Source organism: Triticum aestivum, chromosome 7B (genome assembly GCF_018294505.1).
Source record: "Triticum aestivum cultivar Chinese Spring chromosome 7B, IWGSC CS RefSeq v2.1, whole genome shotgun sequence".
Lineage (NCBI taxonomy): Eukaryota > Viridiplantae > Streptophyta > Magnoliopsida > Poales > Poaceae > Triticum > Triticum aestivum.
Genome location: NC_057813.1, coordinates 33,816,894 through 33,888,982, shown reverse-complemented (window position 1 = coordinate 33,888,982; position 72,089 = coordinate 33,816,894). Strand labels below are relative to the sequence as shown.

Here is a 72,089-nt window from a genome sequence, read left to right as displayed (position 1 = left end):
GCAGGGTGGATGTCGTTTGAGTTTCTGCTTGTGTTTCATCCGTAGTCGGATGATGCCCTAGTGTAATGTGATGTTGTATTTGTGTGGCATTGTATGCCTCTTGTATGTATCCCCAGCTATTATGTAATGTTGATGTAATGATATCCACATTGCAAAAGCGTTTCAATATGCGGGTCTATCCTTGGTGGGACCTTCGAGTTCCTTTTGGATAGGGTCACATATTGGGCGTGATAAACACCTTGAAATAGGCCATAGGTAATTTTACGTCCCACCCACCACCCACTTAGTAGCCACTCTCGAAGACTTAACCGACATGTTGGACTATGCCTCCAAGGAGACCGACGACAATGAAGCCATGGCCCACACTGACACTTCCCCTCCCATCACCGGTCGATGGATGGCCACCTCCACCTATGACTTCTCCATGGTAGACACCCCCAAGGACGACGGTGACGGTGCTAATGGGGATGGCACTCCTAGAAGAGGAAGCAACAAGCCTGGCGAGGAGGCCCCCAAATGCTGAAGACAACGCTGACGATCCAAGGGGCGATGAGACAGGGAAAGCAACACAGGTACTAGGGAGGGCGACACCCCTGACAACGCGGAAGACCTCAGCGACCCCGCCCCCGAGCACCAGTCTGATGGCTTAGAGGGGCATGAGGGTCAGTATAACCCCAAGGACCCCAATGATCCAAAGATAGCAATTACATGCCTCTCTTCAAAGAGGAGGTCAGCTTGGAGCTGAAGATTTTATCGTTCCATAAGATCCATTGGAACAACAGCGGTTCAAGCAACAACTCATAGCCACCACGAGAAGCTTGAAGAAGAAGCAGCAACAGATAAAAGCCAAACAAGATACCCTCAACGACAGATTGACGAAAGTCCTAGCAGCCGAACAAGGATACAACTACGAACGGCAAACAAAGAGCTACCCCAAGCGCAAATTGTTGCCGCAATTCGACAACGAGGCCTTCAAGCTCGTGCCGCTTAGACAAACTCAAGGCGACAAGCCAGACCGCCCCCATAAACCTACCCGACAATCCTCTCCTCGTCGCCCTGTGAGAGAGCGATCGTCGTGTTGTATCTGGCACTTATTTGGGTGTGTTTTATTAAGTATCCGGTTTTAGTTGTAAGAGGTCGGAATACAACTCCAATTTGTCTAGTTACCGTGGACAAGGCTATTTGAATAGATCATCTTCCCTGCAGGGGTGCACCACATTACCCAACACACTCGATCACTCTGGTGGGACACACTTTCCTGGGTCATGCCCGGCCTCAGAAGATCAACATGACGCGGCCCTACCTAGGCTCAATAGAGAGGCCAGCATGCCGGTCTACATCCTAATCCGGTAGGGGTCTTGGGCCCATCGCCGTTGCACTCCTACATGCTGCGAGGGCAGCTGGGATCAGTCCTGGCAACCTCCTTTACAAGGCAGGTGCTGACGCAGACCACCCAGGCATGTGTCGCTCAGTCGCTGATATTTGGAAAGTTTTGGCTGATACTACGATGCCAGTTTCCCATATCTTGTATCGCGTGGCGGTTAGTGCGTATAGGTCAATACCAACTCAGATCAAATACTCAATCTCGTTAATCATGTTATTTTGATGTAACCGCGGATGCTGACTAGGGACCAGGCCCACCTCTCTCCTGGGTGGTCTTAACGTGCCCTGTCGCTAAACCACAAAGTATCCTCGGGGGCCGTCGGGAACCCAGGCCCACCACTACCTGGATGGAACCACCTGTGCCTTTAGCCCCCACTTCCGAACAATAACATAAGTGTTATAGTAGTATATACTCCCTCCGTTCCTCAATATAAGGTGTATTATTTTTCCAAAAAGTCAAAGTTCTCTACGTTTGACCAAGTTTATAGACAAAAATATCAATATCTAGAATACCAAATCATTATCACTAGATTCATCATGGACTATATTTTTACATTTTATACATTTAGTATTGTAAATCTTTATATATTTTGCTGTAAAGTTGGTCAAACATAGACAATAGTTGACTTCTTGAAAAACTAATACACCTTATATTTAGGAATGGAGGGAGTAGTATATAAACGTCATCACCTCCAGAAGTGATCACAGCCCGATATTATAGCATGGAAGATGGACAAGTATGTAGGGCCATTGATGGAAATCTAGCATCCTATACTAAGCATTTAGGATTGCAGGTAAAGGTATCAATAGTAGCAGCAAAGACAGACCATGCATCAGTATAGAATCAAACCGATGAAATAGTAACATCTACACTACTCTAATGCAAGAAGTAGAGAGAAGGAGTAGGCGGTATCAGGATGATCAAGGGGGTTTTGCTTGCCTGGAAGCTCTGCCGAGAAGGAGGGGTCGTCAGAACTGTAGTCGACGTCAGGAGCAGTAGCGTTAGTCTCAAAGTCTAAGGGAGAGAAGGTGGGAAAAACAATGAATAGAAAGCAAACAAATGCATGATGATGCATGACATGGCAATAAGTGGTGCTAGGTGTGACCTGACGCAGTACTACGTAATACTGGCAAAGGGGGGAAACATCCGGGAAAGTATTCCCGGTGTTAGGTATTATCAGACAAATGAATTAGAGGGGGATGGTTCCATGTTCGCTATGCCAGGAGCACGTGACAGATGAATGGATAATGTATCCAGATTCTTCACGTTTTTCTAAGCAACTTTCATGTACAAATTATTTTCATCTGAGTTACGGATTATTTTATATTAATTTTCAAAGTTTTAATCAATTTCTGAAATTATTTTAATTCGAATGTACGTGTAAAATTGCTACGGGTACCCAGTCCCATGTACACAAAATGTTCATAGAGGCTGACATGTGGGCCAGGGGACCCAGTTGACCAGTCAAAGTTTGACTGGTCAACAGGGGGTGGCCCCGTGTCATTCTCTGTTTTAACTAACTAACAGATTAAATTAGTTTAATTAGCAGGTTAATTAATGTTAAGTTAATTAAGAAAACTGAATTAATTAATTTTTAATTCTTTTTAAAATCTTTTTTGTTTGTCTCCAGGGATGGGCCCCGCCTGCCAGTGGCACAGGAGGCCACTGGAGGGCTAACAGGCACGGGCGAACGGGCTACGAGCACTGCCCGGGCGGAGGCCGAGCCCGCCCGGGCTGCGGGGCACAGTAGACGGGGCACGGCAGGCACCGACATGGTGCGGGATAGGGCCAAGCAGCGACGGGCGAGCCAGCTGGGAGCGCGGGGACAGGGGGCGACTGCGGCGCGTGATGCGGAGTGGCAGGGGGCAGGTGAGTAGGGGCCGTGAGCGGGCACAACCACTGCGAGAAGGTGGGCTGGAGTGGGGGCAGGGGTTCCAGGGGAGCAGCCAGTGGCGGCAGCGTTGCACTGCCACGGCACGGGTAGCGGCGGGGCTGGACGCGGCCGGTGCAGGGGAGTGGCGAGCGGCAGCGAGGCGAGACAGGGGGCGGCCTGTGCATGCTAGTTTCACTTAGTTATTGTTGTGGTACATGATTTCATCTAACCTAACTTTATAAGGAGACACAGAGTAGTATGACATTGTTTCAACATAGGCACCCTTGCTGTGCCGATTAGTATGACATTGTTATCATGGATGACTATTTTTCAGGTAGTTGTGTTGGAGGATGATGGTGTTCTCCAATCGGACAGCCTCAAGGCAGTGGTGCCAAACCTGCCTCGAGTAGATGCATTGCATGAGTATTGGGATATCTATAAAGTACATAAAGTATGGTCACCCCAGTCCTTGCATTGGTAGCAGAGGAAACATGCTAACCCCGCCATTAGAGTCAAGGAATGAATGGTATTGAGATATCTATCTAAGTACATAATGTATGGGAATATGAAAACGTTGAATGATGAAATCCCAACAAAACAGTGCATTCACACCTAGAATTTTGCTTGCAAAGTAAGATATCTACCTATCATGCTCACCCCCTTGACGCACCACTCTGTTAGCAATACTTCATAGAATGTTGGTCTCACTAGTAGAAAACAGGGCTACTGTTCGGGCCTGTCCGGCCCATTAGTCCCGGTTCTTCAAGAACCGGGACCCATGGGGGGTATTAGACCCAGTTCGTGAGCCCAGGGGGCCGGCCGGGGCCTCGTGGGCATTGGTCCCGGTTCGTGTGGAACCATTTGTCCCGGTTCAAGACACGAACCGGGACCAATGGTCCTCGCTCCTGGCCCACAACCATTGGTCCCTGTTCGTGGCTTGAACCGGGACAGAAGGGGGGGCTTTAGTCCCGGTTCATGCCACGAACCGAGACAAATAACTTGCCTATATATACCCACGGCCGCGGCAGAGCACTCTAGAGTGCTCTATTTTGTCAAGCCAGCAAGGGGAGGGCATTTGGGTGCTCTAGTTCACCTCCTATGCACATGAGGTGTTCGATGAAATGCCCAAGCCACTCTAGTTAAGCTTTCTCCTCTCGAAACTCGACCTCCGAGCTCCATTTTCAACGATATTTGTCTATATTTAGCGGTCCGTCACGCCCCGTCGCCGCCCCGTCTTCACCGCCGTCGATCGCCCGCGCCGATCTCGTCGCCGGCACAACCGTGGTGAGCCTCTTGTTCTTATCTTCTTTCTGAAAGAAAAAAATTCTGACTTCAGATAGATACTTGTCTAATTTTCTTACTTTTATTATTCCTTGTTATTATATAGTGCGATGGTTATGGTATCCGCCCCCATCGGCCCTCGTCCTGTCTATGATTCAGATGTGGTATATATTGTCTTGTAAACCAGGATTCCGAGTCTGATCGGGTCTTCCTGGGAGAAGGTATATCCTTCGTTGATCGCGAGAGCTTATCATGGGCTAAGTTGGGACACCCCTGCAGGGTATAATCTTTCGAAAGCCGTGCCTGCGGTTATAGGCAGATGGGAATTTGTTAATGTCCGGTTGTAGATAACTTGACACCAGATCCGAATTAAAACGCATCAACCGCGTGTGTAGCCGTGATGGTCTCTTATCGGCGGAGTCCGGGAAGTGAACACGGTTTCTGGGTTATGTTTGAGGTAAGTAGGAGTTCAGGATCACTTCTTGATCATTGCTAGCTTCACGACCGTTCCACTTGCTCTCTTCTCGCTCTTATTTGCGTATGTTAGCCACCATACTTGCTTAGTCGCTGCTGCAACCTCACCACTTTACCCCTTCCTTTCCATTTAAGCTTTGCTAGTCTTGATACCCATGGTAATGGGATTGTTGAGTCCTCGTGGCTCACAGATTACTACAAAAACAGTTGCAGGTACAGGTTACGCGATGATCATGACGCGAGAGCGATGCTTGCTTGCATTGAGTTCTTCTTCTCCTTCTTCTTCGATCAGGGGATAGGTTCCAGGTCGGCAGCCTGGGCTAGCAGGGTGGATGTCGTTTGAGTTTCTGCTTGTGTTTCATCCGTAGTCGGATGATGCCCTAGTGTAATGTGATGTTGTATTTGTGTGGCATTGTATGCCTCTTGTATGTATCCCCAGCTATTATGTAATGTTGATGTAATGATATCCACATTGCAAAAGCGTTTCAATATGCGGGTCTATCCTTGGTGGGACCTTCGAGTTCCTTTTGGATAGGGTCACATATTGGGCGTGATAAACACCTTGAAATAGGCCATAGGTAATTTTACGTCCCACCCACCACCCACTTAGTAGCCACTCTCGAAGACTTAACCGACATGTTGGACTATGCCTCCAAGGAGACCGACGACAATGAAGCCATGGCCCACACTGACACTTCCCCTCCCATCACCGGTCGATGGATGGCCACCTCCACCTATGACTTCTCCATGGTAGACACCCCCAAGGACGACGGTGACGGTGCTAATGGGGATGGCACTCCTAGAAGAGGAAGCAACAAGCCTGGCGAGGAGGCCCCCAAATGCTGAAGACAACGCTGACGATCCAAGGGGCGATGAGACAGGGAAAGCAACACAGGTACTAGGGAGGGCGACACCCCTGACAACGCGGAAGACCTCAGCGACCCCGCCCCCGAGCACCAGTCTGATGGCTTAGAGGGGCATGAGGGTCAGTATAACCCCAAGGACCCCAATGATCCAAAGATAGCAATTACATGCCTCTCTTCAAAGAGGAGGTCAGCTTGGAGCTGAAGATTTTATCGTTCCATAAGATCCATTGGAACAACAGCGGTTCAAGCAACAACTCATAGCCACCACGAGAAGCTTGAAGAAGAAGCAGCAACAGATAAAAGCCAAACAAGATACCCTCAACGACAGATTGACGAAAGTCCTAGCAGCCGAACAAGGATACAACTACGAACGGCAAACAAAGAGCTACCCCAAGCGCAAATTGTTGCCGCAATTCGACAACGAGGCCTTCAAGCTCGTGCCGCTTAGACAAACTCAAGGCGACAAGCCAGACCGCCCCCATAAACCTACCCGACAATCCTCTCCTCGTCGCCCTGTGAGAGAGCGATCGTCGTGTTGTATCTGGCACTTATTTGGGTGTGTTTTATTAAGTATCCGGTTTTAGTTGTAAGAGGTCGGAATACAACTCCAATTTGTCTAGTTACCGTGGACAAGGCTATTTGAATAGATCATCTTCCCTGCAGGGGTGCACCACATTACCCAACACACTCGATCACTCTGGTGGGACACACTTTCCTGGGTCATGCCCGGCCTCAGAAGATCAACATGACGCGGCCCTACCTAGGCTCAATAGAGAGGCCAGCATGCCGGTCTACATCCTAATCCGGTAGGGGTCTTGGGCCCATCGCCGTTGCACTCCTACATGCTGCGAGGGCAGCTGGGATCAGTCCTGGCAACCTCCTTTACAAGGCAGGTGCTGACGCAGACCACCCAGGCATGTGTCGCTCAGTCGCTGATATTTGGAAAGTTTTGGCTGATACTACGATGCCAGTTTCCCATATCTTGTATCGCGTGGCGGTTAGTGCGTATAGGTCAATACCAACTCAGATCAAATACTCAATCTCGTTAATCATGTTATTTTGATGTAACCGCGGATGCTGACTAGGGACCAGGCCCACCTCTCTCCTGGGTGGTCTTAACGTGCCCTGTCGCTAAACCACAAAGTATCCTCGGGGGCCGTCGGGAACCCAGGCCCACCACTACCTGGATGGAACCACCTGTGCCTTTAGCCCCCACTTCCGAACAATAACATAAGTGTTATAGTAGTATATACTCCCTCCGTTCCTCAATATAAGGTGTATTATTTTTCCAAAAAGTCAAAGTTCTCTACGTTTGACCAAGTTTATAGACAAAAATATCAATATCTAGAATACCAAATCATTATCACTAGATTCATCATGGACTATATTTTTACATTTTATACATTTAGTATTGTAAATCTTTATATATTTTGCTGTAAAGTTGGTCAAACATAGACAATAGTTGACTTCTTGAAAAACTAATACACCTTATATTTAGGAATGGAGGGAGTAGTATATAAACGTCATCACCTCCAGAAGTGATCACAGCCCGATATTATAGCATGGAAGATGGACAAGTATGTAGGGCCATTGATGGAAATCTAGCATCCTATACTAAGCATTTAGGATTGCAGGTAAAGGTATCAATAGTAGCAGCAAAGACAGACCATGCATCAGTATAGAATCAAACCGATGAAATAGTAACATCTACACTACTCTAATGCAAGAAGTAGAGAGAAGGAGTAGGCGGTATCAGGATGATCAAGGGGGTTTTGCTTGCCTGGAAGCTCTGCCGAGAAGGAGGGGTCGTCAGAACTGTAGTCGACGTCAGGAGCAGTAGCGTTAGTCTCAAAGTCTAAGGGAGAGAAGGTGGGAAAAACAATGAATAGAAAGCAAACAAATGCATGATGATGCATGACATGGCAATAAGTGGTGCTAGGTGTGACCTGACGCAGTACTACGTAATACTGGCAAAGGGGGGAAACATCCGGGAAAGTATTCCCGGTGTTAGGTATTATCAGACAAATGAATTAGAGGGGGATGGTTCCATGTTCGCTATGCCAGGAGCACGTGACAGATGAATGGATAATGTATCCAGATTCTTCACGTTTTTCTAAGCAACTTTCATGTACAAATTATTTTCATCTGAGTTACGGATTATTTTATATTAATTTTCAAAGTTTTAATCAATTTCTGAAATTATTTTAATTCGAATGTAAGTGTAAAATTGCTACGGGTACCCAGTCCCATGTACACAAAATGTTCATAGAGGCTGACATGTGGGCCAGGGGACCCAGTTGACCAGTCAAAGTTTGACTGGTCAACAGGGGGTGGCCCCGTGTCATTCTCTGTTTTAACTAACTAACAGATTAAATTAGTTTAATTAGCAGGTTAATTAATGTTAAGTTAATTAAGAAAACTGAATTAATTAATTTTTAATTCTTTTTAAAATCTTTTTTGTTTGTCTCCAGGGATGGGCCCCGCCTGCCAGTGGCACAGGAGGCCACTGGAGGGCTAACAGGCACGGGCGAACGGGCTACGAGCACTGCCCGGGCGGAGGCCGAGCCCGCCCGGGCTGCAGGGCACAGTAGACGGGGCACGGCAGGCACCGACATGGTGCGGGATAGGGCCAAGCAGCGACGGGCGAGCCAGCTGGGAGCGCGGGGACAGGGGGCGACTGCGGCGCGTGATGCGGAGTGGCAGGGGGCAGGTGAGTAGGGGCCGTGAGCGGGCACAACCACTGCGAGAAGGTGGGCTGGGGTGGGGGCAGGGGTTCCAGGGGAGCAGCCAGTGGCGGCAGCGTTGCACTGCCACGGCACGGGTAGCGGCGGGGCTGGACGCGGCCGGTGCAGGGGAGTGGCGAGCGGCAGCGAGGCGAGACAGGGGGCGGCCTGTGCATGCTAGTTTCACTTAGTTATTGTTGTGGTACATGATTTCATCTAACCTAACTTTATAAGGAGACACAGAGTAGTATGACATTGTTTCAACATAGGCACCCTTGCTGTGCCGATTAGTATGACATTGTTATCATGGATGACTATTTTTCAGGTAGTTGTGTTGGAGGATGATGGTGTTCTCCAATCGGACAGCCTCAAGGCAGTGGTGCCAAACCTGCCTCGAGTAGATGCATTGCATGAGTATTGGGATATCTATAAAGTACATAAAGTATGGTCACCCCAGTCCTTGCATTGGTAGCAGAGGAAACATGCTAACCCCGCCATTAGAGTCAAGGAATGAATGGTATTGAGATATCTATCTAAGTACATAATGTATGGGAATATGAAAACGTTGAATGATGAAATCCCAACAAAACAGTGCATTCACACCTAGAATTTTGCTTGCAAAGTAAGATATCTACCTATCATGCTCACCCCCTTGACGCACCACTCTGTTAGCAATACTTCATAGAATGTTGGTCTCACTAGTAGAAAACAGGGCTACTGTTCGGGCCTGTCCGGCCCATTAGTCCCGGTTCTTCAAGAACCGGGACCCATGGGGGTATTAGACCCAGTTCATGAGCCCAGGGGGCCGGCCGGGGCCTCGTGGGCATTGGTCCCGGTTCGTGTGGAACCATTTGTCCCGGTTCAAGACACGAACCGGGACCAATGGTCCTCGCTCCTGGCCCACAACCATTGGTCCCTGTTCGTGGCTTGAACCGGGACAGAAGGGGGGGCTTTAGTCCCGGTTCATGCCACGAACCGGGACAAATAACTTGCCTATATATACCCACGGCCGCGGCAGAGCACTCTAGAGTGCTCTATTTTGTCAAGCCAGCAAGGGGAGGGCATTTGGGTGCTCTAGTTCACCTCCTATGCACATGAGGTGTTCGATGAAATGCCCAAGCCACACTAGTTAAGCTTTCTCCTCTCGAAACTCGACCTCCGAGCTCCATTTTCAACGAGATTTGTCTATATTTAGCGGTCCGTCACGCCCCGTCGCCGCCCCGTCTTCACCGCCGTCGATCGCCCGCGCCGATCTCGTCGCCGGCACCACCGTGGTGAGCCTCTTGTTCTTATCTTCTTTCTGAAAGAAAAAAATTCTGACTTCAGATAGATACTTGTCTAATTTTCTTACTTTTATTATTCCTTGTTATTATATAGTGCGATGGTTTTGGTATCCGCCCCCGTCGGCCCTCGTCCTGTCTATGATTCAGATGTGGTATATATTATCTTTTCATAACTATTTGGTTCATTTATTGTTTATGACAATTATGCCGACCAATGTGACATAGATTTATTTATCTAGGAGGTTGTTGAACCGGAAATTCCAACCGACCCTATTGTCGAGAGGTTAAATTTAGTTGAAGAAGAAAACAATTACTTGAAGGAAAAAATAAGAAAAATTGAGGAGGAGAAGATGATATTGGAGTTGCATGTTGCGGATGTCGTCGATGATCACAAGATCAAGATGGATGCAATGCGGTTGAAGATTAAAAAGATTAGAAAATATGCCATTCATACCGAGGGTTTGTATCATTATGCAGTTGGATCGGTTGTTACCTTGGTTGCAGTTATGATCGCATTCATTTTTGCATTGAAATGTTTTACATAATTTCAATGTATGGTTTAATTAGATGCTCTGGAGAGCTATATGTTGTTCAATGAGAGCTATGTACGTACTTAGGTTTTAATGCTCTGGAGAACTATGTATGTACTTTGGTTTCAGAGTTCATTTCAAATGCTTTTCAACTTCATGGTCTTATAGCTCAAAATAATCAGTAAATGCATGAAAAATAACAAATGTAGTCAGAAAGGGTTGTAAATTGATGATGTGGCTTTGAATGGTGCATTTTGAACACAGAAAAACAATGGAGTTCAAATAAGTTCAAAAAAATGAAATCCCTTTGTAACAGACGAGTTTCCGTATGAAACCCTGATACTTCGAAAGAGATTGTCCGTTTTGTACACGAAGTGCATCCAGTTTTTGCCGTAACCCTCTCTACTTTCTCGCACATGCTATGTGGGTGAAATGATGATACCATGCCAACTTGGAACCTTTTCAGAGTTCATTTCAAATGCTTTTCAATTTCATGGTCTTATAGCTCAAAATAATCAGTAAATGCATGAAAAATAACAAATGTAGTCAGAAAGGGTTGTAAATTGATGATGTGGCTTTGAATGGTGCATTTTGAACACAGAAAAACAATGGAGTTCAAAAAAGTTCAAAAAATAAAATCCCTTTGTAACAGACGAGTTTTCGTATGAAACCCTGATACTTCGAAATAGATTGTCCGTTTTGTACACGAAGTGCATCCAGTTTTTGCCGTAACCCTCTCTACTTTCTCGCACATGCTATGTGGGTGAAATGATGATACCATGCAAACTTGGACCCTTTTCAGAGTTCATTTCAAATGCTTTTCAACTTCATGCTCTTATACCTCAAAATAATCAGTAACTGCATGAAAAATAACAAATGTAGTCAGAAAGGGTTGTAAATTGATGATGTGGCTTTGAATGGTGCATTTTGAACACAGAAAAACAATGGAGTTCAAATAAGTTCAAAAAAATGAAATCCCTTTGTAACAGACGAGTTTCCGTATGAAATCCTGATACTTCAAAAGAGATTGTCCGTTTTGTACACGAAGCGTATCCAGTTTTTGCCGCAAGCCTCTCTACTTTAATAAAATAGATAAGTAGAAACAAAAAAACTTTAATAACATAAATAAAATTGATAAATCTAAAATTATCAAAGTATTTTCTGTTCAAAGCAGTATAAGCAACCTCTAGTATTGTTGAAACTAAAATTATATAAAATTGATGCAACTAAAATTATCAAAGTATTTTCTGTTCAAAATCATTAAAAGCAAATAGAATTTTCATAAAGAACTTTTTTTGTTACAAACTTTAATAGCAAAAAGAATTATCATAAAATAAAAATAATAAGTAATTATAAACAAAATAAAATAAAATAAATAAGTATTTTGTTGTAAGTAGAAACAAAACAAAATAAATAAAGCAAAAAAGAAAACAAAAAAACTGGGAAAAAATAAAAAAAATTGCCACCAACTGGGCCACCACGGCCTGAATACGACTAGAAACCCATCCATGGGCCAGGATTCAGGCCCGCGGAAGGCCCAGAGGGCCCATCAGGCATAGCAGTAGCAAGTAGGCCCGTAAGCCTGGAATGGAGAGGAGCTCGAGAGGGGTGCGGCGGTGGGGCTTATAAACCACTGCGCGCCCCTCTCAACTAGCGAGGTGGGACTAAACTTTGGCCGCGACGCGGGCAGCACAGGGGCCTTTGGTCCTGGTTGGTGGCACCAACCGGGACTAAAGGGGGTGCATTGGTACCGGTTCGTGGCGTACCAATGCACCCCCCTTTAGTCCCGGTTGGTGCCATGAACCGGGACCAAAGGCCCCTGCTTCCCGCCCTTTGGGCTGCTGAAAAGAGGCATTTGGTCCCGGTTGGTGGCACCAACCGGGACTAATGCACCCTTTAGTCCTGGTTCGTGGCACCAACTGGGACTAAAGGCCTCGCTATATAAATTCACACTTAGGAATTTTCCACTCTCATCTCGCAGTTGCCGCCCTCGACGATGCCGATGATATCGACGCCGCCAGGCTGCCCCGACGCCACCCGCCGTCGCCGTCGCTGTCGCTCGCGCCCTCATCGTCGCCCGCGCCCTTGCTGTTGCCCGCGCCCTCGCCGTCGCCCGATCCCCTGCCCCGACGCGCGCCGCCCGGCCCGCTCCCGTCTCCTCCGTCGCCGTCACCCCCTACCCCGCCCCCGTCGTCGTCGTCGCCCCCGCCGTCGCCGTCGCCCGCTCCCCTGCCCCGATGCGCGCCGCCCCAGACCGCCCCCGTCGTCTCTGTCGCCGTCGCCCCCTACCCCGCCCCCGTCGTCGTTGTCGCCCCCACCGTCGCCGTCACCGTCCTCATCACTTGGTCCGGCCGGCGCATCATTTTTTTCATTTATATATATGCTTGTTTGTTTTCATATGTATATGCTTGTTTTTTCATATATATGATATATGATGATATATATGCTTGTTATCATAATTGTTTTTGTTCATATATATATATATGATGATTTTTTTTGAATATGATGTTTTTTTCATAGATGATCACATATATATGCTGTATGCATGGATGTGGATGAAATATATGATATTTTTTGTTCATAGAACATGATGTTTTTTTATTCATAGTTTTTTTTGTTCATGAGAAAGGCAGGGACGTCGAGGGATCATAGATGTAATTTTTTTAGAATTTTCTATCGTGCATAGACCGATTTTAGACCACGGGATAGGAAAAAAGAAAATAAAAGAAGGAGAAGAAAGAAGAAGAGGAGAGTAAGAAGAGGAGAAATAAATAAGAAGAGGAAAAAAGAAGAAAAAGAAGAGGAGAAGAAGAAAGGAATAGAGGAGAAAGAAGAAAAAAATAGAATTTTTTCTATTTTTTTCTTCTTTCTCCTCTATTCCTTTCTTCTTCTCCTTTTTTTCTTTTCTTTTCTTCGACTGCTTCTCTTCTATTCCTTTCTTCTTCTCCTCTTTTTATTTCTTCTTTTGTCTTTTTATTTTTTATCAGGTACGTCGTTGTCGATATACCCCCTCCCGAGAACTTCAACATGAGGGGGGTCGATATATCCCCTCCCCGATAACATTATTTTACCATGTATGTATGTCGCGTCATTGTCGATATAACCCCCTCCCGGATAACTTCGACATGAGGGGCGGTCGATATATATACCCCCTCTCGACCGTGATAACTTATACCATGGGAGCACCCCCCTCGGCCCTCTCGCCCGACCAAAACTCTCGAGGACAGCCAAACCCTAGAGAAAAAACGATGTTGGTCTCCTACCCCCTCCCTCTGCGCCCCTACCCGACAAACTCTCTCGAGGCCACCCAAATTTACCAAGTTAAAAGAGCGTTGTCGTCGAGGCCACCCCAAACCCTTGAAGCATTGTGTCGAGGCCATCCCAAACCCTTGAAGCGTTGTCTAGGCCACCCCAAACCCTAGAGAAGCAGCATCGATGCCACTAATATGATTCCTTATTGTGATTAGCTATCTAGTTCTACGTTTGCCACTAATATATATGCATCTGTCATGTTTGAATAATAATTGACATGTTGTAAATATTTGCAGAAACTATGGAGCACCCCCGAGACGAAGCAACAGAAGCGATGTTGGGGGACATAATCGCACAAGGAAATGATGTCGTTGCGTCGTTTCTCAACGACACCGATGGTTAGGAAGGAGACCCAATGGAGGTACAAGAAGAGGGCTATGTTCATGATGGCTCCGGTGACCGAATGGAGGTACAAGAAAGAGACCATGATGACGGCTCCGGTGACTGAACCGAGTCCGGCCAGGTATATATATATTAGTTAAGCCCGTGCGGACTAGCTAATTGATGCATTCATTGTTTTCATATGTACACATATTAATTAACTCTCGTCTTTCTTCTTCTCTCTAGCCCTCCGGATCAAGCTCAACCTCGGTAAAGAAACGAGGCCCGAAGAAAAAGTTATGCTCGGATGAAAGGTTTGAGATCACAGCAATCGCGCGCGATGGCAAGCCGATTGAACCCATCCGGACAAGGGATGCATTTCGTGCTTAGTGCGGGGTTCTTGTTAGGGACAAGATCCCGATCTGTATCCAGAAATGGTAAAATCCTAAGAAGGAAGACCCTGAGGTGTCTTATGTCTCCGATATGCAGAAAGAAGATCTTTGGACAACGCTTAAGGCAAATTTCACCCTACTGCAAGAGAAGGATCCGGAGAAGCCAGTTAAAGAGCAATTGATCAAGTCTCATGCTCTTAAGAAGATGGCAGAACTATTCAGGAGGTGGAAGAATGAGATGAAAACGTTCGTCGACAAAGAAGAGACACCAGAATTCATCGGAAAGTATGAGGAGATCAGAGATCAATGGCCCGCATTTGTGGCCCACAAGACATCAGAAAAGAGTAAGAAGATGTCAGCAACAAACAAGATTAATGCTGCAAAGAAGAAGCAACACCATCGCACGGGGTCAGGTGGTTACCTCAAAGCCCGACCTTTGTGGGACAAGGATGAGAATGACCTGATTGCTAAAGGGGTCGAACCAGAGACATTGAATTGGCCAGACCGTTGCCGAACTTGGTTCTTCGGGGTTGGCGAAACCTTGGACCCTGTATCAGGGAAGTGCATTTGGACGGAAGAGCAACTGCGAATACCCGTCAAGAGGCTTCAGGAGTATATCGAGAAAGCGTGGGAAGGGACGTTCATTCCAGACAGAGAGAACGACGAGCTCACAATGGCCCTCGGGAATCCTGAGCACCCTGGACGGACACGAGGCATGCCAGGCTCCCTTCCATGGAAGGCTGGGTTTCCGGACGCAGGGGGTTACAAAACCCAGGAGAGGAGGAAGAAAGTGGAGCATAGCCAACTGCAGGCGCTGAACGAAAGGGTACAAGGGCTAGAGGAACAAGAAGCAGATCGCAGCAAACGACCTGCCGAAGCTTCCCCTGAAGCTACCGCGCCATCTCAGCAGAGAAGCAGTGTGGCTTCCACCGAGAAGACTCGGCAGCTGGAGGCTGTCTTCACGGCTCCTGCTAGCTACCCCGTGGATGCTATCACAGAGTCTCAACATTGCCACCTTATGACGCGATGGATGACATCGAAAGTCAAGGCGGCTGTTGGCTCTGTTATACCTAATGAACCTGGCTCAACCTACCACGGCCTGCCGATTCCAGAAGGATATGCTAGGATGATGGTGGATCAAATAACGGACGGATTTGAGGACCTTCAGCTTGACCACCCTACGGGTGAAGGGGAGATTCGGTTGGGTTCTTCTCTGAAGACTCCATTCCTATGGCGGAAGGAGCTCATCAACCTTTGAAACTGGACGCCTCCGCCTCCTCCTCCTCCTTCGACGAGTCAGGGCACTCCGCCTCCTCCTCTGCCTCCTCCGGCGAGTGATCAGGGCACTCAGCCTCCTTCTCCGGCGCGTGCCGGCACTCCGCCTGCGCCAACGCGCCCGAGAAGCCAGTTGCCTCCTCCTTCTCCGCCTCATCAACAAGGACAGAAGAGACCCGCCGCCGCTCCGGCTCCTCCGGTCTGTCGTCCTTCTCCTCCGGCTCATAAGAAAGGAAAGATAGCCGCAGCCGCTCCGTCTACTCCGGTGTCTAGCAGTACAGCCAGAGGCAGGCAATACAGATACGGTCCTTCTTTGAAGACTCCGGAGAAGTTACCATACGAGAGGAGCCAGGAGGAAAACGCGAAGATCATGCAAGCCGAAGTGACCAACTTCTTTGAAGGGGTCAAAGCAAAGAAAAATCCACCTCCGGAGGAGAAGATAGATCCGGTAAAAGCGAAGCGTACTCTGGCTGCCCTGATGAAACCACCAAAGTCTCCGGTGAAAGACAACTATGAGCGCATTCTTCCAAAGTCATTTATCGACGCGAAGCGGTCGGGAAGTACTGTCAGTGATCAAAGGTTAGCAGAACGACGAGCTGGGAAAAAAGTTGCCCAGCTCAGCGAAGAAGCGAACCAATCGTTGCCCCCGCTCCAGGTGTCTAGCATCATCGCGAATCATCCGGGCGAGATGGTGCCCGGTTATAAAAATCTTGGAGATTACCTGCCCGATGATGCACATTTTGATTTCTTGGAGGTGGATGAACACATATACGTGTACGGGAAGCCTCTCATCAAAGATGAAAAATCTCTAACAACGATGATGCGAAGATTCCATGAGTGGTATATGAAAACCTGCAGAGAGTCCGAGGGGAGGAATATTTTGACGCTCAGAGTTAAAGAGGAGCATGACCTCGTTGGAATTGAACTGTTGAATGTTCCATTTGAGGAGTTCTTCGAGTTTTTCAAGCTAAAGGACCTCGATAAGTTAATGATCACTTGCTACTGCCTGTAAGTAGTACTATTTCTGTCATTAAGTCTCTATATATAGGTCAGCTCTTTCATTGCATGTATTTTTAATTATTCTCACTATATTATGCAGATTGAAAATCGCCGAGTTGAAGAAAAGACAAATCGGTGATATTGGGTTCATTAACACAAATCTCATAGATGCATATATGGTTAAATTTCAGGCCAAAGATACCGAGGCCAAGCTGCTACAATCGTTTATATTAAATCAAAACAAAGCTATAATACTCTTCCCTTACGAATTCGGGTGAGTGTTACTGTCTTGTGCATATTCGGTTTCCCTCATTAGTCGGGGTTATAGTAATGTAATTGATGAGTTATGCATGCGTGCGCAGCTTCCACTATATTCTCCTAGAGATTAAGCTTGAGCAGGGAGTAGTAAGCGTCTTAGACTCGAGACGAAAAGATCCCAAGAAGTACGCGGACATGACTGAAATTCTAGAGAAGTAAGTTAAATCGATCATTATCGCACCATTCGACAACTTCAATTTGTTCATTTCCTGATATCAAGTAATTATTTTCTTTGTCTGGCAGGGTTTGGAGTAAATTCACCTCAAAAACTCCGGGACTGCCGAAGAAGCTGCAATTTAGACACCCGAAAGTAAGTACTATAGTAGCATATATGTTCCACGCATCTCCTAGTGATTCAAGCGCTAGTTTTATCAATACCATTTAGCATGCCGGCTAATTATCAGTTTGATTGACCTCTATTTCTTATAAAGTGGTTGTGGCAGGAAGAAGGGACTAATTACTGTGGATACTACATTTGCGAGTCCATCCGCCACAGACCTGTGAGCGGGGCTACTCCGACAAACAATATGAAGTGCGTAAATAATTGTATTCACAATTTTATTTTATTACCATCATTTGTGTTCAATTTCATTTATTCATATATATGTATTGACCTCCTTCTTCAAATTAGATATTTCGGATTGGGGATGAACTCCTACCACCAGATCGTCTGCGAGGAATTCAAGAGGAATTGGTGGCATTCTTTCTTGACCACGTGATCGCTAAAGATGGAGAATACCATGTGGGCCCTGATGCGTTCAATTTTAATTAGGAGATTATATTGTAAAAGATACTTATATTGTATATATGTAGCCAGTAGCGTCGGATAGATATACGGGAACTTGTTGTTCGACCAATCTCTCAGAGAAGGAGAGGTGGTCAATATCACTTCTCTTTGTATGCATTTGTTCATGACGATCTTCTGTTTCCTTCATTTTCTTAACTAGCTAGCGTGTCTAGTCCTAGTACGTAGCGTCGACCAAGCACGGAGATAAGAGAGGACACTTCTCTCTATTAATTAGCTAGCTAACACAATATATAAAACACCTAAATTAACCCCCAAAACCCCCAAAGCCTTCCCCCCCTTAAAAAAACAAAAACCCCAGCACCTGAGATGCTGACGTGTGGATGCCTATTGGTCCCGGTTGGTGCCACCAACCGGGACCAAATGGCCTCCTGCCTGGGCTCGCTGCATCGGCCACGTGGAGGCCCATTTGTCCCGGTTTATGCAAGAACCGGGACTAAAGGTTTAGGGCATTAGTACCGACACTTTAGTCCCGGTTCAAAAACCGGGAGAAATGGCCCTCACGAACCGGGACAATAGGTCCTTTTTCTACTAGTGTCTAGTTCCTCCAGCAATGGTAAATTAAGAAGAACCTAAGAACTCCTTCAAGTGTAGGATCAAAATGTTGATGTCATCTGTAAAGCCCTTGGAACCCCATGTTTCGACAAGTCTTCTATAGGAAAATGCTTTCGAAGGCATGTATGAGCGGAAAAGGGGGTTCTGTTCATAACTTAGATGGATCGGCCCGAGCCTTCTTCAAGAGATGGGCGCCGAAGCTCCTGTTGATTGGGCGATTGATCCCTGCCGACAGCTGGATCTTTTGCTATTGCAGTGAACAAGTCCATATTCACTTCAGTCCAAAGAACGGAAGAACATAACAGAACGTTATTTGATCCTTGACACACGAATCGGGCAAGAAATTCGCTCACATCAGACTGTCCTGGTTGGAGACACTATTCATGAAAATCCAATGCTGACGAATTAGACCTGTATGAACAAAAGAACTCAAACAAAACAAAGTCGTGAGAAACCCAACGGCGCCCCCGGACCAAATCGAGAATCCGTAGAGCAGTCGTTTCCCATGCAGTGCAGCGAGCAAGAGAGAATTCCGTAGATGCCGGACGGGCGGCTCACCTCTGTTGGTCAGCCATGGAGCGACAACCGTGTGCAGGTTATGTGCCTGCTGGCCATGGAGATTGTCCCAGCGAGGTGCTTCCGGCGACCTCTACCTCTGATTCCTCTCTGCTCCTACTAATGCTTGTTCTCTGGTGGGGAGGAGGTGCGACGGTGGCATGTGGAAGCCCTAGAACGGGAAGGGGCAAGACGTTCGACGGCGGAGGCAGGGAACCCTGGTTCTGCAGAGGCGGAGGCGCCATCCCACAACCACAACCTAGGAAAAAGATGGAGGGAGGATATGATCGAGAGAGGACTTGGCGGCGTACTATTTTTTTATCAATAAAGGAATCAAACGACCAATTCTCATATAATAGTAATTATTTATGCTTGAATTTATGTAAATTTGGTCTTCAGAAATTGATTAAAGATTGATCATGATTCCTTCCTTTCCATATAAAAGTTGTCAAACATACCAAAAGTTGATCTTATTGGCACATAAAATCGCTTTAAGTAGCTTATGAGAAAAATCGGGTTTAAATATGTTGGTGGATAAAAAATGATGGGGAAGAATTAGCTGGAGTGAGGCAAGACTACCTTCTCCCCCTTTAGGAGTAGAGACATGTATTATACAAAAAACACTCTTTAAAACACATTTGAAATATTGTTGAACAAGTATTTTAAAAATATTGAATAAATACTAAAAAATGTTGAAACAAGAAATTTGAAAAATGTTGAGTAGATATTTAAAAATGTTGAATAATTATTAAAAAAATATTGAACGAGTATACAAAAAATGTTAAACATGTATTTGAAACTGTTAAACAAGTATTTGAAAAATGTTGAAAGAGTATCTGAAAAGTATTGAAATAAGTATTAAAAATGTTTAACAAGTATTTGAAAATGTTGGAAAAGTATTAAAATGTTGAAAAAGTGTTTTTAAAATGTTGAATGATTATTAAAAAAATGTTGAACGAGCATGTGAAAAATGTTGAACAATTATTTGAAAATGTCGAGTAAATATTTAAAATGTTGAACGAGTATTTTAACTTTTCTGAAATAAATATTTAAAAATGTTGAACAAGTATTTAGAAAATGTTGAATAAGTATTAAAATGTTGAACTAGTATTTTAAAACTGATGAATAATTACTAAAAAAATGTTGAACGAGTATATGAAAAAAATATTGAATAAGTATTAAAAATGTTTAACAAGTATTTGAAAAATGTTGAAAAAGCGTTCACACAATGTTGAATGTGTGTACTTGTTGCAAAGATCACTCCAATTCCCCTGGTTGTGACAAGTGGCGCCCATGCAGCATGCCACTTGTCACAACATGGGAGTTTTCCCTTTTTTCGTATATCCGTTTATTGAAAATGTTTTATCTCTCAAACCGTGCGTCCAAATCTCGAACCGCTTTCACTGTTGGATTTCTCACGTCGAGATCTTCAAAACTAGATCCCATGTTGATATGTTTTGACAAACTTTTTTTCACGAAAAAAACCGGACAAAAAAACTGAACCGGGATCACGGGTTTTTCCCTTTCCGAAAAAGGCACGCCCGTGCCTCTCGCGGGAAGCAAAACCATGACTCTCGCGGAAGGAAAAAAAGAGAGAAAACATTTTTTTCGTTTACGAGGAGGCACGGCCGTGACTCTCGCGAAAGCACAACCATACCTCTCATGGAAGCAAAACCATGACTCTCGAGAAAGGAAAAAAAGAAAATGCGTTTTTTCCGTTTCCGAGAGGCACTGCCGTGACACTCGCGAAAGCACAACCGTGTCTCTCGCGGGAGCAAAACCGTGATTCTCACAAAAAAACAGAAAACGTGTTTTTTTCCGTTCCGAGAGGCACGGCCACGACTCTTGCGAAAGCACAACCATGTGATGTCTACTACACAACCTTCTTCTTGTAGACGTTGTTGGGCCTGCAAGTGCACAGGTTTGTAGGACAGTAGCAAATTCCCCTCAAGTGGATGACCTAAGGTTTATCAATCTGTAGGAGGCGTAGGATGAAGATGGTCTCTCTCAAACAACCCTGCAACCAAATAACAAAGAGTCTCTTGTGTCCCCAACACACCCAATACAATGGTAAATTGTATAGGTGCACTAGTTCGGCGAAGAGATGGTGATACAAGCGCAAAATAGATAGTAGATAAAGGTTTTTGTAATCTGAAATTATAAAAGCAACAAGGTAGCGAGCGATAAAAGTGAGCGTAAACGGTATTGCAATGATAGGAAACAAGGCCTAGGGTTCATACTTTCACTAGTGCAAGTTCTCTGAACAATAATAACATAGATAGATCATATAACAATCCCTCAACATGCAACACAGAGTCACTCCAAAGACAGTAATAGCAGAGAACAAACGAAGAGATTATGGTAGGGTACGAAACCACCTCAAAGTTATTCTTTCGGATCAATCTATTCAAGAGTTCGTACTAGAATAACACCTTAAGACACAAATCAACCAAAACCCCTAATGTCACCTAGATACTCCATTGTCACCTCAAGTATCCGTGGGCATGATTATACGATATGCATCACACAATCTCAGATTCATTTATTCAACCAACACAAAGTACTTCAAAGAGTGCCCCAAAGTTTCTACCGGAGAGTCAAGAACGTGTGCCAACCCCTAAGCATAGGTTCATGGGCGGAACCCGCAAGTTGGTCACCAAAACATACATCAAGAGGCACATGATATCCCATTGTCACCACAGATAAGCACGGCAAGACATACATCAAGTGTTCTCATAAAAGACTCAATTTGATAAGATAACTTCAAAGGGGAAAACTCAATTCGTCACAAGAGAGTAGAGGGGAGAAACATCATAAGATCCAACTACAATAGCAAAGCTCGGGATACATCAAGATTGTGCCATAGAGGGAACACGAGAGAGAGAGAGAGAGAGAGAGAGAGATCAAACACATAGCTACTGGTACATACCCTCAGCCCCGAGGGTGAACTACTCCCTCCTCGTCATGGAGAGGGCCGGGATGATAAAGATGGCCACCGGTGATGGGTTCCCCCTCTGGCAGGGTGCCGGGAAGGGCTCCCGAGAGGTTTTTGGTGGCTACAGAGGCTTGTGGCGGCGGAACTCCCGATCTATCTTGATATTCGATGGTTTTAGAGTACGTGGGCTTATATAGGCGAAAGAAGTCGGTCGGGGGGTGCCCGAGGTGTCCATGAGACAGGGGGCTGCGCCCTATAGGGGGGGCGCCCCCCTATCTCCTAGGCTCCTCGAGGATCTTCTGACTTGATCTCCAAGCCTCTAGGATGATATTCTTCCAAAAAATCACGATGCCGAAGGTTTCATTCCGTTTGGACTCCGTTTGATATTCTTTTTCTTCGAAATACTGAAACAGGCAATAAAACAGCAATATGGGCTGGGCCTCCGGTTAATAGGTTAGTCCCAAAAGTAATATAAAAGTGTATAATAAAGCCCATAATCATTCAAAACAGATAATAAAATAGCATGAATGCTTCATAAATTATAGATACGTTGGAGACGTGTCACCATGCCTCTCGCGGAAGCAAAATCGTGACTCGCGAAAGGAAAAAAAATAGAAAACATGTTTTTTCCGTTTCCAAGAGGCACGGCCGTGACTCTCGCGAAAGCACACCCGTACCTCTTGTGGAAGTAAAACTGTGACTCGCAATAGGAAAAAAATAAAAAACACGTTTTTCCGTGTCCGAGAAGCATGGCCGTGACTCTCACGAAAGCACACCTGTGTCTCTCGCGGATGCAAAACCTGACTCTCGCGAAAGGAAAAAAAGAAAAGCATTTTTTCGTGCAAATTTTTTTTCCAATTTTTTTATCGAAAAGGAAAGGAAGACCGGTGGAAAAGCAAAATGTCAAAAAAATCGTTTAAAAAGCCAAAACGCGTGCAAAAAAAAATCTGAAGGAAGCGCCCAGAGCGCAACACGTGACGAATGGCTGAGAGTGCGCCAAGTGGCGCTGGTTGTTGCGAGACTCCCGAAGGAGCGCTCATTAACTAGTTGCTCTCGCGATTGCTTAATGCAATGAACAACGTTCGCGCGACCAATGCAGCGTGCTTAGTTGGCTTGGCTGCCAATGGGCCGGCCTAGTTGCGGTTGTGCGTCCTGAGCTATACGATGCACAATGCGTCATATAGGATGTCCCTGCCTCCTTTTCTGACCGTTGGTGTGCGGCCTCCCCTTCCAAAGTTGTTCTTCAACATGATAGAGAAAAAAGGAACCCCGTCCCAGTAGCCCGGTCATCCGTCTTCCCCGTCTCCCCCAATCCGCCGCCGCTTCCTCCCTCATCCCCGTCTCTCCCGATCTTTTCCCTCCCTCGCATCCCATCGCTTCCGCCGTCGGCAGATTGAGTGTTTCCCGGAATCTTTGTCCGCCATCCCTCCCTGCATTCACGCACGCGTACACCTATCTTCCTCGTTTGTCTAGGATTCAGAGAAGAGAGGGGATCAATTGATGTCAGGTTCAGCTTCCAATCCATCTAGGCCGCCGGCCAGTCCACCGAGGAGAGAGTCCAAGTTGTCCACCCGAAACCCTAGACACCGCGTGCATACCATCTCCGCCGCCTCGCCTAGTTCTTGCTCGCCTCAGCTCGCGGCGGTTGAGCAGGACGCGCCGCCCGTCCCTCGCTCCAGGACCAGGACGACGGCGTCGTGGATGGCTGGGCTCATGACGGCACGAAGACCTCCCCTACGGTGGCCCGGCGGAGTGCCTCGAGGCCGTAGATCGTCCTCCTTGCTGCCGCCTCGCGGTCACATCTCCGCAGCCACCTCCATGCAGCCGTGTTCGTACACGACCCTCAACTACGACTATGTGTGCCGTTCAACACTCTTTCTGAAATCCATAGATTGTATTTTCATTTGTTTCTGATCTGAGTATCTGTGGATGGTGGCAGCGGTGGGTAGGACCCCTGTGACGACCTCGCCTATTCCGGCGACCACATCCACCGCGTCCGCAAGAAAGGTACTAAACCAACCACACATCCCTCCTAAGGAATTAGAAAACAACCATACATACTGCCATGAACAACCCATACATTACATTGCGTTGTTAGGACAAGCGCATTCATATGGTAGTAACGATTAATAAGATTAGCAGCCGTGGATGCTACAAAGTGACTAGAGAATTTCAGAATCCAGACTGCTGTTGCTAGCTCTTCTCTGCTCCGCCATTGGGTAACTAATGGCAATGTAGTAGCTGTGTAGTTCATGGTTTATGCAGCAACTATTCTTCTACTGATCTGTTGCTCGGTGATCAATTGTGTGTGGTTGGTTAATTTACTGGGTAAACTGCACAGCTCAGTAGCATGTTGTCGGCGTTCTGGATATGGGGGTATCCAGACTTGCCTGCCTGCGGCCCATCACATGGCTCCATCAACGGCCTGATACGGCCCAGCTTCAGCATCAATGACTCAAGACCCTCGCGAGGGGCCAAGCCTCACGAGGCGGATGACAACAAGACCCCCGAGGGAATCGGCCTCCTCAGGCTGGCTCTCGAGGGGCGGAGAGTTCTATGCAAGGTGCACCTCACGAGGCTCAGCAGACATGAGCCATGACGACCAAGGCCAGGCGGGCGCCAGCGGGCGCAGAGCGCTAGTTTCCACTTTGGTGCAAGGGAGGCAAGCCACAGGCGCGGAGTCCTGAGGAATCAGCCAAAGGTTTTCATTCTGGTGCAACAAGACCAATACCGCCAGGACGGCAGGACGGAGGTCATCACCGAGCCCACCACATCGTCATGACCAGAGGCTTTTCGCAGACGAAGACAACTTTAGTCAGGATAGGATGTACTACTTGTCCCCTTTCAAATCTGGCCGTTGTGGGATCCCTTCCCGCCAACATTTGGGAAGAGGACCAAGGCCACTATAAATAGGACTTAGCCACCACCATAGAGGGGCATCTAGTTCACATCGGGGGGAAGAGATCCACTCTCACCCGACCACCTCACCAGATCTCTTGGGCTCAAGAACACCTCACCTCCTCAGGCCAGTTCATCCACTGTACTAGTTCATGCCCAGCCCTTCGAGGCAACCCACCAAAATGGTGGAGTAGGGTATTACACTGCAAGGTGGCCTAAACCAGGATAAACTGCCATATCTCTTTGTCTCTTTGAGCCCGACGCGCTAGGCTTAGGAGGATTGCGAGTAGGCAGGCTAGGTAGGTTGAGATCTCCGCATGCATCCCAAAGTTTGAACCTTTCAAGGGTTTGCAGAACCTGTAATCCGTCATTTGGCGCGCCAGGTAGGAGTGCGTCGGATCTTCTCTTTCGTCGATCGATCCACCGTCACTCCGACACCTCCATGGCTGACGCACGCCGGGCTCACACCGACCGTCGGGCCGCAGTTGCTGCTCGTGTTGCTCAAACGGCTACGGCGGGCGATGGTTGTGCTCGTCGTGCTCCGTCTCTAGTGGCCAACGCCGCCATGGACCCTGCCGGCCACGAGCAGCAAGCTTCTTTGATGCACCCTTCGGTGGGCCGCGACGGGCGCACCGCCACTCCGTCAGTGACCCCGGCAGCTTCATCCTCCCACGCGTGTCACGGCCTGGCGGACGCGCAGGCTGCTCTTCTCATGGCGCGGGAGCTCCTTTGCTACCGCCTGGTCGACAACTTCTATGAGGAGTGGCTCGAGCGGATTGATGAGCTCGTCAGCGCGGTTGGGGGCTCTGTTGCACCAGCCCGCTCACTGCCTCAGCAGCCGCCTGCCATGATCGACGTGGCTCACGGGGCTCCTCAACCACCTCCAGCCCAGGGCGTCATCATCAAGCCAAGGCATGTCACACCACGGCGCCACCCACCACGCCAGGCGCCTGCACAGGAAGAGGTGAGCTGCCAGTTGCTGAAGCGGCCTCAAGGAGAAGCACGCATGCTTCCAGCACCCCCATGACAAGCCCGCTTGCTGCCACAGGAGGTGGCGGCGTGCGAGCACCACGACCAAGTTCCACCTCCTCGACGAGCCCCCGTGGCCACAACAGGGTGTCGTGCGTTCACCTCGGAGCTTTGCAACGTCATCTGGCCGAGCAAGTTCAAACCTGACCTGCCTCCATGCTACAACGCATCGCCGACCCCATTGAGTTCCTGTAGCTCTACGACCTGAGCATCGAGGTGGCCAGCGGTGACGAGAAGATCATGGTGAATTGGTTCCCAATGGCCCTCAAGGATGTCGCGGGTGACCTGCGATGCATCAAGCAGTAGCCAGGAGAGCCCATACATAAGTATATCCAGCGCTTCAACAACGTTCGCCTCAAGATTCCCAAGGTGTCGGACGAGGCCATCATTTCAGCGTTCACTGATGGCGTCCGCGACGTCAAGATGAAGGAGGAGCTCGCCATCCACGAGGAGCTCTGCACATCCCTGGAGATGTTCAATATGGTGAACAAGTGTGCAAGGGCTGAGGAGGGGTGCCTCTCCCTCCTCAAGCTCCCCGATGCTAACCCAGAAGACAAGAAGGCCAAGGCCAAGGATGTGAAGTGCAAAGGGTCGGCCGTGCTCGCGACCGAGCCAGAGATGAAGCGCGGCTGCGACCACCCTGAGTCATCCAAGAGCAACTGACTGTTCTGTGTCTTCCACTACATCCACAGCCACAACACCAACGACTGCCAGGAGCTCAGGGCCCTCCATGACGGGCGCCTCGGTCGACGCCCCAAGTGCAACGATCTAGGCTACGGCTGCGGAGGTGGCCGAGGTGGAGGACGCTGGGACGGACGCGACCATCGCCAGGAGTGGCGTGACCATCCTCGGGAGGACCATTGGTAGGGCCAACCTCGCGAGGGTGCCTGGAGGGAGCATCCTTCACGAGTATCGCCTTCAGGGCAATGCTAGTCTTCCTTCACTGCCTGCACCACCAAGAAGGAACAAAGATCATCACAAGGACGAGGGGGGCTGGGGGCTTCCAGGAGCCCCGAGCCATTGCCTACATCCTGGGCAGCTCACAGGCCGCAGCTTCTCACCGCATCTTCAAGCAGTTCGCGCGCGAGGTGAACGCGGCACTCCCCAAGCCCGAAGTAACTCGCCCGCTCAGGTGGTCCAAATGCACCATCACCTTCAGCTCCTCAGATCAGCACAAGTGCGCGGCCACTGCCGGCGCGCTCTCCATGCTCTGCTCACCCGTCATCAACAACGTGGCTGTCACCAAGACTCTCATCGATGCTGGAGTAGGGTTCAAGGTCCTATATGTTTAAACGGTCGACAGGCTCCAAGTGCCGTACTACCAGCTTCAGCCGACCAAGACGTTCTCCGGAGTAACCAATGGTTCCACACACCTGATAGGGCAGGTCCGCCTCCCTGTCACCTTCGGCGAATGCAAAAACTACCACACCGAGCTCATTGACTTCGACATCGCTTACATTCGCCTGCCGTACAACGCCATCCTAGGTACCCAGCACTAGCCAAGTTCATGGCAGTGACGCACCACGGCTACAACATCCTCAAGATGCCAGGAAGCGGCGGCGTCATCACGGTCGCATGCCAGGAAAAGGACGTGGTGTGCTCCCTTGAGCGCGCCTACCAGGCTACGGCAGTCGAGAACCCTGAAGATGAGGGCGGTTTCCTCCCTCCTGAGGTCGCCCCCAAGAAAAAGAAGATGCAGCTGGGCCAGGGGTCTTGCGAGGAAGCATCACCCGATGGCGCCGCACTGAGCCTTGCATTCCCGGATGGGGCGCCTTCACCTATCGCATAGGAAGGCACACAAGGCGCCCCTCTCAGGCTGGGCTCGGGGGCTCTCCTTGGGAGCGCCTCGGACCTAGCCACCATCACGAGGGAGGCGCTCGGGCACCATGTGGAGGCACGCTTCATTGCACGCTTCCCAGGAGAAGGCTTCAGGCGGAAGGCGCCAAGCGTTCAGGAGTTCATCAGCGAGGCAATCGAGGAGATTCAAGAGGCAAGGGTTCTACAAGGCGATCATCGCCTACCGCAAGGCGCGGCTCACTGCCCTGGCAAGGGTAAGGAGTTCTGCATTTGCATCGACATCACAAGGCTCAACAGGGCCGCATCTTGGCAGCTCTTCTGGCCATCTCGTGTCGGCCGATGCGAGGGTCCACCCCACAACTACGTCTGCATGCCTTTCGGCCTACCGGGCGCAGCTGTGGCGTTCCAGCGCTGCACAAGGAACGCCTTGGCGGCTCACGAGGCCAGGCACCAGGTGACCCTGGTGGAGTTGGAGGTGCATCTTCAGGAGCCTCCAAGGCCCCCTGGGCCTCTTGAGGCTCGGGGACAAGTTGGCTCGTGAGAAGCATCTCCAGCAGCGCGCGTCTTCTGCTACCCCGACATCTCTTCAGCGATGGTACCAGGTGACATCTCTCTAGTTCGTTCAGTTTGGGGGCGCCCCACGAGCTGCATCATCCCCAAGCCATGTGGGTCCGTCCCTGCGGCGTGTATCGTTTTGCATTCACCAGGATTGTCTATCCATCTTTCATGGGCTCATCTATAATCATCACTTCGCGACCTCGAGCTTTAACCGCCTTGCGGTCTCCCTACATTAGCTGGCTTGTCCCTTGCTCGCCTCGCTGCATGGCTACTCATGTTGGCACGACGCATGTGCAAGGGTCCGTCCTTGCAATGCTGAGAAACCCAAGGACCGAGCTCTGGCTCACACCCGCCTCACCTCACCAGGTCCTCGGTTCCTTCGTTTTTCACCAGGGGCCCTGGGGCGGACAGTCCGCTCCACCAGGGTTTGCGACCACTCCTGTCATCTAACATGCAGGTTCACCTGATGATGGTTCACGGGACGGCCCGGATGACCGCCACCTTACCTCACAAGTCGCTTGCACGTTAAAGGGGGGTCCCGAGCATCGCGTCTCGGGAGCTCCTACCGGCTCTCCAGCCCTCACCCCCTGACCTTGACCACGGCATCGCGACCAGGCATACCAGTGGCGGCTGAGCTCACTCGAGGGCCGGGACCCGAGGACGTAGAGCACCTAGGCGAGCGAGGCGAGAGGGTGGTCATTGCAAGCCATGCCTAATGACACCACCGCGGATGCAAGAGCGGGCACCCCACAGTGGGTCGCAACAGGACTACTGAAAGATAAGTCGCGTGCACTATGATACCGTTCTCGCGTCTCGCTCGCCCCGACCTCGCAGTCCCACTCAGATGGCTTCAATCCCCTTTTCTGTTCCTTGGGCAGCTGCTTGCACACCAAGGGGGACCTCATGAGCATCGCGTCTCATGATCTCTCACCGGACCTCGGGCCGCTCACCTCCTAGCCTTGACCACGACATCGCGATCTGGCACACTAGCGACGGCTGAAGGCTGCCTGGGGACTGGTCCCGTCAGTGTAGAGTGTCATGCTGTCTAAGGGAAAGAAAAGGGGGAGTCGTGACGAACTGGGATCCACGACTTCATCATAGAATCAAGAAAGCAACGCTGGTATTAAACACACATCGATCCTTACAAACCCCACGGGGGCTGGTTTTCATTCCGTGCAGGGAAAGAAAAAGAAGGAAGGCTACTACCGGGCCATCAAGCGTCACCAACGACGCCGCACGGCAGCCGCTGCTGCGCTCCAACCATGGTGGGAGCTTGGCGGCACGTAGCTGTCGTCGCTAGACTCCGGAGACTCACTGGGCTCAGGGGAGTTGCTGGATTCCCAGGAGTCATCACTGCTGCTGGAAGAGGCGCCGAAGGGGATGGAAGCAGGTCCAGCGCCTACGGCTGCGTCCTGCGGGCTGTTTCCTCCGAGGCAGCACTCCAGCCGTCGGCCCTTCTCGTTGAAGACCTTGAAGAACAAGGTGGATGCGCCATCATATTCAAAGTGGATTGCGAGGGCTCCCTCGGCGCGACAGGCTCGGGCGACCTCACCCCATCCGCGGGTCATGAAGACGTCTCCAGGGGCACCACCTCGACCTCAGCTCCGATGGGCAGGCTGTAGCACCCGGCATGCTGCAGCCACAGCTCAAGCGGTCCCTCGGAGGCAGCTCATTGGTGAAAAACCTCGGGAGCCGGATCCATGAGTTTGGCGTCATCGCTGCCCACACCACGAACTCGCGTGAGCTGCCCTCAGCGTGAGTCCGTGGTACGGTCGGTAAGGCAACGGCAGCCCTTCCTTCATCACTAGGGATCACTCGATGGTGCACGCCCTCATCCCGGGCACGGGCATACAGGGGAAGGGGGAAGCCAGGCGAAGGCCTCGATTGCCAAGGCCTGGTCACCTCTCGTCCCATGCTGGCGTCGTGAGGAGGGCGGAGCCGCTTCTTCAGAGGGAGATGATCATGCCCCTCCCTAGGGGCCTTACCCTTTTCGGTCGCCGAGAACCTCCTATTGGCGCCATGGGAGCAAGGTGGAGAAGGAGAAGAAACGGGTGACAAGAAGACGAAGGAGAGATGAGCGAGGGGTCTCTGCCCCCCCCCCACATTTATAGCCAAGGAAGGCCAATTGCTGGCCTCCATGACCTCACTCCATGATGATCTTCTGCATGCCGCATCGTCCCGTCAAGTCGAGCAGTTGCCGAGGCAGCATGGGGAAGTGGAGACGCCCGCGTATCATCAATCGCCATGCGTCATCAAGGTCGCAGGCGGTTAGGGCCCGTGTCCCTCCACACTTTCCCTTTGGCTTCGCCTGGAAACCAAGTCCGAGTGCGCCTTGGGCTCGGGGGCTACTGTCGGCGTTCTGGATATGGGGGTATCCAGACTTGCCTGCCTGCGACCCACCACGTGGCTCCATCAATGGTCTGGTTCCCACTCCCGAGGGGCGGAGAGTTCTATGCAAGATGCACCTCACGAGGCTCAGCTGACGTGATCCATGACAACAAAGGCCAGGCGGGCGCCAGCGGGCGCAGAGCGCCAGCTTTCTCTTTGGTGCAAGGGAGGAAAGCCATAGGCGTGGAGTCCCGAGGAATCCGCCAACGGTTTCCATTCTGGTGCAACAAGACCAAGACCGCTAGGACGGCAAGATGGAGGTCATCACCGAGCCCACTGCAGCGTACGACTAGAGGCTTTTCGCAGGCGAAGACCACTTTAGTCAAAATAGGATGTACTACTTCTCCCCTTTCAAATCTGGCCGTTATGGGATCCCTTCCCGCCAACATTTGGGAAGAGGACCAAGGCCACTATAAATAGGACTTAGCCACCACCATAGAGGGGCATCTAGTTCACATCGGGGGGAAGAGATCCACTCTCACCCGACCACCTCACCAGATCTCTTGGGCTCAAGAACACCTCACCTCCTGAGGCCAGTTCATCCACTGTACTAGTTCATGCCCAGCCCTTCGAGGCAACCCACCAAAACACTGGAGTAGGGTATTACACCGCAAGGTGGCCCGAACTAGGATAAACTTCTGTATCTCTTTGTCTCTTTGAGCCCGACGCGTTAGGCTTAGGAGGATTGTGAGTAGGCAGGCTGGGTAGGTTGAGATCTCCGCACGCACCCTAGAGTTCGAACCTTTCAAGGGTTTGCGGAACCCGTAATCCGACACATGCACACTTGAATGCGCTGGGATGACCGAACAAGTTACATGTTCAGTCAGTCATTCCCCGCAAGCCTATGTCTATGTGTTCCAGCGTTTTCCTTCTAAATTCCAATTGTTATGCGCATTCGCATGATTTGGGGATACGTACCTCGGTTTGGGTTTAAAGTGGCAATCTTTGAGCAATTGTATATCAACTATCTAGGATCTCAAGTTCACATGGATCGCACTATGATCAAGTGCATTCTGATGCTATGATGATTGTGACAGAAGATGTTAGCTGCAGAAGCAATCGCTATGTAAGTGTGACGTCTCTTTTGATCTTGCTTTCTTTATTTTTCAAATCATTAATATTTCCATTGCTTTTCTTCTTGCATTGTTCTAATCTCCAGAAATTTTCTGTTGATAAAAATTGCTAGTATATGCAGCTGTGAAATAGGAAAAATGTCATTTGATCAATGGAATAGATTATGCTTGAACTCTGTTCCAGATAGGTCTCAGCTGTGATAATGAAAATGTACTGAGCAAAACAGGAAATATGTTGTTTTTTAATGGCATAGATTATGCCTTAACTCTGCTCGTGACAGGTATCAGCTCCAATATTAAAAATCAGTGCACGACACAATTTTTCTCATCTGGAACTGCGCTTAGAAGGTGTTTGGTCTGAAAGCTATGCTCCTGAATACAATGTGATATAAAAGGTTCATGAAATCATCAGGTATGGAAATGCTTGACCGTTTCTGTAAATTACATAGTACAATATTATCAGTTTGTTTTTTTTTGCATTATTTCCCAGTTCTCTTGTAGTACTATTCAACAACCTATCTTCCTACCTACTAGATAAAAGAGGTTTTTGTTTACTTAACATGGTTGCCTGATTAACAAAGTCATGGTTTCTGTCAGTTATTTTTTCAACTACCAAAGGAACAACTCATCTTCCTACCTACCAGATATACTACTGCTTGATTGCTTAGATCCCCTGCTTAAGAAGCTCCACCGTTCTTCTATATGATCCTAAAACAATTGTGTTCTAATTTTGTGGAAAGAACCGCCGGTGCTGATGTTATGAGGGCTGATGTTCATTTCTAGAGGCAAATAATCTCAGATTTCTATGTGAGCTATAATCCCATCTAGATAACCCCCCTCGATATAGCTCCCATCATTTGCACAACACAATCTAGCATAAGACGGTTCTGATTTGGATTATGGGTGTTTCTCCAAAAACTAGGATTATAATGAGAACAAACAAATAATGTTATAAACTTACATTCGAGGGAAAGAGAACCATAAGTATAGGCGACTGCATAGTAGAAGGCGTGTAATCATGTTGTTCATATGCACTATAGTCTCTTTATAGAAGCTGACAAAAACAGAGACATCCTAAATTTGGTTTTCTATTCTTTCTCATCATTTAAGAACAGAAACATTAACTCTTGAATTATCATTAAGGGAATATGCCTTATTAGCATACTCTTATGGTGGTTATTATTGCTCAACATTGTAAGGAAAAAGAAGAATATCACGTTTTTGTCTTAGAAAAGGGTTGTGGCAAACTTTTTATAGGCGCGCCCTGTTATAAGAAATGGAAGCATAGACAATTAGATCAGCTGCATATTTCCTTTGTTATATATGAAATCTAGAAGTGTAGGTTTGTGAACTGAAAAAAATGGTAGTTCCATACAGGATTTTGACCTTCATAGGAAATCTGCAAGGGGAACAACAACAAAGGAAACTGGTGTAAGATTTAGTATCAAGACTCAAAGATGAGCTACCATCAAGATTATGTCTCGACAATCAAGTATAGTGTCAGCACTTATGGGGTAAGCAGATATGAATGTTTCTAGAATAACTATTGGTTTGATCTAAAAACTTATAGTTATGCACCCACATTATATATGTAAAGTTGGTACTATATATAAATTTGAGGAGTAGTATAAACAAAGCTGTATGTGAACATGCAAAAAAATCTCAAAAGAAAATAAGGTATCATATTAGTTTCATAATCACAGTTATGCAAGAGAATACAGAATAAAGTGGACTATTGCTTGAATCTCAAAATAATGCATGATCGGTATTAAAGTTAATTAGCAATACAGTGTCACTTAGATACTTCAGATAATATTCTTCCAAACCTGATGAAAGTTCTTTTACGATTGAGATCTTTGTTAAAAGGAAATACAAAATCAGTATTTTTGCAAGATAACTGGTGTTGGCTGTTATGCATGATGTTTTTACTGAACTCATAGAAGTAGCTTGTGTATCCCATCCAGCGTTCAACCTAATGGACATCGAGGGGACCACTTTGAGTAGGCAATTGTTCGTGTGGAGGAAAATGCATGGTACTAAAGCTAACCTTCCTCTGGTCCAGATGAAATCAAGGCATCTGGGTCTTCTATCTTCAAACATCAATTTGTTAGTTTTTCCTGGCTTCAGTGCATCCCCTCATATTATTGTGTTTAAACTACATTACAGTGTATCGATTAAGTAAAATTTATCTAAAGTATATGTAGCACAACCTTTAGGATTTTGCACATGGGCCACACCAATTTTGAGTAGTCGTATTTCCACATATCTGCTCACCAAATAGCCGCATGATTATTATGAACATGGTAAACTCTGAAGCTATTTTCTTTCTTAGTCCTAAAAGAAACTAAACTATTTGTGTGGGGAGAGAGAAGCGTACTTTCAATACAAACTGCAATTGCTTGGGCAAGAGAAATCAACTCAACACTGCAATTTTCCATATGAAGTAGTAAGAGGAGGCATACCACTGTAAACCGATGTAGGCTGAAGGCTAGCTGCATCATTGGGGTGTGGTCAAACCTGGCAAGCTGCAACCATGTGGAGCATCCACATTACTGCCACCACATGCTTGCTAAAATGGTTAATCTGACTATCCTGTACATCAGCCACATCTTCGGTGAGCATGCTCGATGGCAAGCTCAGGCAACTGTTGTTGTATTGAGTATCCAGATGATAACCGTCATGAAAATCACTACATGGATCCATGTGCTCATCATATCTGGTAGTAGATGATGCATTATTTAAGCTTGATAGAGTATGACTATATCCCACGTGGTCTTGTTTGCATCAAAAGTGTGGCCCACTTTGGAGAAGAATACACCAACCATTTTGTTAGTGGGCATCTCAGCAGTTCTATTTGGGCCTCATTCCCCTAATATGCTAGTAATTGTCTCCTTTCCCATATTTCTCTTAGTCTCACTCCCATACACTTCATGATCTGAGAGAGGGAATGTTAGTAGCCATGGTGGCAGTGTCCCCTCCAGCCATTCTTGCAACTTGAGAGGATGAAGGCTCTAATGATGTGGCGTAGAAGGCATCGGTGCTAATGAGTTTGCCACAATCCTAGTCACAACGACAATGCGGTAGAGCATATAGTGGACGTCAGAGCAAGAAAGTAGAGGGAGATGGCTCATCAGATGAATCCACAACACGCGGACGACCAATGTAGTAGAGAAGAGCATGAGGGGGAATCACTAGCCTTAGGGGACGATCCAAGTGAGGTAGTCTCATGTAATGAATGAGGCGGGGAAGTCGCAGGTGATGATGAGCTTGATAAAGAAGCCACTGGAGGTAGAAGAAACCTCAATCCCTATGAAGTAGCGAAGAGGACCAAGATCAAACATAAGAAACCCATTATGATGAGCCTCACAAAGGCAATGTACTTAGAATCATCGCCAGTGATGATTTGACCACGAGTTGAAAGGTGTACAAGAAGTGTAGGATCATGAGCACTCGCCGAAAACTAGGCGCAATCACCACTGAGACGAAATGCTCAAACTAGGCCCGAGGGGTTTGCTTAAGGCTACAAAAGACCGATAAAGACGACAAACCATGCCATTAGGAAGAGAATACTAAGGTGGTGGCTGATACGTCTCCAACGTATCTATAATTTTTTATTGTTCCATGCTATTATATTACCTGTTTTGGATGTTTAATGGGCTTTATTATACACTTTTATATTATTTTTGGGACTAGCCTATTAACCGGAGGCCCAGTCCAAATTGTTGTTTTTTGCCTATTTTAGTGTTTCGCGGAAAAGGAATATCAAACGGAGTCCAAACAGAATGAAACTTTCGGGAGAGTTATTTTTGGAACAAACGCAATCCAGGAGACTTGGAGTGGACGTCAAGAAAGAAACAAGGCGGCCACGAGGCAGGAGGGCGCGCCCAAGGGGGGTAGGCGCGCCCCCACCCTCGTGGCTCCCCTGACCGACTTCCTTCGCCTATATATACTCATATACCCTGAAAACATCCAGGAGCACCACGAAACCCTATTTCCACCGCCGCAACCTTCTGTACCCGTGAGATCCCATCTTGGGGCCTTTTCCGGTGCTCCGCCGGAGGGGGAATCGATCATGGAGGGCTTCTACATCAACACCATAGCCTCTCCGATGAAGTGTGAGTAGTTTACCATAGACCTTCGAGTCCATAGTTATTAGCTAGATGGCTTCTTATCTCTCTTTGGATCTCAATACAAAGTTATCCTTGATCTTCTTGGAGATCTATTCGATGTAATTCTTTTTGCAGTGTGTTTGTCGAGATCCGATGAATTGTGGGTTTATGATCAAGATTATCTATGAACAATATTCGAATCTCCTCTGAATTCTACTATGTATGATTTGTTATCTTTGCAAGTCTCTTCGAATTATCAGTTTAGTTTGGCCTACTAGATTGATATTTCTTAAAATGGGAGAAATGCTTAGCTTTGGGTTCAATCTTGCGGTGTCCTTTCCTAGTGACAGCAGGGGCAGCAAGGCACATATTGTATTGTTGCCATCGAGGATAAAAAGATGGGGTTTATATCATATTGCTTGAGTTTATCCCTCTACATCATGTCATCTTGCCTAATGCGTTACTCTATTCTTATGAACTTAATACTCTAGATGCATGCTGGATAGCGGTCGATGTGTGGAGTCATAGTAGTAGATGCAGAATCGTTTCGATCTACTTGTCGCGGACGTGATGCCTATATACATGATCATGCCTAGATATTCTCATAATTATGCACTTTTGTATCAATTGCTCGACAGTAATTTGTTCACCCATCGTAATACTTATGCTATCTTGAGAGAAGCCACTAGTGAAACATATGGCCCCCGGGTCTATTTTCCATCATATAAGTTTCTGATCTATCTTATTTTGCAATCTTTACTTTCCAATCTATATCATAAAAATACCAAAAATATTTATCTTATTATCTCTATCAGATCTCACTTTTGCATGTGGTCGTGAAGGGATTGACAACCCCTTTATCGCGTTGGTTGCAAGGTTCTTATTTGTTTGTGTAGGTACGAGGGATTTGCGTGTAGACTCCTACTGGATCGATATCTTGGTTCTCAAAAACTGAGGGAAATACTTACGCTACATTGCTGCATCACCCTTTCCTCTTCAAGGGAAAACCAACACATGCTCAAGAGGTAGCAGTGGCTATATGTAGACCTCATGCAACAGGGACGAAGAGAAATGATATCCTACATGCCTATGCGCGCAAGAGCACTAATCTCCTTTACAATCACATGCTGCTATTCATGATGAACAAATGTGTCATAATAAGAAGTCCCGAGAAAAGCGACGCCGGAATAACCATAGCAGTCAATAGGCAGAAGCAAGCGAGCTCAGAAGCCATAAGTAGGCCGAATTGGACACGGTGCGTTGCCAACAGGAAAGGCCATAGTAGTGGAGGGAGATGGCTCATTAGAAGGATCCACAACACGCGGACCACAAGTGTAGTGAAGAAGATGATAAGGGGGAATCATCGAGGAAACCTCATGGATGAGCGAGGTGAGGTAGCCACAGGTAATGAAGGAGGTGGGGAAGCATGTGGCGACGTGTGGGGTATATCATAGTATTACGGGAAGATACGCTAGGATAGGTGGGCGAGGGCAATAAATGAGTGATAAGTGTATCAGGAAATTAAGGGAAGAAATATCCTGAATGGGGGAAGCCGAAGGAGAGGATGGATGTGGATAGAATCAAATGTCACATCTCAAGAAATGCGCATTCGACGACCAACAAGATCCCAAAACCGATAGCCCTTGTGCTCCTCACTGTAACCTAACAAGAAACATTCAATAGATGCACACCTTTAGAGATTGAAACTGGAGAACTTAAGGGTGTAATATGATCAATTGAAGATATATTGGATTTATATGTGTAATATGATCAGCATGATTGTGAAAATTGGAGGACTATTACATCGTCTTGGATTGACTTAGTAGGAAGAAAACAAAGATATAGGAGTAAAATAAATGTTGTTTGTGTTAGGTAATGATATATTGATACGTCTCCAACGTATCTATAATTTTTGATTGTTCCATGCTATTATATTACCTGTTTTGGATGTTTATGGGCTTTACTTTACACTTTTATATCATTTTTGGGACTAACCTACTAACCGGAGGCCCAGCCCGTATTGCTGTTTTTTTTGCCTATTTCAGTGTTTTGAAGAAAAAGGAATATCAAACAGAGTCCAAACGGAATGAAACCTTCGAGAGCATAATTTTTGGAACGAACGTGATCCAGAGGACTTGGAGTGCAAGTCAAAAAGCTTCCGAGGCGTCCACGAGGGTGGAGGGCGCGCCCCTATCTCGAGGGCCCCTCGGGCGTCCACCGACGTACTTCTTCCTCCTATATATACCCACGTACCCCAAAAACATCAGGGGCGACCATGAAAAGCTATTTCCACCACCGTAACCTTCTGTATCCGCGAGATCCCATCTTCGAGCCTTCGTCGGCGCTCCGCTGGAGGGGGAATCGACCATGGAGGGCTTCTACATCAACACCATAGCCTCTCCAATGAGTTGTGAGTAGTTTACCACAGATCTTCGGGTCCATAGTTATTAGCTAGATGGCTTCTTCTCTCTCTTTGAATCTCAATACCATGTTCTCCTTGATCTTCTTGGAGATCTATTCGATGTAACTCTTTTTGTGGTGTGTTTGTCGAGATCTGATGAATTGTGGGTTTATGATCAAGTTTATCTATGAGAAATATTTGAATCTCCTTTGAATTCTTTTATGTATGATTAAGTTATCTTTGCAAGTCTCTTTGAATTATCAGTTTGGTTTGGCCTACTAGATTGATCTTTCTTGCAATGGGAGAAGTGCTTAGCTTTGGGTTCAATCTTGCAGTGTCCTTTCCCAGTGACAGCAGGGGCGCAAGGCACGTATTGTATTGTTGCCATCGAGGATAAAAAGATGGGGTTTATATCATATTGCATGAGTTTATCCCTCTACATCATGTCATCTTTCTTAATGCGTAACTCTCTTCTTATGAACTTAATACTCTAGATGCATGCTGGATAGCGGTCGATGTGTGGAGTAATAGTAGTAGATGCAGGCAAGAGTCGGTCTACTTGTCACGGACGTGATGCCTATATACATGATCATGCCTAGATAATCTCATAATTATTCGCTTTTCTATCAATTGCTCAACAGTAATTTGTTCACCCACCGTAATACTTATGCTATCTCGTGAGAAGCCACTAGTGAAACCTATGGGCCCCGGGTCTATCTTTTATCATATAAGCTTTCAATATACTTTTATTGGCATCTTTTATTTTCCAATCTATATTATAAAATATATTTATATTATCATACTATCTCTATCAGATCTCACTTTCGCAAGTGGACGTGAAGGGATTGACAACCCCTTTATTGCGTTGGTTGTGAGTTCTTTGTTTGTTTGTGTAGGTGCGTGGGACTTTTGAGGAGCCTCCTACTGGATTGATACCTTGGTTCTAGAAAACTAAGGGAAATACTTACGCTACTATTGCTGCATCACCCTTTCCTCTTCAAGGAAAACTAACGCAAGCTCACGACGTAGCATATATCTGCTTGGATTCGAGGTCGGAGTTAAACTTGAGATTGGGCACTTGGATTTGTGATATTTTGTCATGAGCTTGAAACTAGAGAACTTTACGTTGATCATGATCAACATGAGATGTATTGGACTTATATAAGTAGTAGTATAATTAGCATCAATGTGGTATTGGTGGACTATTGGATTATTTTGGATATTACTAGTTGTATTCTAGGTTGTAGATAACTTGACCACATGGATTTGTGATATTTTGACCTAAGCTTAGTAGCTTGGATGTGCCCCATATGGATATGATCATGAAGATGATACAAACGGATCGTAGTTGGTAGACTTTGATGATTTTTCTAGCCCTCTCCAAGAATGTTGGAAGTACAAGATCATCCTGGGAGGATGATTTGGATTAATTAGAATAGGTGACAATTTTAGTGGTATGAGCCTTGTTGGAGCACCTGATTGTGCTTTCATTATGTGTTTGTGCTTCTTTAGATGTAGTACGAGGAGGAGGGTAGTACTTATGAAGTGATATTATATTGGTGGATAAATAGATCTTTAATAACCATGGAACAGTTTGGATTTACTTAGGTGATTGTGATCTTGAAAAATATCTGGTGAATAAATAACTTCTAATTTTTGCATTTATAGTCATCCAGTGGAAACTTGCTTTATACTGGACTTGGATAACCATGATAGTGGGCTTGGTTGGATCCTAGTTATGATTTGTAATACATGCACACCTTTAGAGATTGAAACTGGAGAACTTTAGGGTGTAGTATGATCAATCAGATATATATTGGATTTATATGTGTAATATGATCAGCATGATTGTGAACATTGATGGACTATTACATCATCCTGGATTGAATTTGTAGGAACAAACCAGAGATATTGGAGTAATAGAAATGTTGTTTGTGTTAGGTTCAGTGATATATATGCTTGGATTCTAAGTCGGAGTTAAACTTGAGATTGGGCACTTGGATTTGTGATATATACACATGAGCTTGAAACAAGAGAACTTTAGCGTGTAGCATGATAAACCTGGGATATATTGGATTTATATAGGTATAGTAGGATTAGCATGAATGTGGTTTTGGTGGACTATTGGATCATCTTGGATATTACTAGTTGGATTATAGGTTAGAGATAACTTGAGCACTTGAATTTGTGATAATTTTACCTAAGCTTAGTAGCTTGTATGTGCCCCATATGGACACGAGCATGAAGATGATTGAAATAGGATGATTTTGTCAGCCCTAACCAAGAATGTTGCAAGTACAAGATCATCATGGGAGTATGGTTTCGATTAATTAGAATAGATGACAACTTCAGTGGTATTAGCCTTGCTGGAGAAGTTGATCTTCTTTTATTATGTGTTTGTGCTCCTTTAGATGCAATACTGGTAGTACTTATGAAGTGATATTATATTGGTGAATAACTAGATCTTTAATAACCTTGGAACAGTTTGGATTTACTAAGATGATTTATGATCTTGAAAAAAAATCTGGCGGATAAATAACTTCTAATTTTTGGATCTATAGTAATCCAGTGGAGGCTGAGGTAGTTGTAGAGGAGCGCTGAGAAAGCACATGAGAAGCTTTACTCAATCATCTGAAGATCGACATTGCTGCAACGGCTTGGCGCAAAGCCCGATGTGGCTATAAGGGTTTTCACCCCCTCCCACACCTCCCGTGCATTGTCCAATTCCCGCCAATTCGGCTTGGTGTCCTTCCCTGTTTGCAGGTTCCGTGCCACTAACTTGATCCGGCATCACACGTTCTCCCGCCGTGCGTCCTTGGCCTTGGTGGTAGGTAACGTCGTGCTCTCGGCTGTGTCTCGTGGGTTAGTCATTGCGGTGCCGACTGCCTGTGTGGCTATGGCGGCGCTCAGCAGGGGAACATGAAATGTGGGGTTGAGTCATCGCACATAGCAACCGGAAGCCGGGCAAAGGATGCCTGGTTCAACTGGCAAGGAGCAGATTGCACATGATGTATGGCGGAAGGGATGAAAACGTTGTTGGGAGCGGACCTTCATTGTCGTCATTCATTGCACTTGGAGCCAGGCGTCACGGGGGTGGCGATTTGGGGAAAGCAGGAAGATGATTGAAACTGGAGAACTTTAGGGTGTGGTAAGATCAATCGGAGATATATTGGATTTATATGAGTGTAATATGATCAACATGATTGTGAAAATTGATGGACTATTACATCATCTTGGAATGAATTAGATTGTTGGATTGTAGTTATGATTATTACATTCACACCTTTAGGGATTGAAACTGGAGAACGTTATGGTGTAGTATGATCAATCGAAAATATTGGATTTGTGTGAGTGTTATATGATCAACATGATTGTGAAAATTGATGGACTATTACACCATCTTGGAATGAATTAATAGGAAGAAAACAAAGATATTGGAGTAATAGAAATGTGGTTTGTGCTAGGTTCATTGATATATCTGCTTGATTCTAGGTCATAGTTAAACTTGAGATTGGGCACTTGGATTTGTGTTATTTTGACATGAGCTTGAAACTAGAGAAGTTTAGGGTGTAGCATGATCAACCTGAGATGTATTGGATTTATATAAGTATAGTATGATTACCTTCAATGCAGTATTGGTAGACTATTGGATTATTTTGGATATTACTAGTTGGATTCTAGGTTGGAGATAACCTAAGCACATGGATTTATGATATTTTGACCTAAACTTAGTAGCTCGTATGTGGCCCGTATGGATATGAGCATGGAGATGATACAAACGGATCGTAGTTGATAGACTTTGATGATTTTGCTAGCCTCCCCAAGAATGTTACGTACAAGATCAGCATGGGAGGATGATTTGGATAACCTTGGAACAATTTGGATTTACTTAGGTGATTGTGATCTTAAAAACATCTGGTGGTTAAATAACTTCTAGCTTTTGGATTTATAGTCATCCAGTGGAAACTTGTTTTATACTAGACTTATATAACCTTGATAGTGGGCTTGGTTGAGTCATAGTTATGCTTGTACTAGATGCACAATGTTAGAGATTGAAATTGGAGAACTTTAGGGTGTAGTATGATCAATCGAAGATATATTGGATTTATATGTGTAATATGATTACCTTGATTGTGAAAATTGATGGAAAATTACATCATCTTGGATTGAATTAGTAGGAACAAAACAAAGATATTGGAGTAATAGAAAAGTTGTTTGTGTTAGTTTCTGTGATATATCTGCTTGGATTCTTGGTCAAAATTAAACTTGAGATTGGGCACTTGGATTTGTGATATTCTCACATGATCTTGAAACCGGAGAACTTTAGGGTGTAGCATGATCAACTTGGGATATATTGGATTTATATAGGTATAGCCTAGCATGAATGTGGTATTGGTGGACTCTTGGATCATCTTGGATATTACTAGTTGGATTATAGGTTGGAGATAACTTGAGCACTTGGATTTGTGATAATTTTACCTAAGCTTAGTAGCTTGTATGTGCCCCCATATGGACATGAGCATGAAGATGATACAAACGAACATAGTTGGTAGACTTTGATGATTTTGCTAGCCCCTCACCAAGATTGTTATGAGTACAAGATCATCATGAGAGGATAGTTTTGATTAATTAGAATGGATGACAACTTCAGTGGCATGAGCCTTGTGGAGCAGCTGATCTTGCTATTATTATGTGTTTGTGCTCCTTTAGATGCAATAGTAGAAGGGTAGTACTTATGAAGTGATATTATATTGGTGAATAAAGAGATGTTTAATAACCTTGGAACAGTTCGGATTTACTTAGATGATTGTGATCTTGAAAAAAAATCTGGTGGATAAATAACTTCTAATTTTTGGATCTGTAGTAATCCAGTGGAGGTCGATGTAGTTTTAGAGGAGTGATGATAAAGCACATGAGAAGCTTTACTTGATAGCCTGAAGATCGAGACTGCCGCAACGGCTTGGCGCAAAGCCCGATGTGGCTATAAGGGTTTTCACCCCCTCCCACACCTCCCGTGCATTGTTCAATTCCCGCCAATTCGGCTTGGTGTCCTTCCCCATTTGCGGCTTCTGTGCCACTAACTTGATCCGACATTACGCGTTCTCCCGTCTTGCGTCCTTGGACTTGGCGGTAGGTAACATCGTGCTCTCGACTGTCTCTCGTGGGTTAGTCATTGCGATGCCGACTGCCTATGTGGCTATGGCGGCGCCCAACAGGGGAACACAAAATGTAGCATTGAGTCATCGCACATAGCAACCCGAAGCCAGGCAAAGGATGCCCGGTTCGACTGGCAGGGAGCAGATTACACATGAGGTATGGCGGAAGGGATGAAAACGTTGTTGGAAGCGGACCGTCCTTGCTGTCATTCATTGCACTTGGAGCCAAGCGTCAAGGGGGTGGCGATTGGAGAAAGCAGGAAGATGATTGAAACTAGAGAACTTTAGGGTGTAGTATGATCAATGGGAGATATACTGGATTTATATGAGTGTAATATGATCAACATGATTGTGAAAATTGATGGACTATTACATCATCTTGGAATGAATTAGATGGTTGGATCGGAGTTACGATTTGTACTAGATTCACCCATTTAGGGATTGAAACGGGAGAACATTAGGGTGTAGTATGAACAATCGAAGATATATTCGATTTATGTGAGTGTACTATGATCAACATTATTGGGAAAATTGATGGACTATTACATCATCTTGGGATGAATTCATAGGAAGAAAACAACGATATTGGAGTAATAGAAATGTTGTTTGTGCTAGTTCATTGATATATCTGCTTGGATTCTAGGTCATAGTTAAACTTGAGATTGGGCACTTGGATTTGTGTCATTTTGACATGAGCCTTAAACTAGAGAAGTTTAGGGTGTAGCATGATCAACCTGAGATGTATTGGATTTATATAAGTATAGTATGATTAGCTTCAATGCAGTATTGGTGGACTATTGGATTATTTTGGATATTACTAGTTGGATTCTAGGTTGGAGATAACTTGAGCACATGGATTTGTGATATTTTGACCTAAACTTAGTATTTGTATGTGCCCCATATGGATATGAGCATGGAGATGATACAAATGGATCGTAGTTGGTAGACTTTGATGATTGCTAGCCTCCCCAAGAATGTTACGAGTACAATATCATCATGGGAGGATGATTTGGATTAAATAGAGTAGATGACAATTTCAATGGTATGAGCCTTGTTGGAGCACCTGATCTTGCTTTTACTATGTGTTTGAGCTTCTTTAGGAGGAGGGTAGTACTTATGAAGTGATATTATATTGGTGGATAAATAGATCTTTAATAACCTTGGAATAGTTTGGATTTACTTACGTGATTGTGATCTTGAAAAAATCTGGTGAATAAATAACTTCTAATTTATGGATTTATAGTCATCCAGTGGAAGCTTGCTTTAGACTGGACTTAGATAACCATGATAATGGGCTTGGTTTGGATCATAGTTATGATTTGTACTAGATGCACAATGTTAGAGATTGAAATTGGAGAACTTTAGGGTGTAGTATGATCAATCGGAGATATATTGGATTTATATGTGTAATAGGATCAGCATGATTGTGAAAATTGATGGACTATTATATCATCTTGGATTGAATTAGTAGGAACAAAACAAAGATATTGGAGTAATATAAATGGTGTTTGTGTTAGGTTCAGTGATATATCTACTTGGATTCTAGGTCAGAGTTAAACTTGAGATTGGGCACTTGGATTTGTGTTATTTTGACATGAGCTTGAAACTAGAGAAGTTTAGGTTGTAGCATGATCAACCATAGATGTATTGCATTTATACAAGTATTTGGTAGCTTATTGGATGATTTTGGATATTACTAGTTGGTTTCTAGGTTGGAGATAACTTGAGCACATGGATTTGTGATATTTTGACCTAAGCTTATTAGCTTGTATGTGCCCCATATGGATATGAGCATGGAGATGATACAAACGAATCGTAGTTGGTAGACTTTGATGATTTTGCTAGCCTCCCCAAGAATGTTACGACTACAAGATCATTATGGGAGGATGATTTGGATTAATTAGAATAGATGATTTAGTGGTATGAGCCTTGTTGGAGCACCTGATCTTGCTTTTATTATGTGTTTGTGCTTCTTTAGATGCAGTAGTAGGAGGAGGGTAGTACTTATGAAGTGATATTATATTGGCGGATAAGTATATCTTTAATAACCTTTTGTTATTCAACTATTGAACTCCCCATACATTAGGTTTTCTCTATCCTTGGTCGATAATTCTCAACTGTTACCGAAGGTTTTCCCTATCCTTGGTCGGTAATTCTAAACTATTGCAGATACCGGCTTGGATAATTGCATTTTGGAACTAGTGTTGTAACCCGTCATCCCTACCCCAACTGAGACAGGCTTATTTACCTGACATACCATGGATTTCTTTCTGCCTCTATTTGATGCTCGGTGGTGTTCATGCGAAGGTCCGTACGGACCCTGCTCTAGACATATGTCTCCTTAATTTCTATGTGCAATTGTGCAATCCATGCTTTACACTTAAAATGAGATAATAAAATTTAGCTCATGTTGCCCGTCCATCATGCACCCAGAATATTTTACCTTCCTGCTTTTTATATTTTGGTTGGGCATGTTTTTTAGGACAGATCGGTGATAGTTATTTTTTTATGGTGGCCATGGCTATTCCCAGTGCCTGCTAAAGAACAAGGCCAGCAATAGGCATTTAGAATGCGTGCAAGCAAATTTATCTCTAGGTAACTTATTAGGATGCATCTGGTACATTTCAGCCATGGCAAAGGCATGGGTATAGCTGCATCTTGATGAGAGGATCGACTATTTGTGATGATTTATTATGGTAGACAATGGAATTAAAATTTGGTAAAAAAATGATGATATGATAGGTGATTTATGATGTACTATTTTAAATAACGATACTAAGCTTTTATTCCATAGATGAAATTTGGTTATTCTGCATTTTTTCCTTTGCAAAGATAGATATGATAAGAGATAAACATCGTGTACATGTTAACCTTTCGTGTGCCTATTAGCATGCCCTGCTGCCAAGTGGAAATAGTCTATATGATGCTCATAAACAGAGCTTCCCGGTGGGAAGTATGAGGCACACTCAGTGATACTTTGGTTTTATATCCATTTGTAATATGTTTTTTCTCTTCCAAGCATATAAATTTTAGCAAATTAGTGTGTGCAATCAAGTCTCCTAAGTGAACAGTCTTATTTCACCATATCATCAAGTTTCAGAGCATATAAGATTAGAGTGTGTCATGCTATGTGAAAATCTCTTTGGAGACCTAATTTCGTATTTTTCTATTTTGTTGGTTAGAAAACCAGTTTCCTGAGTTGTTCGTCTGAGTATTTGAATTGATCCGCAGAGTTCAGGGCTTCTGGATGGAAGAGTTTCCTACAACCTCAAAATCTTAGTACTCTCTACCTAGACTTCATAATAATGTCTGACCTTTTCTGAAGAATTATTTAGGTATGGGTTGTTCGTGCATTTGCAACGTTGGAGGTTTTAGTGCAAGATTGTAGGGTTGGAAAGTATAGCAAAACATCAGTTGGTGGAGGGACTTCGTGAAGCCATCAGAAGACTGTGTTTGCTTCCCTGATGATTTTGACTTCTGATGCATATTACTTGATGATTTGGTCTTTGTGGCAGCTTTCAGTTTGAACTGGCATTTAGTGGCTTCATCCTCTTTGGTGCAGCTTGGAGTTAATGTGCACATCTTGATCTTTTGACTTTCCTGAAGCATATTACTTGGTTAATTGGTTTATGGCGCCTGCTAACTTGCATGCGATTTCGATGGAATCTGATCTCATTTTTTGCTCCCAGTGAATATACAAAAGGCTATAAGTAAATGATGGAAGATCCTTTGGTCTCAAATGAGGGTCCTACTTTCGTACTCAAAGTTTGTATTGATAATCAAATTTTGGCCTTCAGCTTGCAAATTTATCACCTTACAGGAGAAGTAAAGGTTGCATGTACTCTGATTATCTCCATATATACTTGAATTGCTTTGGAGTCATGCTTGGATTTGTTAGACTACCATTCTAAATACTATTCTCGATGATTGCAGTTGGTTTGTTAATTTATGTATTTTCATGTTAAGTTCTTTAGGTTCATCTTATGGCATAGAATTAATTTTTTGCATACGCAGACTTTGAAATTTGGTGATAAAGAAAGATCACAACTAATTTGTCGGCTCTCTTATTTATTACCGTGTTGACACTTACAAGTAGTGGCCTCCTGACTTTGTAGTTGGATAATGTCGATGAGCCGATATGCCGAGAGAGGTTAGGAATTGTTGCTATGAACTAAAATAGTGCACAGTTGAAGGTTCTGAACTGGAAGCTTGAACAAACAGTTTGCCTTGAACGCTCTACCTTTCTCATGTCTCCAGTTAGTGTCATCTTCACTGAATATGATTCTCGTTTGGTGGTTGTGGGATTGAATTTTTAGAAGTGAATGTTCTTCTGATTGGTGTTTCTTCAGTGGGATCTGGATCATGGAATCTTCAACTGCATCTGCCTGGTTTGCTGGGGGAACTTCCTAGTTTTAATTTGATTGACAACTAGCAAAACAGTCCATCTAATTTGATGATTAATTCCAGCTGATTGTACACTTTCAACTCAAGTTACATTGTAACATATGAAAGCATCTGTTCACGCATCCTACGGTCCTCTGGCTGTTCAGTGGCTAATTTGATCAATGTTAACTGTGAAATGTGGGTTACGGAATCTTCAGTTAGATAGTTTGCTGGGGTACTTCATAGTTTTAATTTAATTAACAACAAGTAAAGCTTCTCTCGTTTGATATTTCCTGCCGATTGCTCCATACATCCTGAATTTTTAAGGCGCAAAGTATCCTGAATTCACCATGTAACCTTTAATAAGATGTTTCTATGCCTGGTGATGAATCTGAGCTCCATGTGCAAAAACAGAAAAATGCATCCTGGACCACCGAATTGGAGATGAATGGTATAGATTTAGGCGGAGGGATCTCACACCATTTAGGCAGAGGGATCTCACACCACTTAATGCACATTTCACAATAAACCTCCTGCTAACAATTACAGTAGATATGAAATAGGACTTTTGCAGTAGCCACCTCTAGTCTTTGTGAAATACAGAAATATTACAGATCGCACGGTGATACAAACTTCAAAAAATGCAACTGAAAACACTACCACCGGATCACCTCTTCTCAGCAACGATGTTCCACACATTATTAACTTATAGAAGAAAATATCCAAACCAACCACTTCAACAACAAATAACATGTCTCCAGCGAAATTATTCACTCAAAGAGAATGACCAAGATTGAATCGCTCATCTTTACAATGTCAAATCATGCTTCTTGATGATGTGGTCGGAGTTCTGCCGCCTATGTGCTCAGCCTCGGAGTCCTTTTTCCACGGTGCTTGGTCTTCAGCATCCCTGCCGGACCTGGCATAGCGGTGCTTCATCCTACTCATTGATGGCGGAGTATCTCGGCGGCGTGGGGCGCAGTGAAGATTCGGCGTCCGATGTGTGGCGATGGACTCACGCAGGAGGACGAAGCTGTCTGGTGTCGTGGTGACGTCGACGGCTGAGTGGCCAGACAAGGTAGAAGCCTCAATATTTGCTCTGAAGACGGACCTGTGGAAGATGGCGTCGACGACAGACGAGTGCGTCGAACCGGTTTGTACCCCAGACCCAGTATGTGGCTCGGCTGGGGCTTCCGGCTTTTGATGTTACGGCTAGGTGAGTGGTCTGGGTAGTGGCCCAGCTAGCACCCCTTCATTATTTTGATGTTAGGCTTAGATGAGTGGTCTGGGTAGTGGCCCAGGTAGCAAGCTTTCATCATTTGGATAGGAGTAGTGGCATGTGTTGCCAAGATGGCGGATTCAGGCATATTGTTGTAATAATTTGTAAGGTCCTCGAGAATAATCAATAAAGTGGCCGCATGCATCTTCCAGATGCAGAGGCCGGGGGTCATCCTCCTTTTCTAAAAAAAATGCTTCTTGATGATGTAACGCGAAAGTAAATTTGGACAGCAGGTATGTTCACTAGAAAAGCTATAATAGCTTTTTTAAGGAAAAGTAAGCTTTATAACTTAACAGTGCTCGGCCGAATCGCCTAAGACATAACTCGCCACTCGGGGCGGTACATCATTGTTCCACACGATACAATTATTAGGCGTACACTCAATGATCATGCTCAAGGCCAACCACACATCTTCTCGCCACGCAGCCTCACGAAGGCGCAGGGCGCTCGGGAGCGTGACGTGCACCACATGTTGGACGCCTTCCGCTGCTGCGCCGGGCAGGAGGTCGAAATCGGCCACGTCCTGTACCACGACATGTTCGACCTGCTCACGAACACGCTCTTCTCCCTCGATGGACAGGACAAGCTGAGGGACCTTCTGGAGGACATAGTGGGGCTCCTCGCCAAGCCCAACATGTCGGACTTGTACCCGTTGCTCCAGGTGCTGGACCTGGAGGGCCTTCGCCGTTGGACGGCCACACACATGAACCGCGTCTTCCATCTGCTGGACAAGATCATCGACGACCGGCTGGGCCGTGGCGAGGGTAAGCATCATCGGAACGTCTTGGATGCGCTGCTGGCGCTGGTGACTGCCGGCAAGCTGAGCCGCCGCGATTTGAAGCCCATGTTGTTAGGCATCTTGCGGCGGTGCGCACAGGACCAGGAGAGGATGATAACAGAGGCGGATACCTGCAGGCCGCGGTGGAGGAGTCGATGCGGCTGCACCCCATGGCGCGTGGCGCCGTTGTTGTTGCCACACCTGGTGGTGGAGGATGGCATGGAGATAGGCGGATACGCCGTGCCCAAGGCGCAACCATAATCTTCAACTCGTGGTCCATCATGCGCGACCCGGCGGCATGGGAGAGGCCCGAGGAGTTCATGCCGGAGCGTTTCCTAGGGAAGACGGAGCTCGGCATGTGGGGGAAGGAGGTCAAGTTTATCCCGCTGGGCACCGGCCGGAGGCTGTGCCCAGCATTGCCCATGGTGGAGCTCCTCTTGCCCTTCATGGTGACATCCATGCTGCATGCCTTCGAGTGGCGGCTGCCTCATGGCATGTCACCTGACCAAGTGGACGTGATTGAGAGGTACTTCCTCCGTCTTTGAAAGAGTGTACTTCCAACTTTGTTAAAAAATCAAAGTTTTTTATGTTTGATCATATTTATACAATAATAGACCAACATTTATGCCATCAAATTAGTAGCACTAGTCGTCAACCCGTGCATGCGCACGGGCTTATTGTTGATAGATTTATGTAAGTTGGACTTCTATTAATACTTGTTTGATGGTAACACTTGTTAGCAATTAAGATGGAAAATGCTAATTATATTATATTGTCGATTTATTGCAAGCAATAACATGCAACTACGTCTATTGGTTACTGTGTGGCAGAAAATATTTATGTGTAATTTTCATATATGTGTAGTTTACAAATTATGTTAGACTACTATTCTTTTCTCTTGTTATTTTTTAGACGGGTTGATTGATCCATACTCGCGCTATTAATAGTGGAAAAGGTAGTACATGATACTACATAAATAATATATCAATATTTCTTTGCATATTTATAAATATCTCCTGGAGCTCTAACTTATTTACATAAATAATATTAGGTAACATACTTTATGCTAAAAAAGATTAGTATATTTTCCATTACAAAAATGTACTACTCCTATTCCTTTCATTAATAGTTTGATTTATTCTAGACAATACTGTATCAAGATACTGTACGGAAAACCCCATATAGACTCCCTCGAAAATGAATGCACATTTGACTCGCTTTAGGAAAACATAGATACTTTGGAAACATTACCTTTCAGGAAATATAATAGTTTCCACCGTAATTCATCCGGTGGAAATTATATATTTCGTCAATTAAATCCCAATTCATGTATTCGTATTTACGTTATTTAGAGGTTAGTAACATTTTTATGACTTTCAGTTGGGTTGTTATCGGGCAACTTAATATTTCAGCATCATTAATATTTACATCTATACTGTTAAAAAGGCGTCCGAGCAGGATAGTATGAAAATGGTGCAGTACTAATTTATGGTACTTTGTTCTTGGTTAAAAACATATTATCTATCCACGAAACAATGAAATTTCATTCTAAATTCGTTGCAACTATTCGTCCGATACATAATCAAGAGAAGACTAAAAAGCAAATACAAATTTGATGATTGGGTAACCATTTATTAAGTCCAAATATCATGCTGAGAAATAACTTTGTCGATGAACTCGAGTACCTTAATTCCCACACTCATTACCTTTCGTACTGCGGAGACATGACGAAGGAGGGAATGACTCCTTGCCAGAAGGATCCTGAAAATTACACAAAGCATAGCTAATACTTCCAGGATAGGGCACGTCCTGCATACATGGGCATATGAGCCTACTTTTCAAAAAATGCATTTTAAACACGTTTTAAAATGTCAAAAAATCAAAAGAAAATTTCACGCATACATCTTCGCAATATGTGTGCACGGCGCAAAGTTTTGTGAGAAAAAACTCTTTTTGTTTTGCTCCGCAAAAAAGACAAATTCCGGTGTTTCTAAATAGCGTTCCACGACACTTTTTTTTGTCTTTTTTGCACAGGCCAAAGAAAAAGTTATTTTTTCGCGAAACTTTCTGGGTGTACATAGAATGTGAAGACGTATGTGTGAAACTTTTTTCATAATTTTGTGGCATTTATAAATAAGTTTTCGAAAGTGGGTTCATATGCCCATGGGTTCATCCATGCACTTCTCATACTTCCAGTGATAAAAACAGCCTATTATTGCAGACCCAGATGGCATGCCATGCATCCTTCCAACTTTAACAACGCACGCCCACATCTTACCAATTCTAGCAATTTGATATCAATTTTGGTCAGTGCAAACATATGAAAAGGAAAGGCCACTGAACATGAATTTATCAATGACAAAAGATGCAAAATCAGTAAGTTATTTGGTAATAGAGACTGGCATTAGTAGCAACAGAGTTAAACTGTGTCCCCTTTTCAGGCACCAAGTGTGCTGATGTGCGTCATTTTACTGCTGGGTGTACGCCGTGTGATGCTATATACCACCAGAGACACGTGACCGGGCACCAGCCTTTGTGCATATCTTCTCCCCCTTACTGTAGCACTGCACTGTCTAGCAGAGGGCGAGAGAGGACAGCTGGGAGGACTCCTCTATAGGTTCACGACCACTACAGCCATCCTATCTAGTTCATACCGCAATTGCTTCTCAATGCATTAATCAACTTGGAATTGATTGTATGAGCGAACCAAGATATGCAACCTGGTCGAAATTATAACCTCAGTAGGTTGAAAGTTTGGAGAGGAGGGTGATCAGTGAGAGGCTGCATTGGAACGTGAAATTGATTTAGATGGATTCAGTCCAGCTTTCAAATTTGAGGATGACATAGTTGTGGAGATAGGGAGATGTCATTTAAGAACAAAATCACATCTAAATTTTGTCACATGAAAACAAATAAAGTACATAATCATGATATAAAGTGCTTTCTAGCATTAGGCCCAACCTCTTCTTGCTGCAGCTACACTGCTACACCAAGACCCAATGTCACAATGTTAGACTACCTTTTCTCCCAAATGCTCAACGACATTGCTTCTGCGTGAGTTGGGGCAAGAAGAAAGGTCAGAGGCCGTCATCTGAATGAACATATACTTCAACAATGGTTATTAAAGAGAGCATGGATCTTATTTTTTTAAAGCATGGAGATGACACAGGAGATATATCATACATGGCGTGGCTTGCATCTTATCTTGTGCAGCCATTGGCGACGCTCGAACTCACCATCGCACAGGTCTGTCACCATTCCCCGGTCCTCTCTCTCCCTATTGTGGGTGAGATCGTCTTGTAGAGAGGCCTATTTCATCTTGTACGTACGGCTGAGTCGGTGTTGCAAATAAATCAGAAGAAGTAATGCAAACATATAATTTTGACTAAAAGTATCAAAAGACTCGTGCAATAAAACAAATCGTGATATAAATGTAGATGCAAATAAATATTTATCCTCAGGATAACTAAAACGTGATGGTTTACGTTGGAGCCCGGACACAATACATGTACATGCTTTCCTGACAACTCGTCTATGCAATAATCAAAGATAAAAATCTGAGTTCTTTCTGACTGTACACATGTGCAGGCTATCTTGACTGAACCAAGCACGTCCACTGTAAGGGGAATTAAATTGTGTCCTCTTGTGCGTGTATTCTGCGGAGAGATCCAAGGGATTAGCTTCGTCTACCTGTGTCCCCTTGTGGAATTGATTCAGCAGCCTGCGCTTCTGTACGTGCATGAATTCGGCCGTATATTTCTCGCAACACCAATCGTTTGAGAAGTAATCGAGCTAGCCTTGTACGTGTGTATCGCCGGAAAACACCTGGCTGCATCGTCGAGGTTGGGCCCGCTCCAAAATACGATTACGGATTTGGTACTGGCACTACAACATTGGTAATCGGCTTATGGAGGAGGACGTTGAGGGCACACATGGATGCATGTTTGGTTGTATACGCCTACGCAGCTACTCTGAGAGGAAAATCCATTGCCAATAGCAGACCTAACCTCAATTTTCTTTTATTCATGGAGGACCTGGATGAACGGCAGCCATGACTGTATACAGAACTGCAGACATAGTGTACGTACGTAATTAGTGTGGTAGAGAAAACCTGATCGAGATGCCAATTATTTTTGATACAATAAGATCTTTGGGCACACCTCACATAGATTTCATATGCAATAAGTGTGGTAGAAACAAACCTGATCAAATATGACGATTTTTTATGCCATCATGTCTTTTGGCACACCTGAATCATGCCCCAACCTGCTCGTTTCATCTTGACAGAGACGATGGACTTTTTCTGTGGGAGAAGCCATAGATGATGGACTCCATGGGAGAAGAAACCATGGAGTATATATAGAGATTGCTTCAGTTCGTTAATTTTTATGGGGAGAGGAAGAGGCCGTGGAGCTATAGATAAATTGAGTTATTTGTTTCTTTTTCAAAATAGACTATAGATAGATTGAGTTAGAGTTTCTCTTTCAAAATAGACGTAGAGTCATAGATAGATTGAGTTAGGAGTTTATTTGTTTCTTTTTCAAAATAGACTATAGATAGATTGAGTTAGAGTTTCTCTTTCAAAATAGACGTGGAGTCATAGATAGGTTGAGTTAGGAGTTTTTCTACTTCTATGTGGCCGTGAAAGGAGTACGGGCCTTTGGAGCTGTGTTTTTTTTGCCGAGAATATAAAAGTTAATCTACACCGTAATAACTCGGTCCCACCAAATGAACGGCCCGTAAATTCTAATTAACGTGGTAATTTTTTGGGAGTCTGTAATTAGTATAGGTATAGATATAGATAGATAGATAGATAGATAGATAGATAGATAGATATAGAGGTATAGATAGATAGATAGATAGATTAGATTCATGATAAAATATATTTTTGTCATATACCTATTTGGTTTCACAAGCATTGACATATATTTGCACAAGCTCGGTCAAACTTTGAGATATTTTGACCCTCCAACAAAGTTGGAAGTACACTCTTTCAGGGACGGAGGGAGTATACAAGCAAATGATATCCTTGTTATGGAAGGTTGTGCCCATGGTCGCCACCTAGTCCATCACCTGCTGCTTACTTTATTAGTACCCCCTCTATTCCAAATGTAAGATGTAGATAGAGAATGGTTTTTCTACCATGCGCGGGATCTCCCATGCATGCTAGTGTCCCACCGTACTACCTACCACGAGGCTATGACTTGTAGTTACTCCACCCTATGACCCTACCTGATTCTTCCCCGTCTCATATTTACTCATGCATTTTAAGTCAGAGTCTGAAATTTTAAAGCCATGTAGCTTTTGAATGAAAATTTTGATTTCTGTTTGGTTTGCATATTTGGGGTCCTGAAAAGGAGATCTTTTAAACAAGATCAATCATGGATATATTTGCATAATTTTTTTAAAAGAATTTTGTAAGTTGGTGAAACTATAGAATATAAAGCCCATCAAATTTACAAAACTATATACGATGTTCTTAATAGAACAAATTGACATGAAATGAGTTCCACGCACTATATCATAGAATTTTACACCATGTTTCATGGAATTTCACCATCTTTCTTAAGGTTTTATCATGTTCCAAAAATTATGAAAATATATATTGAAGAGTGATCTTGTTTAAAAGTCCTCGTCGCCAGGAACATAAATATGCAAACGAAAGTGAAATCGGGATTTCGGTTCATAAGATAAAATGATTTCAAACTTTGAAATCACATGAAAAAGCATGGGTGTAGTGTGCTGCATGGGAGAGGGTGGGTTCATTAATGGGTGAAATACAACTAGAAGAGGTGTGCATGCATCCAAATCTCCATCTAAATCCAACGGTTGAGCCATGCACGGGACCTCCCATGCATGGGAGAATTGCTTTTCTCGATGTTTCTTTGATACTTCCTCCTGTCCTTTTTAGTCCGCGTATTAGATTTGTATTAAGTCAAACTATACAAAGTTTGACCAAATATATATTAAAATATATCAGCATATACAATACCAAATATATATTCCATGAAACTACATTTCATAATTAATCTAAAAACACTGATTTGGCATTGTGAGTATTGATACTTTTTTCTATAAAGTTTGGTCAAAGTAAAGATAGTTTGACTTCGGACAAAACTTATATGCAGACTAAAAATGACCGTAGGGAGTGCAAAAGGGTATCAAAAACATCTTATATTTTTAGACAAGGGAAATACTATTTTCAGCGTGCATGCACGGCACTGTATTCCTAGTGATCGGCAAATAAGGCGATGAAGATGCATGTATGCATACTTGACGGCGTCGATTGACATGGACATCACCCACGAGGGAACCCATCCACCTTTGACCTAGGCAGCCGCCACCTCCAAAAACCTAAGGTTTTCTGCCTTCCACCGGCGCCGGCGCCGGTCCGTCCCGTCTCCGGTGGCCTTAGGGCCATGGAGACGGAGTGGATCTCAGCCCTTGCTGTTGGGAGGGCTTCATTTTTAGATCTTTTTTCAAGCTTTGTTAGGGTTTGTATCCCGTTCAAGAAGGCGAGACGGCGGCGGCTCCCTGAAGATGGAATAAAGGTCTCCCCACCTAGCCCCCGTTCCGGTGATGCGTTTAGCATCATCGGTGGGCGTGTGGAGGTGTGTCTCCGGCGGATCTGTCTTTGGTGGATTTGATCGGATCTGTTCGTCGTTCGTGTTCGTTTATGTGTCCTTAGGTTGGATCCTTTTGATCTACACTCTTCATTTGCGGCGGTTGCTGTTCTGGTGTGTTGCTTCTATGGAGCCTTAGCACGACGACTTCCCGACTGTCTACTACAACAACGTTTGCCCGGCTCCGGCGAGGGAGGGGCGATGATAGCGGCGCGCCTTCGGCTCGCTTCAGTGCTTGTAGTCGTCGCTAGGTGGTCTACGGATCTGGATGTAATTTTTATTATTTTCAGTGTTCGTTGTACTACCATGATTGAAGATGAATAGATTGGAAGTTTTTCCCGCACAAAAAAAAAGAAAGATGCATGTATATATATATATATATATATATATATATATATATATATATATATATATATATATATATATATGGTATTTTTGATAATTTTAATGCATGGGTTATGCACAAATCTTCTTTTATCTTATGTCAGTCATAGTGAATATTTGTAACTTTTCGTGAGTTATATCTTATAAGCATTTTTATGCAAGTTATGTTGATCAATTAGTAGAATATTCTCTGATATAATTTATATATAACAATCTTCTTTTTCTGAAAATCTTAATTTGAGCGCGAAGGCCGATGGTACGCAGAAAAAATTTCACGCCAAATGTTTAAATGGATTTTTGTTACTCCTAATTTTTTTTTCACATTAAGCTATAAGCATAACTTTGGAATGTCAGATTTTCTAAAAATGTTTTACGCAACATAATTTAATTGGGACGACGGATGAATGATGTACCAAAATTTGGGAGGAGGAAACGATCCACGTTTCGGTGGTGAGATTCAAAACCCACAATGGTGGCATTTTTTCCCCGCCGTCCAATTCAAAGGAAAAAAGATGCGGAGCAGGCCCCTTGATTGCACGGTTTGAAGGCCCAGCCTGAAAATTTTATTTGTGAGTGGATGGACAAATTTCTTAGTACCACCTCACATAGATATGGGAGAAAATAATTTTATATGGTGGACAAAACAAAAAAAATCCACCTTCCTTTATTAATAGGTATAAATTAAAACATCTACAGTCAGAACACCAAATCCTACCCCTCAAATGCCTGCAGACGCACCCGGTTGCGTCCGCGGACAGTGACCGGTGACACCTCAGATTATCATATCCACAACCGGATACCGCAATTACGAATCCTCAAATCCATACAACTACATGCACGTGGAACCTAATCTTGAGCGGAGCTCGTTCGGCTCCGTATTGTCCATGTCCAACGGATGGTTGTGTCCCTCGGAGTGTTGGTGCGGTCGCCGGCGAGGTAGAGTAGAAAATGGGACACACACTAGCTCATGGGACTTGAGGCGCCGCCATCTCCCATGCCCTACTCTTCCTCGTGAGAGCCCGTCACTTGCACGTCGCCGCTCGATGTGAGGTCAACGATGGATCCATGGTGGTTGGAGGCCAACACGTCCACCATGACGCGGTTGTGGCACCTGGGGTTGTCGGCTACCCGTATCGGCGCGGGAGAGTGCAACTCCGCCTCGTCGACGTCCATCGCGAGGGCTGCCGCGACCTCCCGCACCCTCTCCCTCGCATGGCGGGCACGCCGTGCCATAGCCTCAGCGGACGGGCCATGGAAGGCCTCCTTGTCAGCGTGCCAACGAAAGGGATGCGCCTCTACAGCGTCTGGACACCAGATAGAGCGCACCGCCTCTGGGGAGGCAGCGACGAGGCCCCTCGCGCCGAGTCTAAGCTCCATTTGAGCGGACACTATGAATTCCTGCTGGATGGAATCCGACGCTGTCGGGTGTTTTCCTAGCAGGCGCGGCGGAGAGCAATGTGGACGACCATCTCCTCCTCGGGCTCGAGTAGGATGAGGTCCCAGACTCCCAGTTCACAGATCGGGTGACGAAGGACTCGTATCTGCTACCCGCCATGCCGGAGAAGGCCGGAGATTGCCAGACAGGGGATTGGCAACAGAATGGAGTGGAGTGGCTAGAATTTGGTCCGGCAAGAGAATGGGGACGGATATATGTGGGGTCGGTGGGCAGCGTGGGCCGGATCAGACGTGGCGGACACGCTCGGGTGCGCCTAGGCCTCTCCATATCCGCCCCATGTTTGGGCTGGATATGCGGGGTGCCGGTCTACCCAGATGATTGAGGCCAGAATGAGGCGTCTATTTAGGTCGGCCTTTTTTGACCGAACAATGATCGGGATGTCCGCCTGGGCGTTTGAGGTCGGTTTGAAGCGCCCAGCTGTAGATGATCTTACATATTCTAGATACAACAAGATCGTTTCCAGTCTTCCTCACTTAGTGACTTTTTTTAGAGAATACCATCATGGTTGTGTATATTAGTTTGACATAATCGTTACATCATCCACAATTATAGTAATAAGGAAATCAGGAGGGTCTCATCCAAGACAACATTCTGGTGACCCTCCGCAAACTTTTTGATAAAGAGTGTTTTATTAACTGAAAATGTAGCATTAAACGGACAGAGCATAATGAGCAATATTCGACATCTTCATAGTTAGGAAGCACACGACCAAAGACGAGAAGTCTGACAAAAGAAATGCTAAAAACCGACATACCAGTAACAGTAAAGTCATATGTGACCGATAGTATGCCTATGTCGAAGAAGGTAGCGGAACGATCCGAAGTTTATGTTGCCACCCATATTGGATAAAAACCTTTCTGATCACACCCTTCAACTGCATACACACCGCCTTGACAACAGTTGATACCGTGCAAACTTAGTTAAAATATGTGCGGCTCCCTCCCTTAAGGCCTTAAAGACTTAGCCCTACCTTGTGAGCTGGTGAAAATCCTTTAGGCCTAACTCTGGATGAATTGGATCATTTACTGATCATGATTTTGTCCTCCACTCCAATAGATCATGCCCCCCCCCCCCCCCCCGGCCTTGCCAGCGCCGGGAGGGTGGGGAACTAGGTATAGCGGTTGGAGTTTATAGGCCCGGTAACATTTTATTTGTTTGCCTGGACGTCCTCTGTGTTAGCCATGGCGCTAATGGCGTTGGTGGCACTCATAGCTAGTAATGGCGTTGGCGAGATCTTTGCTGATGTTGGAGCTTGTTTCAAAAGTTTGAATTCCTACAAATATTTATCCTAGCTTCAGACCCTCCTCGATAGATCATTTTTGGTCTTCTTATCGTGGTTATCGGGCCAATGGTATTTACAATAATGTTCCTGCTTGCTCCATCATCGACTTTGGTGGGCGTCTCCCTGGTGATGTCGACAATGTAGTGCCCTCTTTGGCTTGCGCCAGTCGATAAAACTTGATAAAATGGAAGTCAAGGTTGGCTCATGTGCCTCCACTTGGAATGTTATATCGTTTATCCTCCTCTCACTAGTCGTTGCATGAAATTAGAAAAATAATAGGCCATGCGTTGCTTTGAGAATTTATATTTTCTTTTTTTCCCTCTAAAGCTGGCTTCTAATGCAGTATCCACGTTAAGCCACAATAGCCAAAAGAGAAGTGTCGTTGAATTATCGAGGATCAATCAACTCCTTTAGATATTGACAGTTAGGGCCTACAAAATGTCATATTCTTTGGTTAAATGGTGCGGTGGCTGCGGCGAGCGCGACGGCAGCGGCGGGCGCGACCGACGCGGTGTAGCACGGACGTGGGCATGGAGAGGGAGTGGCCCCGCGGGCGCGAAAGGAGAGCGGCAGGCTCGGGCATGGGCGTGCATAGGAGCGGGCATGTGCCACGGGGTCACTCCGAGGAGCTCGGTGGCTACCCCTGCAATGGCCATGGCGGACGGCGGTTCTCGGCCACGGCGAAATACCTAACAGGAGCAAACGAGAGGGGAAACATGGGAAAGGCAAGAGGAGATCATGGCGGTGTCAATGGCGCCCTAGGGGAAGACATGGGAGCTCGGGGCGGTGCGGATTGAACGGCAATGTCGTGGTGGCCCAAGGTTGAGGAAGACGGCAGCGACGTTGATGCGGGGGTGTTGGACTTGATCTCGTTGGCGCAGACGAAGTAGCGAAGGCATTCGGAGCTGCTCGATAAGCTCCTAGCCCGCAGGGAGGGCAGTGGCCATGTGGACGGGGTCGTTCATGGTGGCCGTGGCGTCTGACTTCGTCCAGATCGACGGGATCGAGCGAGCGAGGAGGAGAAGTGGATTTGGGAGGGGGCGTGAGGAGGAGTGAGGCCATGGGGGCAGGGAAGGAAGGGCGTCACCCTTATCCATTCCCCTTCGATGCCAGCGAGGTGGTCGGGCAGGAGCCCGGTTCTGTAGCGACGCGGCTCGGGGAACAGGAGAAGACGACCGCGCGGGGACTGGACCACCGAGCCGGTTCGGTGGCAAGGCCCGGGGGCAGGGAATCCCCTTTTACATCGTCCTTTTGGTTCTTCAATGTACTAGATGACCCGGTGCGCCAAATGGCGCAGAGACCCATTTGAAACCATGTTCGTGTTGAAAAATATTTGCCTTTTTTAGTAATTTTATGTTTGATCAAGGATAGAGAACATGTCAAACCCAAAGTGTTTTGAACGTGTATTTGGACAATGTGCCATTTGGCTCTATGTTACCCAAGTAAGGTGCAAGGTCCAAATTCAAGCATCAAGGGTAATGATTCTAAACCTTTTGTAACAGAAACGTTTGCATTTGTTAGTAACTTCGAGTTTTAGCACTGAGGGTAATAATTCTAAACCTTTTATATGAAAAATTAAGGAATACCTATGTTCAAACTATATACCATGTGAAGCTAACTCAAACTGTGCAAGTTGAAATATTTAGAGACCGATCATAAAATTGCCGGCTCAACTCTACTGCAACGCGAGGGCCGGCTTGCTGCACCTTCCCCACATAATTGGCCAGAAGGTATTTTAAAATTTTGAATTGTCTACATTAGTATTTCTTAGACACCATATAGGAGATGAGAGAACAGTAAAAGAATTGTTAAATGAAAACTATGTACCTTAGCTATTTAAGGCTTATGAAAACTACAATCTTGAAAGAGGAAAACAACATTAGAAATCTTAATGTTCCTGGTCCTGAATAGTGTATTCGTCTAAATATGTAGTTGATCACCCGGTGCAAAGTAAAAAACTTCTCATGATATACCACTGGGAACCTAAAAGCAAGTGATCACACATACAAACATTCCAAGGGAAAATGCTTAAACTCACAACTCAAACAAATTACTAACAGGACCATGTATGATTTTGCATCTTAGAATCTACATAAAACAGAACATTGCAGGTAACCTCTACCTAAATCTCACTACTAACTTTATTCAAACATTTATTCCTAGATCATCCGTACTCCTTCTATGTACAAATCATGCAATATCTCTGTCTAAATCAATGCCAATGCATGCGCATGCACAAGTGTGAACTAAACAACATATATGATATAGCATAATTATATGATTTAAAATAGATGCATGATCAGGGGAGGAAGATGGTGAAGCCAAAGATGAGCAACTGAGATTGGGGAACGACGACCGGCGAGCAGAAGCCCATAGTGATGGCCGGCTCCATTCGACCATGACACGAGGAACGCCGGAGCTCCGGCCTGGCTGCTCCTTCCCCATGCCCGTCCTACTCATCCTCCCGTGCTTCTCCACACCAAGCGTGAAGACCACACCAGCCAGGCTCTCTTATGGCGACGACCTGCGCCCGATCCAGAATCACGATATGTGGCGGCGCCGGATCGAGAACGCGGAGAGACGCTGTCCTGTGGGGAAGAGAAAGAGGGTAACATGGTATAAAATAAAGTAGTCATTTTTCATGTAGTGAAACTTTAGTTTTGGGCAAGATGATCAAAAATAAAAATATAACTAATGCAACAGAAGAACCACATATGGAGGCACTCAAGTGGACAGACACAACAGTTCAAACAAACCCAAAAATATCTTATTGTTCACCTTAAACCTTCGGAGGTTTAAACTGCTAGTTGAACTGAAAGGCGCCGTTGCTAGGTGACAAAAAAATCAGTACGCTCTGCAGTAATTTGATATGATAAAAAACAGTTGGATAAAGACCAAATAAAGTTATTACCTAGCGAAGTTAGGGCTGCCATAAAAATCTGAACAGTTCCATAAGTTGTCTCTTGATATTATATGATTCATAAAGGAACATGACACATGATTGTGCAAAAATGACCTATTGATTCAGTGCCACACTACAGGAAAGGGGATATCAGTAGTCATTAGAATACAGACTGATAGAAATTATGCACCTGATATTACTTACTACTTCTCTCATCTAGCTGCAACTGGTTTAGCAAAGAGAACCCAATACCCAAAATCATGAAATGGATGTTCTCTTGGTTAGTATACAAGACTGCTAATTATCTCTGTTGCCTCACCACAGAGCAACCAAGCAAAGGGCCATGGAGCACCTCACAACAAAAGGAACCTGAAACCTAAAAACAGAGGAATGATATTTTGTAACGCCCTCGATGCGGCTATAGCTCCCACGTGTCGAGGCACGGCTTAGAGGCATAACCGCATTGAAAGCAATGTCGCAAGTCAGGCAATCATTACAACATCCCATGTAATACATAATAAAAAGGGGGAGATAACATAGTTGGCTTACACTCGCCACGTCACATCAGAGTACATAAATAACATCCATCAAACAAACACTCATGGCCCGACTACGGCGCCAAATAGAAAAGACCCCCCAACATGCGACAAGGTCCTGAATCGATAACCCCAACTAGGCACCACTACTGATCATCTGGAAAGGACACGTAGTAACGCTGAGAGTCCTCGTCGAACTCCCACCTGAGCTCGTAATCGTCAACTGGAGCAGAATCACCTGGACCTGCATCTGGAGTTGTAGTATCTGTGAGCCACAGGGACTCAGCAATCTCACACCCACGCGATCAAGACTATTTAAGCTCATAGGAATGGATAAGGCAAAATATGTGGAGCTGCAGCAAGCGACTAGCATATGTGGTGGCTAACTTATACGCAAAGAGAGCGAGAAGAGAAGGCGAAGCACGAGCGAGAAGCTAAAGGAACATCCTGCGCAAGCATAACTCCAACACCGTGTCCACTTCCCGGACTCCGCCGAGAAGGGGCCATCACGGTAACACACACGATTGATTCATTTTAATTAAGTTTAGTTCAAGTCATCTACAACCGGACATTAACAAATTCCCATCTGCCCATAACCGCGGGCACGGCTTTCGAAAGATCAATCCCTGCAGGGGAGTCCCAACTTAGCCCATGACAAGCTCTCACGGTCAACGAAGGAATAGACCTCCACCCAAGACACACCGATCAGACTCGGTACCTTGGTACAACAAGATGATTCGACAGGTTAAAACAAGTCCAGCAACACCGCCCGAATGTGCCGACAAATCCCGATAGGAGCTGCACATATCTCTTTCTCAGGGCACACTCAGATGAGACTAGCTACGAGTAAAAACCAACCCTCAAGTTTCCCCGAGGTGGCCCCGCAGGCAGCTCAGTTCGGACCAACACTCAGAGGGAGCACTGGCCCAAGGGGGGCTAAAATACGATGACCCTCGGGCTCCGGAAACCCAAGGGAAAAGAGGCTAGGTGGCAAAAGGTAAAACCAATGTTGGGCATTGCTGGAAAAGCTTTAATCAAGGCGAACTATCAAGGGGTTCCCATTATAGCCCAACCGTGTAAGGGACGCAACAATCCGGGAACATAACACCGATATGACGGAAACTAGGGCGGCAAGAGTGGAACAAAACACTAGGCGAGAGGCCGAGCCTTCCACCCTTTACCAAGTATATAGATGCATTAAGATAACATAGCAATATAATGATATCCCAACAAGTAAATAAATGTTCCCACGAGGAACGGCTCCAATCTTCACCTGCAACTAACAACGCTATAAGAAGGGCTGAGCAAAGCGGTAACATAGCCAATCAACGGTTTGCTAGGACAAGGGTGGGTTAGAGGTTCAACATGGCAGTTGGGAGGCTGACAAGCAAAAGGTAGGCATCGTAGCATTGGCAAAGCAAAAGAGCGAGCAAACTAGCATAGCAAAGATAGTAGTGATTTCGAGGGTATGATCATCTTGCCTGCACAGTTGTCAGAGTTGACTGGATCCTCACAAGCAAACTCAACGGGCTCCTCGGTAGCAAACTCGTCTCCCGGCTCTACCCAAAGACAAACAAACAACAAGGACACAATCAACCACGGGCAAGACCAAGCAATATGATGAAATGACGATATGCTATGCGGAATGCAATGCGGGATGCAAAATGCAAGATATGACAGGAAATGCATGAACCTGGCCTCAACTTGGAAAACCAAGTGTGCCACTGGATAGAGGGGATGAAATCGCTTGAAAACGATATAAGGATCATTGGAATCGGAGCTACGGTTTGGAAATGGCGAGCGTTTTAAGATATGACACCGGTCTGCGATTTACAGCAAGTAGGCATCTAAATGCAACGAAATGAACATGCTACAGCCACCAAACATGAAAACAAAATACATGGCAGTGATGTACACAAGATGGTTGACAAAACACTAGCACTGAGCCATAGGCAAATTCATCCATTAAGAGGTTCAAACAAGCATGGCTAAAACGCAAATGCAAAACAGATTTCAGACTTAGTGAAATTAACACTAGTCTGAAATTTCAGATCACGAAGCTCTCTTCGGAGCAGCAAAACAACATGATAGAGGACCTGAACATGACAAGTAAGAACATGGCATGGAGCTACTCAACAAGCTTAATAAAACACCCAAAGTGACCTGGGGCCAAAAGGGGTTCACAAAATACTCTACCGAGCTCACGAACATCGCTCGAACACAATCAGTTTTCAGACTTAGTGAAAACTGAGACATGCTGAAATTTAACTCACGAAGGCATGTAAACGAGCTCGATGCACTCACTACAGTGCAAGTCATAGCAAGGAAAGCATATGACCAGCAAGAAGGCACAAAGTTCTAGCTACACATGGCAAGAACGAAGGCATAGCATGCATGGAACACTAACGGTAGCATCGGCGAAATCGCAAACAAGTTAACGATCTGCCCAGATTAACAACGAAGCAAAAGTTGAGCTCGATTGAGTCAACCTAGAGCACTCCACAAATGCCAACAAAGACATGGATGGATAGAGCATAACATAAATATCAAAACTCCCTTACTGATCATCCTCAAAAGAGGCACGGATCATTAGGAAACAAGCTGGACATATAGCATCATGAACTAAAATATCCCAGACTTAGCGAAAATCACTAAGTCCCTGAAATCTGCAATCTCAGGTACCCTACTTCGCAAGCTTGCACAAGACAACACACACATCCTAAAAATGCATGGGTGGCACCTCTGGAAAGAAGACAAAATGCTTCACAATACATCCCAAAGGGGCACAGGCATATCATGCACGGATTAAATATAGCAAAAATGACAAAAGTGCATGATGAACTAACGGATCTGCAATTTAACTCACGAAGCCTCCTTCTACCAGCATTTTGGGTATCAAGATGACCTCAAATGCAAATGATGCAATGGAATGAAATGATGTACATGTGGAGACGAAGATTTTGATATATCATACGCCTAAAACGGATCTACGGTTGCGGAGATACGAGCAGTCAAACATCGCATAAAAAACTAGGGTTTCTGGACAAAAGTCAACGGGGGGGGGGTTGGATCTGAGATCTGGGACCTCACGGAAACCGAGGCGGCGCCGGAGCACTGTAGCAACCGGAGGCGGAGCTCGCCGGAGACGCGGCCGCCGGTCGGGGAGGAGGCTGCCGGGGCGGCGCCGGCGTGGAGGCGGGCGGCGCGCGCCGGTGCTCCCGGGCGGCGAGGGGAACCGCGGGCGGCGGCGGTGGTCGTGGTCGGCCGCGGGGGAAGAGGCGAGCGGCGGCGGGGAGGCGGCACGCGGCGGCGCCGGCCACCGGCGTCGGGGAAGGAGGCGGCGCAGGCGACCGGGGTCGGGCGCGGGGGCGGCGATGTGGAGACGGGCCGCGGGGGCTCCCCGTGGGCCTGGCGGGCCCGGCGGCGGCGATGTGGGCGCGCCCACGTGGCGGCACAGCGTTGGCTGAGGCGGGCGGCGGGGTGGAGCGGACGCTGTCCGGCGCGGGCCGGACACGTCCGTCGGCGGCGGAGGAAGGAGTTTTTTTTTTTTAGGGTTTCGGGGAGAGGGAGAGATCCGAAAACGGAGGGGTGTATATATAGGCATAGAGGGAGCTAGGAGAGTCCAAATGAGGTGCGGTTTTCGCCCACACGATCGTGATCGAACGCTCTAGGACATGGAGCAGAGTTTGGTGGGTTTTGGGCCAAATTTGGGGGGGTGTTGGGCTGCAACACACACGAGGCCTTTTCGGTCCCCCGGTTAACCGTTGGAGTATCAAACGAAGTCCAAATGACCCGAAACTTGACAGGCGGTCTACCGGTAGTAAACCAAGGCCGCTTGGCAAGACTCGGTCCAATCCGGAAATGTTTAAACCCCACACAAGAAAGAAAGGTAGAAATGACCACCGGAGGAGAACGAAACGCCGGAATGCAAAACGGACAACGGGGAAAATGCTCGAATGCATGAGATGAACATGTATGCAAATGCAACGCACGTGATGACATGATAAGAGATGCACGAAAAAGAAAACAACACACGGAGACAAAGACCCAAACCCGAGAAATAAATATAACTTAGCGCCGGAGACGGCAAGAGTTGGATACAAATATGGAAAGTATATCTGGGGCGTTACATATTTCTTGTAACATGAACCATCAAATTAACTACACTCGCTGCACAGCATGCGATCGCCACCATAGAAAGGCTACCCTACTACTTAACTCTCTCCACAAACTACAAAAAAGCAAGAAAATCAACCCAAACAACATTGTAGGAACGATATAGACAAGACAAAAGAATCTCAACTTGTTCGCTCTTTTTTAGTTGAGTAACTCCTTCCAGAGTAAATGGTGAAGCTGGCCGCAAGAAAGAAACACACAAAAAACCCGAGAATAGTGCACCAACAAGAAGGAAAATAATCTACATATGGACAAACTGACAGGGTTTGTGCTTCAGGAACCGAAAGATTTGGGGAGAGAGAGAAGCATACCTAATAGAACTTCACAGGCATGTCAACCCCTTGTTTATTCTCCAATTTCAGCCCTAGCATTGAAGGAAGCCCAACCCTCTCATGAACAAACTTTAGAGTGAAGCTCATTGATGATGGCACTGTTAGCAGTCAGAAACTGTATAAGCGAGGTTATTCCGCCTTCTTGGCCCTCTTAAATAGCTTGTACATACCTGTTTTAGAGTCAAGAGAAAAAAATGATATCAACTAAGCATATCTAAAATCCATCATAATACATACAAAGAATGTGTTATGTCTGAAATAAAATGGAACATGCAAATTAGATAGTTATTTATAAGTGAAATACCATTTTAGGTGTGTTTTCACCAAAGAGATACAGTGAACAGTCGAGCACGTAATTATAAATTGATAATTATCATTTATCAGTAAGATCTTCACACTTCTCGGGGAACAAATAAAAAACCAGGTGGTTTACCTTGATACAAAAGTGACCTTATTCAAATTCATTTTCAGATGACAAACACTATAGTGGAAGCATCAACCCTAGCGAAATACCATCAAGAAATGGTGCTACTTAATCATAGTAGAAAGGATAAAAATGCATATAACACAAAAAAGGAATAATACATGTCAGGCCTGCTCTTGCATACCAAAATAACATGGCCTCTTGCAAAATATAGAGATCTAGGAACGGCCCATAACACCAAAAGATGTAGCAGAGGAAGATACCAAACTTATCACAAGCATCTCCATTATGACTGGAATATACCCTGGAAATTAATACAAGCTAGGTATATCACATATGCACCATAATAATTTCAAAAGAAGTGCAAAAATATGTACCCAACATAGAACATAGGTCGTTGTGTATAAGAAACAAAAAGTAGTTTGCATATACAAGGATAATACAGGAACAACCGTGATTGTCTGTGTGTAAGAGAGAGAGAGAGAGAGAGAGAGAGAGAGATGGTCTGCAATATCCAGGAGGGAAATTCCTCTCGACATCTCCTGCCTTGCCATGGCCGGTTGCACCTCGGGGTCTTGTAGGTAGTTCGAAGGGCCAGTACTCCTGTTTCTCCATAGGATGGTCTTCAGTAGGATTCAGAGTGAACAGGTTGGAGGTTCTATATAGCCTATTGATCTGCTGATAATTAGGTAAAACTAAGCAAGAAAAGCAAAGGATTGTCTCTGTATTGGCTTGTTTAATATGATAATATCTGCTGTCTTGGTCATTGTAAGGGTAAAGTAAATTCATATAGGTGCATAGCAAAGGTATTGCAAGGAAGGTATTCAGCAGGCCAAAGCAAAGACATGAAATATCTGTTTTTTTGTTTGTAGACACATCATTAAACATCTTGTGTGCATGACAAAAATAGGAAGTATGTAAAATCTGGGAACTATCTAAGTGAGTTTACTACACAGTTTTTATTTTTGGTGAAGAATATATGCTCTGGGGCCTAATTACTTAGATCGAATGAAATATTAGCATAGTAAAGAGCAGAGAGCAGGAGAAACCAATGTGTAGACAATTAGTATAGAGAGGCTAGCTGGTACTCACCTGTGCTTTTCTGGTTCGATTAGGAATTTAGGATGCTGATCTTTAAAACTGAGGTAGTGCAGTACAACAATCAATATAAGATAGGAAGTGAGCCTGATAGAAAACGATGTCGGCAGCGCTAGATGACCCGCGGACGCAAGAAGCCAAGAAGCCAATTAAAACCAATAATTCTATGGGTATTGGGAACCATTATATATGTGAATACCTTAAATCAATCAAAAGAGAAATAAAGAGCCTGATTTAAACCATGATTTATTTGCCCATAGACCATTACATTATTGGCTGGACAAAAAACAAATGCTTTGATGCCATATTGTTCCAAAATGGGTTCAGTATCACAAAGCAAAGGAGATCCACAGACCATACTGCAAGTATATCTTTCAAGCTTCGAAAAAAAAGATACGGATCAAAAGAGGCTATCACATCATCCTGGTCATTAACATCATAACCATAATTTTGGATTTCTGAAGTTGCAAAATACTTTCTGGACAACGTCCATAGATTATACAACAAAATGGAGAAGAAAAAACAAATGAAAACATACAAATTAACATTAGCAAGACGAGCGGTAAACCTACTCGAAAGGTAGTCATCATCAACAATTCTTGCTTCAGTAATGACAACCAACCATCACATATATCCATCCATGATACATAAAGGGGGGAAGTAAATTACCTTGGACGAGAACGAATTAATTGTCAGGTTGCTGCAGCTGCCAAAAATGCCCCAGTTTAGTACATGGATTCTGTCAATGCAACTTGCATAGTCACCTGGGTACACAGAAATAGACAAAAATAATGCATCAATCAAAAGGAACCAAAACAAGCAGAGCAGATCTCGTCGACGCAGGCCGACGCCGGCCGATGACCCTCTCCCGTCAGCCGCCACACCTCCCTCTCCTCTTTCCTCTCTCTTTCTCCCTCCTCTCCTCTCCTTCCTTCTCTCTCTCCCTCTCATCTTCTCTCTCTCCCTCTCATCTTCTCTCTCTGCTAGGGTTCATGCGGGAGGAGGGGATTGGGGAGGCTGGGGATGGGCGAGGGCTGGGGATGACGAGACGCCGCCACGCATGAAGAGGAGGAGAAGAGGTGGCGCAGAGGGAGAGAGAGGAAGGAGAGGAGGCGGCGCTGAGGGCAAGAAAGGAGACGAGGACGAGGACGAGGCGGCGGCGGCGGCGGCGGCGACAGGAGAGGAGGCGGTTGCGGGGGCCTTTTCTCTCGCGCTGCCCGCTCGCTTCCCTTTTTCTCTCGCTGTTCGCTTCGCTGCGCCGCCTGCTCGCTTTCGCTGTCCTCGTCGCTACAGTAACGCGCACACTGTTCATGCGTAAAAAAGGAGACGCGGCGACGGCCGCTAGATAGCCGGACTCCTTCATCCTTTATATGTTCAGTTCTAATCTGTTTCTCCTTTTTAACACCGTTTTCTATTTATTCTTATCAACTAAATAATCTTTATTCCTAATGTCTCAGTTGGTAGTCTCCAGATTTATTTTCGTCCCACCTTCCGAGTGAGGGAGAGGGGGAGAGACAGTGAGGAAGAAGGAGGGAGAGGGTGTGTGTGAGAATTTGATAGTAAAAAAGGTCGTCAATGTCACTTAATATGTATGAGAATATTAAATGTAATATTAACATAATTGATATTGAATTTTTAAAGTTAATATGGTCCCGTTGCAACGCGCGGGCGTTCTTCTAGTATTCTCTAAGTATTGCAAATATTTAACTAGTTTATTATAGAAACAAACACTTATACACACAAATCATGATCTGAAAAACCCACGGCGACAACGCGGTCGAAGGACGGCAGGAGGTCATCCAGCGTGTCGGCCATGCCTTCCATCAGTCGCTCAATCTTCAGGAGGCGAGGCGGGACGTCGTGGAAGGGCCGGTCCTCGACCATCATGTCTTGCTCCACCCCCTCAGCGATGGTCCGGACCTCGGCCAGCTGGGACCTGATCTCGGCGAGACAGCGCCGTGCCTCGACGCACTCCTCCATTGCGGCCAGCAGGCGCTCCCTCTCCATGCTAGCTTCCATCGGATCCGGTTCGCCGTTCGCGCGTACTCGTGCTCAGTTAGTTCTCGTTCTACCTGGAACTCGCTCGCTCGGCTCGAGTTTGATCCTTTTTTGCGAGTACAAGGCCCGGCGTATATTGTGGTATATATAATCACGGCGTGGCTGGGCGCGAGTTGGATCCGGAATCGACAACTCGGACAGGAGAAATTCGAGACGCGTACGCATCTATAGAGATACTAGTGCTTCGACGGTTGTGGGGTCACTAAGGCCCCACACATAAGTGTGTGTTGTTTACTTTTATTTCTTCTTCTTTTTTCTTTCATGTTTTAATTCATGACCATTCATGAAAATTTGTGTATTTTTAAAAAATATAAAGATATTTTAAAATTCTTGAAATTCATTAATATTGATTAAATTTGCCTCGAATTGAAGCGCTCTCTTGCTTCGAGGATTGTGGGGCTAGGGCCCCACGCATAAGTGTGTGTTGTTTAGTTTTATTTGTTCTTTTTTTATTTATTTTTTATTTTTATGTTTTAATTCGTGAGCACTTATTAAAATTTGTGTACTTTAAAAAATAAAAACATATTTGAAAATTCTTCAAATTCGTTAATATTGATCAAATTTGTGGATATTTTTAAAGTTCACAATCATTTAAATGTTGTGAACAGTTTTTAAATTTCAATTTATTTTTTATTTTGTGAACATATTTTAAATTCATGAATGTTTTTAAAATTCATGGCTATTTTAAAGTTCTTAAACACCATTTAATTTAACTAATATTTTCAAATAAAAAAAGATAGGCGAGTTTTTCTAAGCTAGCAATGGGGTGAGCAAAAAAAACAAGCGAGAGGAGCAGGGAGCTAAGCTGAGCAAGAAAGAGCTTTGTGTGCTGATCCATGTGAGCGTCACATTAGGAATTTCATGGGCCTAGCGTGAAATAAGGCCAACTCCATCGCGCGACCCTATCTTGTCCGGGTGCGTCCGTTTGGGGTAAAACGGACGAATAGCGCGGCCCAACGCGTGGCCTCAAACGGATAAATGTTCAGAATCCGTCCGTTTTCGACCCATCCCCGGCCCAAAGTTGCGCTCGGTTTGGGGTGAAATGGACGCACGCGGACGGCCGCGACGCACGCCCTTGTACCCCCGTG

At 45.4% G+C, this 72,089-nt stretch overlaps 1 long non-coding RNA gene and 1 pseudogene across 2 annotated transcripts; one reads left to right on the top strand and one right to left on the bottom strand.

The window, feature by feature from the left end:
- Nucleotides 1-29,793: 29,793 nt before the first annotated feature.
- On the top strand, nucleotides 29,794-50,275 carry LOC123157601 (ent-cassadiene C11-alpha-hydroxylase 1-like; annotated as a pseudogene).
- An 11,224-nt stretch (nucleotides 50,276-61,499) lies between these two features.
- Nucleotides 61,500-70,282, bottom strand: LOC123162987 (uncharacterized). 2 transcript variants are annotated; one of them, XR_006481623.1, is made up of 4 exons: nucleotides 69,613-70,282; nucleotides 68,030-69,055; nucleotides 67,401-67,591; nucleotides 61,500-62,063 (listed from the first exon to the last, which is right to left on the bottom strand). It is a non-coding gene; the product is annotated as an uncharacterized lncRNA (long non-coding RNA). The 2 variants fall into 2 exon arrangements; XR_006481622.1 differs by having other exon boundaries at nucleotides 68,030-70,258.
- Nucleotides 70,283-72,089: the final 1,807 nt, after the last annotated feature.